Source organism: Equus asinus, chromosome 22 (assembly GCF_041296235.1).
Source record: "Equus asinus isolate D_3611 breed Donkey chromosome 22, EquAss-T2T_v2, whole genome shotgun sequence".
In the NCBI taxonomy this organism is placed as follows: domain Eukaryota; kingdom Metazoa; phylum Chordata; class Mammalia; order Perissodactyla; family Equidae; genus Equus; species Equus asinus.
The window spans coordinates 41758674-41830762 of record NC_091811.1 but is presented as its reverse complement, the minus strand read 5'-3'; the positions used below and the strand labels follow the sequence as shown (position 1 = coordinate 41830762).

Here is a 72089-nt window from a genome sequence, read left to right as displayed (position 1 = left end):
TCTGCTTTTAACATTTCCTATGGTGAGAACAAATGCCCTTAAGATAAAGGTGCAACTTCCCCCACATTGGCATTTCCTTAGGATGAGCATCTCTTCCTAGGCAAGGAACTGATTGCTGTGCTCACCTTTGACTACCCAGCTCGCCTGTGATCACCCAGCTCGAGACAGCAGACCTGCCACTCTGCTGAGTCCACTGAGACAGCAGACTTACCTGCTGTGTCCATCAATCGCTGTGCCGACAGAGCAGTCTCACGACTACTATAAAAGGGACATTTCAATCATATGTGAAACATCCTCTTTGTGGGTATATAACCACTCTGTACACCCCACTTCTTTGGTGCCCTTTCTTCCTTTGGGAAGAAATCCCTGGGCCATGGTCCTCACATTTTAGCTCAGAATAAACTCACCCAAGTTTTCATTTATAGATTGGTTATGGATTATTTTCGTTGACATTACCAAATTCCTATTCTGAGGAATTTTATTGTAAATTATGTTTGAAATAAAAAGATTTTGCAATTAAAGGAATAACTAGGTATTTTAAAAAGCTTAAGGGCATCTCCGTGTCAGTTATTCTGCCTGACTTTGAAAAATATTTCCTCATTTTATCCTTAAAATAAGTTTGCAAGCAAGTCAGGTAAATGAGGTGGTGAGTGAGTCTAACTTCAAATCTTCAAATGCAATAAAGAAAGCTTTGCTTTTATGATTTTTTGTAAGAAATTTTATTATAAGAAAGCAGATGGATTCTTTGCTACTGCTTTGATCTACATCACCAGAGAATCACAGAGTTTTAGAATCACTTGTTGGACAAGGACCTTAAGTGTCAAGTCCAATGACTCATCCAATGTTTAAATATTCGCTAATGGGGTCCGAGGCATTAATGAACTCCTCCAGGAGTGGAACTTGGTTTAAAGAACATATACATTATCACCAATGATGTGATTTTGCTTTTTCTGTTTTTTTATTATTTTTTAGAAGACCAAAATCATTATTACTATTTCCTTAAAAATAGGTTTAGGCAAGGCTGGAAGACAAAGAAAATGCCAAACCTGCTTATATTTGTTTGTAAAGGAAGCAGCTGCTAATTGTTTCATGGTCTTAATTGTGGCCTGGGAGAAAATTACTTCGGGACAAATTTAATTTGGCTTGATGTAATCATGTGGAAGGTGGTCCAGAACTCGGATTTTTACAGACCTCTAGGAATCATCTCCAGATGATTTTGGAAAAAGCTTTGCAAACTCATAACAGTTGAGTTCTGAGGCTTCTTTTCAGTCAGTCTACTAGAAGATTTTCTAGAATGTGAACCATCTGAACAGTGATATGACTAGGGTGGTAGAACACAGAGTTGAATTTCTGACACGAGACCAACCTGGGAAAGATAAAATTTGTTTTAGTTTCCTGATGCTGCTTTAACAAATTACCACAAACTTGGTGGCTTAAAACAACACACATTTATTCTCTTACAGTTCTGGGGCTCAGGAGTCTGAAATCAGTTTCACTGGACTGAAGTCAAGGCACTGGCAGGGCTGTGCTCCCTCTGGAGGTTCTAGAGGAGAATTTGCTTCTAGAGACCACTCACATTCCTTGGCTCTTGGCCTCCTTCCTTCATGTTCAAAGTCAGAAACAGTAAATCAAGTTTTTGTCACACTACAGTCATGTACTGCATAATGACATTTTGATCAACAGTGGACCGCGTATACAGCAGTGGTCTCACAAGATTATAACGAAGCTGAAAAATTCCTGTTGCTTAGTGATGTCCTAGTTGTCATAACGTCATAGCTCAATGCATGACTCACATGTTTGTGGTCATGCTGGTGTAAACAAACCTACTGTGCTGCCGGTCATATAAAAGTATAGCACATGCAATTATGTACAGTACATGATTCTTTTAATGATAGTAAATGTCTATGTTACTGGTTTATGTATTTACTATACTATACTTTTTATTGTTATTTTAGAATGTATTCTTTCTACTTATAAAAAAGGTTTACTGTAAAACAGTATGCTGTGTTACACCAGCAGCAGCCTCATAATCTCATGTTTACTGCGTCTCTTGATTGCATCATTTTCTCTTGTGCTTGATTTAATCTCGTGTTGCTTTGTTCATCATGGCCCCTAAACATACAAAATCCACTGATAATGTTGCCAGGAAGAGGCCATGTCGAGTAACTGACCTGGGAACAAAATTAAAAGTGATCAAGGACTACGAAGGTGGAAAAATCTGTGATGGTTATTGCTCAAAGGTGGAAAATCAGTGATGGTTATTCCTCGCCAGTCAGGCGTGTCCCATTCCACCAAAGCTACAATCTTGAATAACAAGAACAAAGCAATGGAAGCTGTGAAAGGATCTGCTTCATTGAAGACAACAAGACAGGAAATGTTGAGAAGGGCCTATATCAGACATGGAGAAACTTCTAATTATTTGGATTAAAGACCAGACACAAAAATGTATCCCTCTCAACACCATGACAATCATGGTCAAAGCAAAAGTTTGTTTGCAATGTTGAAAGAAAAGGCTGGACCCAACTACACTGTTGAATTTATCTCTAGCTCTGGGTGGCTTAAACGATTCAAGAATTGTCGAATACATCATGTGAAAGTGAGTGGTGAGTCTGTGAGTGCGGATATGAAGGCAGCTGAAGAGTTTTTGGAAACTCTACATAAGCTGATTATGGAGGAAAATTACTCACCAGAGCAAATATTCAACACGAATCAAACCACCCTATTCTAGAAAAGAATGCCTAAAAGGACTTTCATTCATAAGGAGGTGGAGTCAATGCAAGGTTTCAAGGCTTTTAAGGACAGGATAACAGTCTTGCTTGGAGCAATGTTGCAGGCTACAGTTGAAACCCTTTGTGATTTGGCATAATGAGAAGCCCAGAGTCTTCAAGCATATCAGTAAGCACACACGGCCAGTGTACTACAGGAGCAGTAAGAAGTCATAGATGACTCAGCTCCTCTTCCAAGATGCCCTTCTGAGCTGCTATGCCAGTGAAATGGAAAAGTACTGTTTGGAGAATAATATACCTTTCAAGATTTTCCTTATTATTGATAATACTCCTGGACATCCTCCTTTTATTGGTAATCTTCATCCCAAGATCAAAGTGGTGTTTACCCCTCCAAACACCATCTCTTTGATACAACCAATGGATCAAGGTGTTATATAGCGGCTTTTAGGCCTACCACCCGAGGAGGACCTTTGCCCAGGCTATTGTGGCAAATGAGGAAGACACTGAAGCAATTCTGGAAGGAGTACAACATCTACGACTTGCATCAAGAACCTTGCTTTGGCTTGGGGTGATATCACCAAGGAGTGTATCAATGGCATCTGGAAGAAGACATCCAAGAGGTTCATCCATGACTTCAAAGGATTTGCAAAAGATGAGGAGGTTGCAAAAATCAACAAGGCTGTATTTGAGCTGGCAAACAACGTTAACTGGGTGGGGATGGGTGTGACATCGAGGGCGTCTTAAAGTGGTTCCTGAGGAATTGACTAATGAGGAGTTGCTGGAACTGGAACAGGAATGCACAGCTGAAGAAGAGGCAAGAGAAAAGCTAACTATAGGAGAAGAAAAGGAAGAAGAACCCCCAAGGAAATTCAGAGTGAAGGGTTTAGCAGAAGCTTTTGCAGACCTCAACGAGCTCCTTAAGAAGCCTGAAAACATGGACTCCAAGACCAAAAGGTTTTCATCAATAGGGAGGAATGTTTAAGGTGCATTATCACTTATAAGCAAATCTATGATGAAAAAAAAGAAACAAATCACGCAAACCACCATGAATGTATTTCCGAATGAATATGTCCTGAGGAACACCTCCTCAAGAAAAGACCCAGACAGGTCCTTCAGGAAGTATTCCAAAAGAAGCCATTGTTATCATAAAATATGACAGCTCTGTGAGTGTTATTGCCTCTGAAGACCTTCCAGCGGGACAAGATGTGGAGCTGGAAGACAGCGATAGTGAGGATCCTGACCCCGTGTAGGCCTAGGCTAATGTGTGTGTTTGTGTCTTAGTTTTTAAGAAAAAAGTTTAAAAAGTAAAAAAAACTTAAAAATTTAAAAAATAGAAGAAAACATAGAGTAAAGGTATAAAGTAAATATATTTGTACAGCTGTGTAATGTGTTTGTGTTTTAAGCTGTTTTTACAGAAGAGTCAAAAAGTTAAAAAAACTAAAAAGTTTATAAGGTTACAGTAAGCTAAAGTTAACTTACTATTGAAGAAAGAAAAATATTCTTTTATAAATTTAGTGTAGCCTAAGTGTTTATAAAATCTACAGCAGTATACAATAATGTCCTAGGCCTTCCCACTCACTCACTGACTCATCCAGAGCAACTTCCAGCCCTGTAAGCTCCATTCATGGTACATGCCTTACACAAGTGTATGATTTTTTTAATCTTTTGTACTGTATTTTTGTTGTACCCTTTCTATGTTTAAATATGTTTAGATATACAAATACTTATCATTGTGTTACGGTTGCCTACAGTATTCAGCACGGTAACATGCTGTACAGGTTCACAGCAGAGGAGCAAGAGGCTATACCATACAGCCTAGGTGTGCAGTAGGCTATACCATCCAGGTTTGTGTAAGTACTCTCTGTGATGTTTGCACAATGATGAAATTGCCTAACGATGCATTTCTCAGAATGTAGCCCTGTCGTTAAGTGATGCATGGCTGCCTATTACTTTTACCTCCTCCTTCTTCCACATGTAAGGACTTCGTGTTTACATTGTCACCATCCGCATAGTCCATGAGAACCTCCCTATTGTAAGGTCATCTAATTAGCAAAGTTAATTCCATCTGCAACTTGAATTCCCATTGTAATTTTCCATGTAATCTTACATATTCACAGGCTCTAAGGATTAGGATGTGGCATCTTTTAGGGGTCATTATTCTGCCAACTACAAAGGTTTTTAGGCAATGTATTACTTTGCCAGGACTGCCATAACAAAGCATCACAAACTGGGTGGCTCAAACAATAGAAATTTATCTCATAGTTCTGGAGGCTAGAAGTTCAAAATCAAGGTATTTGTAGGGTTTATTCCTTCTCAGGACTGTGAAGGAAGGACCAATTCCAGGTCTCTCTCCGTGGCTTATAGATGGCCGTCTTCCCCATACATCTCTTCACAGTCTCCCTTCCTTCTATGCATGTCTCTATGTCCAAATTTCTCTTTTTCATAAAGATACCAGTCATATTGGATTAGAGTCTATCTGATTGACCTCATTTTAACTTGATTCTCTCTATAAAGATTCCATTTCAGGAAAAGGCCTCATTCTGAGGTGCTGAGGCTTAGGACTTCACCATATGAATTCTGAGGATACTTAATTCAACCCATAACAAGCAATCTCTTGCTTTAAAATCTTGCCCAAGAATTTACAAAGTTTTTAATTGTATTATACAGAGGATCTGGGATTTTAAAGAAGGAATATTTTATTTTCTGATCAGATTTACTTAAGTAATGAGGGAGAGAAAGTATTTTTATATTCCCAATACTTTTCCTCAACTAACATGAAACACATTTTCTACTCATTTGTCCCTCTAACTTAAGAAAAAAAATTCCACAATGTGGAGCCATAAAGTAAAACTAAAATCCTACTTCTCCAGAGAATTCAAATAATTAGCAATAGAAATCTAGGTGGCAAATTGACCTGTTACAATTACTAAAAACATATGAATTCTAAAATTCAATAGAAATGTTGTCTCCCTAGTTAAGGGCCTCAAATCAGTTCTGAAATGCTAATTGCTCTCATTAGGAATGTTCTTGTTTCCCTGAAAAAATGGTAGTGTTTATGCCCTCACATAATACGTTAGCATCTGCTTTTTTTTTTTCAGCCCTTAAGGAAAAGAAAACTGTGTTAAACTCTTTCCCCCTCTCTGAGAATCCATCAGTCGCTGTCAATGGAGGGCCTGGGCTATGCACAGTCAAGTACTATGTTTTGGGAGCATGAAAACATTGTAAAACAGTAACAAAACATATTGCCTGCCCTGGAAAATCAGTCAAAGCAGTAGCATAATTTGAAGAAACTGAAGGGAATATATGATTTTTCACGTCATCACAGTATAATGCCCCCATATCTCTAGGGAAAGAGAAAGAGACTACATGAAATGCGGCAAACTCGACTGAAGTATGATAAAAATAGAAATTAGCTTTTTGTTTGTGAGAGTGAATGTTGTAACACTTTCACTAAGATAGAAATTTAAAACATAGGTACATGAAGCCAATCTCGATACATCCACTAGTCCCCTATTATCGCCCATCCTCCATGATGCCTGTGGGAGGGAAAGATACAATGGACAATGCCTGCAATCTGGGTTTTATTAATGTATGGATATACAACACACAGCCTGTCTGACAGTCTTTAGTCAAAACAAAAAATATTTACCTGATCAGCTAGTACAAATGTACCTTATTCCAGCAGTGTGCAAGTCAGACCTTCAAGAAAAGTTGTGCAACTAACTTCCAAAAGTTAGATTGCCAGTTCTGAAACAACTATTAATTGTAAAGAAAGCTGAAAGAAATTAATTATAAATTAGAATTGTTCATTTAATTTTATTAATATCCTGAAATAGGGCATCATGGGTAAAAATCAGTATAAATAAATGCACTTGCTTAGAACTGGAATCGTGTCCAAACTCCACATGACAAATGGATTCCAACTTCTCCCGATGGGTAATGTAAAGCTCATTGGTGTGGTACACACATGCTAATGCACCCCTCCGTGTAACAAAGTCACACATCATCATTACAATACTGTTAGCTAATTATGGCTGTAGGAAGAAAACTTACTAAAGTGGATTTTCAAGGGAGAAATAACTTGTTTTCCTGCCCTTGACTTGGTACCATAAAAATGATTCTATTTTTCTCTTTTTTCCACAAGGGATTCTTTGATCCTGGTCATTGGCATTTTGGTCGCCACTCTTACCAGACATTTAACAACTACATTTATAAACTCAACAAGAAGCTTTTAGAAACTAGCTGAGAGTCTATGATTGAGAAATTTACTTCATTTTTCTTGCTTCTATTTTCTCTTCATAATAAGATGTTTGTTCCTTGTAAATAATTTCCTTGGCTGTGGTATATCCCCGGGGAGTCTGTGCATTCACTGTGACCCAGCTGGCCTTGTTAGGATGGCGGGGCCCTGGTGTCAGGCAATATTCAGACCAGCCAGGGCCCCATTGTCACCTCCTTTCACTGCTGCTTACCATGGCTAGAAATAAAGGACAACAGTAATTACTTCCCAACAGGTAGGCTCCAGGAAGGCATTTTTTTAGTGATAGTGAAAGAAAGTTTAATAAAGATACACCTAGAGAAAAACAGAATAGAATTTGAAAGACCAAAAGAAAGTTTATTTTAAGAGAAATAATACCTCTCTCGCTCTTGTCTTTTTTCTTTTTTGTCCTGATTAGGATTTAATCGTTCTTTCTCCTGCTTTCTGAAGAGGAAACAAACCCTGTATCACTCTCTTTTATAAAATACTGCCCCATCTGTCACCGCAAACACTCAGTGACACATAATTAGTGTAGGTACTCTTATAGCTGCAACACGTAATTTTCTGTGGCTATTTGAGCTGTTACAATAGAGAGGAACAGCCTGTCGTCTGTTATGACATGTGGGTATGATCATAATCTTGAGAGAATGCCTACGGATGGGTCGAACAGCCTCCTCCACCCCAGTACGGGCTTGGCCAAGAGCCTCTCTGCTTTGTCAGTGGAGAATGTGTTAGTTCTCATGAATCCTTTGGAAAACAAAGGGTCCTCCCTGCGAGGGTTTGCGAGGGTTTGAGGATCCTGGTCTACTTTGGTCATCATCAGTGGGTTAAGCTCATGTATGAAATAATATAACACTGTTTCTCCAAATTGTCTCCTTGTAAAAAATACAGAAATCTAAGCTAATGCTAGGATTACAAAAGATTTTCAAAGGGCCTGAGTGTATATAGCTAGCAAAAGTGGCAAAGTCTGGTCATCTGATTTTTTTCTCACTGAATTAGCAGGGAAGCATACTGCTTATCATCGATAATTATAGTTGTTCTTTCTTATGTCACATTTCCCTTCAAAACCATTTGTAGGTACTCTGATAGAATTATTTAAGTGTGGATTTTAGAAAATAATACTCTACTGGGTGCAAAACTTTGGCATACCAGAATATAAATTAAAAAAATGTTATAGACTCTAGCCAGCTGTGCACTGAGGAAACTTTCTTAGACATAAATGTGTTAACCTCATGCATTGCTTATGAATATGCACATTAATTTTTATAGGGTTAGTATTAACACCATCTAAATTCACATAGGTTTGTTTTACATCTGCACCTGCAGTGTTTGTGGTGTGTCAAATTTTTTGACATTTGTGAGGACTTTAGGCATGAGGTAAGCTGAAACTGTTATTAAATGGCCTATTAGATATTAAAAATGATAGTTAATTTGATTAATCAAAGGAAGAGGATCTAAGCAATTAAATACCATTACATTTCATCTTTTCAGCTTAGGGTGTATCAAATCACCTGTGGGGAGTTTGCAGCCAAATTGTATTCTCTGTGCCATAGTCTTCTTGGCAGGCTATACCCATCTTTTCTTAAGTTTTGTAGTTGGACTGTTTTTTGGGAGTGGGTGAATAGAGAGAAATGGGTCTTGAGTAATCATCTTCTATGCCACACGTTTTCCTTGAATGTGTGGCCAGCATCATACCTGTGTATGTTTGCTGTAACCAGTTCTGTGCCTTGATCAATAAATATTTTGTCAGTGATCCAAATGACAGAGTTAAACGAGCATGTTGCACAGGCACTATGTAATTAGTTCCCTTATACTATTTAGATTCTATTAGAAGATTTTGTTCCCGTGTTTGTATCTTTTTAATAACTCACAAATTACTACTTATAATAGGTGCATATCCTAAGTGTTAGAGATGTTAAAGCAGTTGGCAAGGAAAAAAGGTATGGCATTGGAAATCATGCCCCACAAAACCAAGAGGCTGTGCAGGCGAGAGCATCTGAGTTAGAAACAAAAGTAAAATAATGTTGAATCGGTTTAGTTACAAGGATGCAGTAATCATATGCTTGAAAATTCACTTATCGCTCAGGGTTTGGGGCCATGTAAATATACTAAAGCATATGCTAATAAAAATGTAAATAAAGCAAAGTAAGTTGTAGAGGCAGAAACTGCAAGCTCTTTTGCAAATGCTGTCATTTAGAGAATGCCATTTTACACATAAGACATTTCTTATAAAAATCTCTTGACCCATGAGCTTTGTGAAATCGAAGATTAATTATTTTTTTGTTTCCAGGCATTTTCTCAGTATGACAAGTTGTTGGTGTAAGCCAAAGGTGTTATCGGTGTTTTGCTTATCTTGGATTTCAATACGGAGCACCCTAGTTTTTGTCTGGGACTCTGTGTGATTTCCCATCTTTCCTTGTGTCCCAGGAAAGGGGAGGTGAGTCCAGACCATACAAAGAAGAACAAAGAGTTGCCAAAAATAGCTACCACTCCTTGAATACTTAATACATGGAAGTCACTTCACTAAGCACTTTACATAAGCTGCCTCATTTTGTCTTCAGGTATTTTGATCCATCTTTTACAGATGAAGAAATGGAAATGGAAACCCAAAGAGATCAAGTAACTTGCCACATAACAAATATCTTATAAATTATGATCTGATGTGTGTGAACTGTTGCTTGTCAAATTCCAGAACCTATACTCAACCATTCCACCATTCTGCCAATATAAATCTAGTTCCTCATTTCAGGCCCTGACAAGCCAGACGGGAAGTGAGTGCTGTTCAGCACAACCCCTCAAAGGCCATACCTAAGGCATGTGAAAAATCCTTCTGTTCTAAGAGGAATCCATATTTTAAGACCCAGAAGAAAGTGCCCGAGGGCAATTAGCAGCTTAATACTTTTTTCTCTAATTCAAACCATGGGAATCTAAAAATGTTTTTATTACATTAAGGTTAACATTGGTCAGAGGTGTAAGTTAATGCTGATCTGTAACACTGCTGTTCATATTGAGTAGCTCTTGAAATTAAATAATTTCCTGCTAGTAAAGTAGGTAGTCTAGAGGTCCAGTAATTTTGGTTTAAATTTGGAAAGAATAAGATACATTCTTTGAATTGCTCAGTAAATTTAAATGAGAGAATAAAAACTGAACTGCCCCACTGCTTAAAGGTACCATCATTGATGAGACTTTGTGCCTGGGACTAAGGCGATGTCTAAGATTCTCTCTATATTCTTTCTATCTGTCAGGACAGGGGTTCTCTAGGATGCAGGGAAAAGCATGAAAAGCTCTCTCTGCCTTTCAGGAGTGGGTGGGCATTTAAGAAGGTGATGCTCACCAAACACTTGGGAGAGAGGGAAAACAAAATAAAGATTATTAGCATTTCATTGTATTACATATATGAATGGACATCTAATTCTTACAAGGAATTTTAGTTGAGCCAGAGACTTGAAAACTCACCAGGGTCACAGTGACAGTGAAGGTGGTGGGAGACAATAGTGGGAATGCTGGTAATGACAGAAGCGGAATTCTCAAGCCAATATATAGGGACTTTACCCAAGTAGCTCAGTCTTCAAGATATCGCTAAGGAAACATGACCATCATAGCTTCAAATACATTAGAACCATTAAGATAGTTTACCCTAATAAGATACCAATAAATCATGGAGATCTTTGTGAAAATAACAGAGTATTCACCAACATCTAATACCCCACTAATGACCTAGAAAATAGTTATCTATACATTTACTTTGTTGTCATATCCCAGGCTTTATATTCAACTTCAATTTTCACTTTTCCTTATTACCCTGAGCTTTCCTAGAATGCAGTCAGAATCTAATATTCGTGATATTGCAGCTGCCTTTTGCAGTGGAAAATGAAATAGTACCAGTTTGGGTGTTGGTCCTTTTCAGCCATACCGTGACGTACGGTGACAGAAGTCACTGCAGATGATCAATTCTGGGCCAGATAATAAAACCCAAATCAGCAGAGTGAGCTGGGGTTAGATGTCAGGAGCACCAGAATCCAGTCTTTGCAGTAAAATTAAAGTCAGGATATGACCAGGGTCAAATGCCAGATTAATACATCAAGATTTATTACATCCAAGTGGGTCAAGCTATACTGTCCAAAAGTTAAGATCTAAACCGCTCAATTTAGACGCAGATAAATTTTCATGACATACGTGAATTCTAAAAGTACTGTTTCCAGAACATGGTGTCTGGAACCACTGCTGCTAAGAGGAATGCACCAATGGTACCACTATTATGGATGACTCTGTGCTCACTGAGAAGGTCCTCTCACATCTCATACCTCGTCTTTAGCAAAAGACCACCACACTTCTACACCTGTTCCTATCCACATCTTCAGCGTTATTTAGCCAAGAAGTTGGAAAGCACCGCTTTTCCTGATCACCTTTCCTAAGCCTTCTCTAGACTCTCAAGAACCATGAGGTGGGTTTGACCTAAGGTTAGGAACTGACGATGGGGTTCAAGTCCATCATTTTATAATCATTGAAATTGAAGCGTATGATACAAATTTGTATTTCTAAAGCAATTAGCTGATTACAAAGCCCTCTAATGTGTATTTTCTTAGTTTCTCTTTATAACAACCCTAAAAGATAAATATAGCAGATGTTACTACTCCAATTAACAAAGATATGGAAAATGAAGTTAAAAGTACTAAAGGATTTTGTTTTACATTCTGTAGATAGCAAAACCAGGCCTCAGATTTGGGTCTTTTGATTTCAAGTTTGGTGCCTATTCTGTGATATTTTGTTCCTTGATGTCGTGAAAGAGAAACTGGCTCAGGATTGCAGTGATCATGTCAAAACTGTGCTTCCCCGGGTCAAGTCTATACAGCTAACACAACACCACACATCACATGAGCTGCATCAGCATCACCTGGGAACTTGTTAGACAGGAAAATTCTCAGCTCCCATGCCGGACCTACAGAATCAGAAATGCTGGGGGAGAAGACATATTATCTGTATTTTGATAAGCCCTCCAGGTGATTCTGATGCATCTTAAAGTTTGACAACCGCCATTGTGTGTTATAATGATTCTTCATTTTGGGTCTTTACAATAATAATCACTATATATATATATATATATAATCACTACATCCAGTCTCTGGCAGGAGAATAGTGTGCTTATCCATTTTGCCAAGCTATCAAGCTACACGGGAATATTTATGAAATAACTATGAGATTATATAGTACAATTGTGAAATTGATCTGCAGAAACTTTCAGTTTCTACTCAGTAAAAAATTTATGATATCCTTTAGTATAGCTAAAGCCCAGTTTTAGTTTTTCTTCACCCAGATTGCTGCTCCTCAACTGTTTATACACAGTTTCCACCAGCATATCTGCTCGTTGCTTTAGTGCCTTATTCTTCACAAAGAAAATGCCTTAATCTTTGCTTAAATACCAAGTTTCCAGCACTCAGTTTCCATGGGGGATTTGCTACTCCCCAAAGTATGATGCAAAATGCTGGCTATTTGCTTTGAAAGAACATTTATTTCCTTCTTCCTCTTCCTCTCCTCTCTCCCATGTCTATTTCCTCTCTCTTTCTCTTACATGCTTGTCAAAAACACATGTACATGTTTTTATTTTACAAAATTGGGATAATTCTATGTATGCTGCTCTATAACCAACATTTTAAGTCTTCACACATTATATTCAATCCCCATGTTCTTCAATGTTTTTATAAAGAACAATTACATATTCACACAATATTTTAGAGTACAGATTTTGATAATTTTAAGCTTTTCTCCTTTGAGGACATCTGGGTTATTTTCCAAGCTTTTGCTTATAAGCAACAGGGATGAACAACTTGCTATGGAAATATTTGGGGATGTTACAGATTGTTTTCTTGGGATGAATTCCTAAATTCATGGAATGGGTCAAGGGACAAGGCTATTTTTAACATTTCTTAGAAATGTGAACCATTTCATTTTAACTTTAAATTTCAATTGCATATATGCAACATGATTTTCTCATTTTCTGCTTCATGCAAGGGATGGAAAAATTTTGGTAGCAAAAACAATATTTCTTCACACCTTCCCGGGCATCATTTTGTCCTAAATCTAAGACAAAATTTGATTTTTCATTTACTGCTTGAGCCAAGCCAAAGCCAAGAGCAGTGATCAGAGCAGCGGTGTGGCTACTGCATTCATATGCTATTGGCAGCTAATTATCTCCCAGCTGATTTCATCTACAAGTCTCCTTAGATTCAGCTGATTTTATTATGTTTCTAAAAAAGATCATGGTGGCACTTGATGAGGAGTGACAGGAGGGAAGCCTAACAGCTGAAATCAATGAAAAAAGTAAGATTGCGGTGCTTTAGAAGGAAGGGGAGAGGATGAGGCATTGAAGAAATGGCTGCTGGTCAGGCGACTTTTCGGAAGAGGAAAAGGAAGACATGGGACACCTTGAGTATGCCCCAGGAAAACCAACACTGTGTGTTCAGGACAGGAAGAATGTTTGCATACAGGTTGGGGTGGGATAGAACTCTGTTCAAAGTCTGCAACGAGGGTTAATGATTGGCTAACTAAGAAATAACCTTAGGTCTGGGAGAGAGTGCTCATCCCCAGAAGGTGCTCTATTCTCTGGCAGATCCTGTGTCCCCCTGAAACATGCAAAGGATTCAGGATATGTTGGGGTATGAAAGGCTGACCCAGCTCCTGCCCACCACAAAATTGGATGGCCGAGTCATTACAGCTATACTCTGTGGCTTCGGAGCTGGCATCCTGCTGCGCAAGTGGCTCTTTAGGAGACAACTTCAGAAGAAGATCGCCAAGGCCCAGGAGCAGAGAGAACGTTTGCTGGAGCAGATGAAGGCAGCAGTGCACCGCTTCAAGCAAAAGGTACGCTTCAAGACTATGTACCAGTTCAGTCATTTACTCATTTAACAAATGTTTGTGGAGGGCTTACTTGGGTCAGACAGTACAGGAGCTTCTAGGTGTGCAGGTGGATCAAAACCAATACAATTCCTGCTCAGTGGAGTTTAGTTTTGAGAGAGATAGATACTATTCAAACAATCACATCGTAAATGTATAGTTGCAAATTGCAATAGTGCATGACGGAATGAGAGAGGCTTTCAGGTTCATATAACAGTGGGGAGACGGCAGAGTCTGGGGACTCCAAGAGGGCTTTTCTGCAGAAGCAATTCCTGAGGAAAGACTCAAAGAACACGTAGAAGACAACTAGATGAGACATTTAGTGGTTGGAGGGTGTCCTAGAATTATTGAGAAAGGTGGAGAAAAATCATTCCAGGCAGAGCATGGGCAAAGGCCCTGAAGTAGAATAAAACCTAGCATATTCCAGAAAGTGAAAGCCAGTCAACATGGCTAGAGTACAGTTAGCTTTGGAAAGGTAGCCTCTGAGAACTTCAGAAAAAGTGATCACTGGATCAGCATTTACCAAATAAGCAAGGGGCTCCTTTCCCACTTACTCCTAGTCATCGGGAATGCTAGCCCAAGTGACTATTTTGTTTCCTTAATGGAAATTTTATTTTTATTTGAAAAATGAGTTTGCCCTTTTTTTAATATGATAAAATATTTAATGTTATTAAAATATTTGTTTTCTCTAAATTAATGGAGTTAATATATGTTTTAAAATTCCCCCGTACTTGGATAATAAATTATTGGAAAAAATGTTTATTTGTCTGATGTGCTTTATGGATTAGGTCGTTATTTTATAATTCTAAAATTAGTCAAGTTTACTGTGAATTTTATATTTCCCTTCTTTGATTAGTTTCACACAGATCATTTTTCTCTTCGCTGTTTGCAAGCATTTAATTAAATGATTCTTATTAACACTAACAAACAAAAAAGAATGCTAGCTAAAACTCCAGGTTTCTTCTGCATTGACTTCCTGAATCATAATCTCTGGGGTCGTGGCCTAAAAAATCTGCTTTTTTTTCAAATCGCCTAGGTGGTTTTTTTTCCTTTTGCACTTTAATCTGAGAACCAGTGCACTAAACAGTAAAGCAGTCGATTGAAGAATAATTTTTGAGAGGTGGCTTTATTTTAACTGTACAGATATTGGGTGTGTATTAGCTTTCACAGCTGTCCTGAAAGACACCATAAACATAGCAGGGTAAAGTATATCCGTTGATTGGCTCAGAGTTCTATACATCAGAGGTCTGGGCACTGCGTTACTAAGTTCTCTGCTCAGGGTTTTCTAGGGCTGAAATCAAAGTGTTGGTTGGGCTGAGTTCTCATCTAGAGGCTCGGGGGAGAGAATCCTCTTCCAGACTCGCTCTGCTTGTTGGAATAGTTAAGTTTCTTACAGTCATAGGACTGAGGGCCCTGTTTTCTTGCCAGCTGTCAGCTGAGAATGCGCCCATCTCCTAAAGTCTGCCTGTGCTTCTTTGCCATGTGGCTCCCATAGGCAGTTCCAGGTAAACAGGAGCACATCTCTCTAACTTCAAATCTTTGATTTCCTCCATGACCTCTAGACCCAGATTTAAAGGGCTCGTGATTAGGTCAGCCCCACCTGGATAATTTCCCTTTTGATTAACTCAAAGTCAACTGATGCGTAACTTGAGTCACATCTGCAAATCCCTTTTGCCATGCAACAACACAACCTTGGGAGTAATACCTCATCGTATTCACAGGTTCTGCTCGCCTTCAAGAGGAGAGGATTATACAAGGATGAGAGTCATTGGGGGTCATCTTAGGACTCTGTCTACTACCAGGTGCTTCCTAGGGCCATGCACTACATATATATACATAGATAGACACATAAATACACATATATAAAATTTAATTTGATACAACAACCTATGAGGTAAATATTAATACAAGTCCCTTGTTGCAGATGATAAAACTTGGCCTCAGAGAGGTTAAATAACTTGCCAAAAGTCATTTATATTGTGAGTGACAAGCTTCAATCTGACAAGTTCAGCTTGTCGGACTCTAGATCCTGTGCTCCTAATACCTCATTAACTCTGTTCACTTCATTTCCAACATACTCGAATGGAAATAGAGGAGAATCTTTAATTGCATCCACATTTCAGGAATATCTTAATAAAGATTATTTTCTCTCATAGAAGCTTGGACCTAAAATCTCAGGAAATCCTTCTTTCTCCTTTTCTCCCTCTCTACAAGGTAAAGTGCTCGCAATAACAAGTTATGTTTACATGGGAGACAGGCCAGCTATTGCTCTATTTGCAGTTTACAAGGTAGGTCACTGTACGGAGCCAGACTAAATCCCTTTAGTTAATTATTAAGTCCCTATGACCTTTAGACTTTCATCTTGGAAATAATAAGTTCTTTTGTGGGTAGAGTTTAATTATTAAGATTAAGAAGTAAGAAGATTAGGAGCCGGCTCAGTGGCGCAGCAGTTAAGTTCACACTTCCCGCTTCAGTGGCCCGGGGTTTGCCGGTTCAGATCCTGGGTGCAGACATGGCACCACTTGGCAAGCCATGCTGTGGCAGACATCCGACATATAAAGTAGAGGTAGATGGGCACGGATGTTAGCTCAGGGTCAGTCTTCCTCAGCAAAAAGAGGAGGATTGGCAGCAGATGTTAGCTCAAGGCTAATCTCCCTCAAAAAAAGAGAAAAAGTAAGAAGATTAGGTAAGAAGTATAAAGACTAAGAAGTAAAAATATTAGGGAAAAAAAGAAATGATATCTATGAGGAATTACTTATACCCTAAGATATTTCTTATCTAGTTTTGATGTAAGATAGTAAGAAAGCTATAGAATTTATTTCCCCCTAGTAAATGCACGTCTTCTGCTAGGCCTTTAAGTTTGTGGGAGGGTAGCCAGGAAATTATTTTTTAACAGCATCACCCTGGAGTTTGATGTTAACACAGCTCATTTTGGAGCACCAGTGCTTCGCCTTTTTTGTGCCCTTAAATCCCTCTGTTTTCTGAGGATCCTTGGCAATACCATTCCCAGACAGGTATCGATGCTCTTTCTTTTCTCCCCTCCTGAAAACTTGTTTGGCAGAAATTGCTACCCCCATTAACACTGAGGAATAAGTGACTCATTAAGTTTAAGGGAGCTGTCTCTGGAGGCATTTGTATTTTGCCAGAGGATGACCTCTTAAATCAAATAATTTATGTTACATTATGAAACTTCAAATACTGATAGGTTGTCTAAAGTTCCACTGGTAAATCAAAAAGCTGTCTGAGGCTCTTGAAATCCCATGTATTAAATATTACCTGCTGTCTATCTGTAATTCCACCTCTCCCTAAAGGTACTAATGTTATTGAATTCGTAATTACTTCATCACATAAAAATATGACATATAGAGGAAACTGGGGATCATCTATAGAAATCAATGTTGATTTCTCAACGATACCAGCTCCCTTAAAGTAGCAATAAGGAATTATAGCTGGAAAGAGGATTCTTGGGTCTTTTCACCTCTGACAATCAGTAGGACTCTTTATAAATAGACCTCAATAGCATCCATTTTTTCTGAGCTCATTTGTGAGTTATTTTTTTATATAAAGTTTTTTCACCTACTGATATTAATGCCACATCCCTCCAGTTGTAGTTAATCAATTTCCTTTGGACTTTTGCCTGAGCAGAGAAAAAAATTAGAATTCTGTATTAGTATTATTGATAATGCATCTATAATTGGTGAGATAGAATCTTTGAAAGATTTTTTTCCGTTAGTAACTGGAATGCAATTTGTTTTACCTACCACTGATCGTTTTAGTGTCAATTGTATCTATTATAACATAGTATTATACAATGTATATTTCTGACAAAGACTGGTATACTAAGTGGCACATTCTATTCTTAGAGGAAAGTTTAGGCTACCTCTTTCTCACTCTTCACTTTGGAGGGTTCTCTGCCTCTGGGAAGGCATTCTCTGTCTCACAGTTTAAAGGATGTTGTTGTGACAAGGAAAAGTCGAATTGTACCGTGTGTCATTTGACGTCAATTGTGTAAGGCCACACCCTGTATGGTATATTTGCAAAATATATCAGTGTTACTGTTGACAAACAATTGAGGTAAAGTGATAACATATTAAATTTAAAACAAAAACCAAAAAGACTCTGTGCTAGGCTTTAGGAAGAAACACTTCCTTCTAGGTCTTTTTGGATTTGCCACTCTTTGATTCTTCTTGCCTTCCGTGAAGTAAAACATTGAGGCTCAAGAGCAGGGAGGATGCTGGGAAGAAGGGTCCGAGGAGACAATTTCACCCAGGAGGCCTGACTACATATGGCCCAGCTCAGGGGTTCCACAGAACATTTGGCGGTCAAAGGAAGCTAATAACAATGATTTCACTTGGAATTTTTCCTCTCCATGTTACTCCTTAACCTATGTGTTACGAATGACTACTAATTAGTTTATAATTCCTTATCTACTTAAAAGTATTTGCTTTTATATATACTCCTTGCTTTTTCTATGTGGCTTAGAAAAGCACACATTAATATATTTTATCTGTGAAAGTGTACATGTTTTTCTAACAACAGATTGTAAAGTCCGTGAGGGAAGGAGCTATATCTTTCTTTGATATTTCCCACAAGATATAGCTTAGTGTTTTATACTTAAAATTTATTAAGCAAAGATTTAATATGTGGTGGACCATAAATAATTGATTCCTCTGCTGGAATGTCTCCTCTCATTTGTTTCATTTTCCTACAGCATCCAGACATCCGGGCTGAGTCCATCCTCTCTCTGTCGCTGCTGGAACTGAGTGAGAAGCTCCAGGAAGGTACCTTCAGCCCAGAAAATGTCCTCTACACCTACATGGAGCAGGTGAGGGCCGTGTGAGTGAAACTGATGGACAAAGCTTGAGAAAGGAAACCTGGTTCTTTAGATGGGAGGAAACATCACCAATTACTGGTGGTTCTAAATATAAAGGTCTGGCTCTTACTAGAATATGCTTGATATGAAGAGATGGTTTACAGAAGTGGGAAAACATTATTAAATGCCTAGACATGACATCTATGAGGGATGTTTTAAGGATTGAACTGGAGAAGGAAAAAATTTACTGTAAGGAAAATAGACATTTTCAATAAAAGATTTAACCTTAAAAATGACCTTAGGGGCTGTCCCGGTGGTGCAGCGGTTAAGTGTGCACATTCCTCTTCGGCGGCCCCAGAGTTCGCTGGTTCAGATCCCCGGTGTGGACATGGCACCACTTGGCAAGCCATGCTGAGGCAGGCGTCCCACATATAAAGTCGAGGAAGATGGGCATGGATGTCAGCTCAGATGTAGATGTCAGAAATTCTACTGTGTCATCTTCAGATAAAAGACATTCATTATTGCCCAATGGAGATTTTTAGAGAGATTAGAAATCACCGGTAATGTGATATTTTTCGAGGCTTTCCTGAATACCCTCTAGAGTCCTTCCCAAACTGTAATTTTATGAAGTGAAAAATTCACTATTCAAGAGGAGATAGTGGATGTAATTGTCTCTTGAATTCCTTGTTCCTGGGTGTTTTAATATTGTTTTCTTGTTCTCTCTGTTGGTGTTGATGAAAAGGCACTGAAGGTAAACGAGGAGCTGAACTGCCTCACGGACTTTATTCCAGACTGTGAAGAGCAGCTTAGAGAACTACAGAAGCGCAAAGAAAAGGGGCTTCTATACGGAATTCCAGTCAGCTTGAAGGAGCACTATGATTACAAGGTGAGGTTCCATTCTTCCTCAAGAGATTCCCTTCTCACACAAATGGAAATCCCTCAATTACTCTGCCGATTACAGATTTTTTGTTGATTATGTTAAATGTAAAAATTCAAACAGATATAAGCATGTAAAAGTAAGTTCTTTTCTACAACCAATTTACTAACCCAAGATAACCAGATCTTTTAGTTTTTATGCATTTATGTGTATAATTTTATATACGTATATATGAGTAAATGTGATTACACTCCCTATTCTGTTACTCAATCTGTGGTTTTCAACTAAAATATACTATGAACAACTTTCCATGTAAACACTTATAGCAATATTTCACCCTTTGAAGTGACTCCAGAGTCTTCCCTGATTTGAGTATGTTATAATTTACATAATGAAACTCCTATTGATGGATGTTTACATTGTTTCCTTTTTTCTTTTTCTTTCTACGCTCACATAATCATTTCTTTGCATCAGTCCTTCTCAGTCTTTTTGGTCAGGACTCTTGAATTCTCTTAAAAGTCATTATTAAAAAATTTATTTTAAACTGCCAATGTGTGACTGTGAAGAATGCAATGACTAATACAGTTTGGTGCCACTGCCTTGATTAATGGTAAGATATTAACTACTTTATACACCATTGCTTTTGACCATTAGTGCAAATATCAACACAGAACAAAAGACAAATGACATTTTAATATTATCATGAAAATAGTTTTTACCTCACCAATTCCCTGTAAGACTCTTGGGGACCTGGAGAAGTCAATGGATCACTTTGAGAATCATTGCCTTGGATAAATGACCAGAAATGGCATTTCTGCAACAACAGTTTCTGCCTCATAACAGAGAAAGAGAACGTGCCATCTTCTTACATAGAATGCAGAATATTAAAGGACAAAAAGCATGTATTACTTTATACCTCAATGGCTGGTCAAGTTCTTGAGTGAATTAAGGAAAAATGGTGCTTGGGGCCGGAGGAGGATGAAGTTTATGACCATGCCATAGCCTAATTATATATGCCTCCTCTATTTGGTTTCCTGTTATTAATCTTCCTTCTTTGATTTTTCTCCCTTCACTGAACTTCTGTAAGCCTTAGTCTCTATTACACAATTTAGCATTTGATCCCATGTTCTCTTATAGTGTTTTGTGTGTATGGGTTTTATTTTCCCTAACAAATTCTTTAAACAGAGACTGTGAAATATATTTCCACTGTATTCCATAGTATATGACATAATACATACAGGATAGCATAATTTCTGCTTGCTTGAGATCAAGTCTCTGAGCTCTCATGTCTGTGAGTTAAGTCAGGACTAGAATAAACATAAAACCTAACATTGGATATTCAGTGCTTAACCTGAGGGTGTTTGAGAGAATGATGATTCAGCAGATCTTTAGTCCAGTGTAAAATTCTCATGCTCCTATCTTGTTAAGTAAATAGCGTGATGGTTAAGGGTATCATGTCAATTGCCTGGGTTCAAATTCCAGCCTAACACTTACTATCTGTATGACCTTGTGTATGTTTCTTAACTTCTCCATGCTTTGGAAACACAGAAAATAACCATACCTATTAATGGAATTATTGTTTGAGTTGAAAGGTTTAACACACACAAGAAATGCCAAGAACAGTATCTGGTTTCTAACCAGTAATCACATATCAGCTGGTAGTAGTAACAGTAGTAGTAAAGCAGTAGTAGCAGTAGAACCAAGAGAAGATTGAAACCTTTAGTATTATCTCTTCATGAAAACTCTGAAATAAAGGATCTTCAGGAAAGAGAAGAATCATAGCCTGAAGCAACGTTTTCCATGCCACTTCTAGAATAATTTTTATGTGGTCATAGTAACTAAATGAAAAAGTTATTGTCATCTTTACATGTTCATAATGGGACAGAGAGTTCCTAGATGTATAAATTCATGGTATAATTCAACTTCTAATAATTTGGATTGGTTTTAAACTTTTTTATAATTCTTACCTTTTGATTAAAAAAAAAAGAGTAAATGCTGAAGACAGATGCTCAGATAACCTATCCAATGCATGATCAGCCTTTGATTTAATAAATTAGCCAGTTAAAAACTTAGAGGAAGCACAATGTTGTAAAATGGAATAAATTTAAGTTTGGGGGTCAGGCATTAAATTTGATCTTCATCACTTAACTGTGTGACTAAGAAAAAGTTATTTAACTGCTTTGAGTCTCAATTTCTTCAGCTGTAACATACGTATATAGTAAATGTAATAATAAAAAATGTTAACATAATAAGCATCTAGAACATGGAAAATATTTGAGAGTACTCAAAAATTGATATCATTCTCTTATTTTTTCAGGCTATTTAAATTAGTCTTTGATTATAAATAATCAGATTGTACTTTGCTTTAAAATATAAATAAGCAAATATATAAACATATTACATAAATACATACCTACATACGTATACAAATACGTACTCAAGAATGCAAGCTTGTGAGATCTTGAGCATAAAAGCACAAAAGAGCAAGTATTTTTTTAAAGTTTTTCAGTGATGACTTATGATCTATCGTCTATCTGTCTATCATCTACTATCTATCATCCCTTTACCAACCCATCTACCAAGCCATCTACCTATTATCTATCTACCTACCTACCCATCCTATGTTACATGGAGAATCCAAAGGGTAAGACATGATTTTAATATATAAGCAATGACTACCAAATGGCATGTGACATATTTAGAAAATTATCATAAGAACTGGTTGAAGTTTCGAAGTCATCTAATGACTTGGTGTTCCCTTTAGAATCATGTCTCTAGCTGTGGCCTGGTGAGCTTTCTTGGAATTCCTGCAAAAGATGACTCTGTGATTGTGAAAGTGTTGAAGAGCCAAGGGGCCATCCCTTTTGTCAAGACCAATGTTCCACAGACCATGTTGAGGTCAGAGTCAAGTTCTCAACAGTGGGGAAGACTGGCTTTCCTTTAGTCTGAGACTAGCTCCTGACTCTTCTGCTTTTGTAGGGCAAAAGGCAGCTACCTTTAACATACTATGAGTTTAAATCTATGTTCCTTATATTTAAAGTGACCAAAATGTGATCCAAGGAAAAGCAATATTCTGAAAATCCCAACTGACAGGGTAGCCGAGTTTAGGTCATGAACTTTTAGTTTCATAAACCAAGAAGAATATAAACCACAGTTGCTACTGCCAAGGAGACAAGAGAAGAAAAGAATGGGCATGAGGCAATAAATATTTGGCTCACTGGTCCTCAGAAAAACAGTTGGTAAACACCACACTAGACATTCACTGATTTAATCTCATACTCTTTAGACGAGTTGAAGCTTAACCATCCCAGATGGTGCTCGTCTTATAACTATTTTTAGAGAAAGACATTCATTAGCCTCCTTTACTCATTTATACCAAGGCATAGGAAACCTTCATGATCTGGAAATTTTCATGAGTGGCAGCTTATTCTTTCCTTAAGGATGATAAGGACTTGTTATTATATTTATCTTAATATCCTTCAGATCCTTCAGAATCATTACTACATGTTTTCTTCAGGAAGGGTGGAAAGTATCGTCTCAGCTTTAAGTGGAAATATAAATAATTTTAAGGGCATAAGAGGGTAGTGTATGTAGGTATAAGAGAATTCAGAAATTTAAGGGTATTGGAAAGAAATCTCTGCTGCCATGGACCTAATTTCAGACCTTTGATCTCTTTCAGCTATGACAGCAGCAACGTGATCTTTGGAAAGACTCTGCATCCCCAAAACCCCAAGAAAAGTCCTGGGGGTTCCTCCAGTGGGGAAGGAGCACTGATTGCTGGAGGGGGTTCCATCTTGGGCTTGGGCAGTGATGTGGGTGGAAGTATCCGCATACCTTCTAGTTTCTGCGGTATTTGTGGTTTAAAGCCTACAGCATCTCGACTGAGGTAAGCTGACATAATACATCATTCAGAGGGTACGAATTAACTTAGGGTTTTGGATAAAGTCGAGATTACTTATTACGGTTCTTTCTACATTCTCATCTCATCCGTAGATTATCCATAGTAAATCATACTCAATTCAATAGGATCTAGGCAAATAATTTAGTCCTTTGCCATTAAGAACTACAGACGTTGTCATCTGAACTGACTCCTTCATCTTTGTGAAATGTCTTAGTTGTTCTGTAATTAGGGACTACCATTGGAATCCTGTTAAACGAGGACTGCTTTTACGCTTTGTGAGTATTAGTGGCTTTCCTAATCTGGAGCTGGTAACTCTTAGAATAGGAGGAATACATATATTGTCATGATGTGAGGAGAGTAGAATCCTGCTTGTATAATTGCAATTGATTTTGCCAAAGACTCTTACATTTTGCCAATTGTCAATACTACTCAATCGCACAGGTAAGCCTACATAGTCAAGTCTCTCTTAAAGTAAGGCTAGAAAGAATGACCCTTTAAAGTTGACTCTGAAATAAAAGTAAGCAAGTATTTTCAAGATCAATGTCCATGATGACACAAGTCTTGTTTGAATAGGGAATGTGTTTATTCCACCCAGGTGATAAAATTGGTGATATTTTGGCTTCTTTTTAATAATGTTGGCCAGGTCCACTGTGAGGATCAGATAAGCTGTAAAGTACTATACAAATAAAATGTTGTCTGTTAAATTGTGTTTAGAATTAGGGTAGTTTCTACAAATCAACTGTTTTCTAAGGTGTTTTAGTCCCACAGTAAAGACCCTTAAGGGCAAGGAAGAAAAGAAAACATAGAGATTGATGGGAGCAGGGTTTTCATTTTCCTAATTGTCTAGTGGATTCTAATAATGCCCCTTCTGGACCTCCTGACAAAGCCTACTTTTTCGTTTTCCCTGAGTGGAGTTTGTCCACATATAGTAATGGTGAAATTATTTTTAAATATTTATGTAATCCAAATTACTTAATATAGTTCATGTGGTTAGTAATACAAATTGCTCTTGGTTAAAATGAAAGCAGTGAGCCATACAGAGGACACTGACACGCGATCTATTTGATGTCCATCTATCACTTGTCCCCAGTTCTGTTTATCTTAGTGCTTCATTCCTTAGCCTGTTAATAGAAATATTTTCTTTGTATATTCTGCAGCATGCTATGGTTGCTTGTTTCTAATTTTTACACTGTTTAGATAATTTCAGCTTCTTAGTTAAAAAAATCTAAATTCTCTGTCCATAATTCAAGTTCATTAGATCATGCTGATCTTTGCAGTGAAATTTCTATGATGAAAGTCCTTTCTACCCATTTTTTCCCCAGTTTTTCTTTTCCCTTTATTTTCCTATCTCAAGGTCCTTCTTTTCTGTTAAAATGTGAGATATAAGTTGGGAGCCTATTTTTCCTAACTATTCTTTTCTGTAACCTAACCTCCTTCCACCAAGCTGAAAACTTCTCGAGGATGGCAACCATGTTGTTCATATTCAAATCTATCTTTTTAGGTGCTTAAGCCCCCAAAATGCTCAATAACTGCTTTTGGATTATATAAATGATTGAATAGATTTATTTAATAAATGATAGAAAAATTAATCAATGAATAGCATTGATCTCTAATACTCAGCAAACCTTTATTTTATAGCTTCCTTGGTATCCCTGTCCCCTTGCCAGGCATGGACACTGGTAAGTTCCTTTACCTATTGTAAGTTTTGTATCAAATACATCAGTATGAAGTCATCTCATCCAGGCTCACATAGTTTACTCTTCCGTAAAGAGTTAAAGAAGGGTAGCTCTCCAGGGAACGTTGCTTGGCTCAAGATCTGCGTAGGGAGGCCCTTCTATATCTCTCTTCTATAATTGACTTATTTTTATATCCCTAGTTTCGATCTGAGTAGCTGATCCATAATAAGCACTCAATATATGCATATGAAAAGACTAAAGAGAATTAAAAAAATCACAGATTCTAGAAACCACCGTATCAATTTGCTTTCCTTGTGAAAGTATATCCTAGACTGTTGTGGATAGGTGTTGATATGGATTGACTTTGAGCTTCAGTAGAATGATGAGACTCATTATCACAGAATTTTAAGTTCCAATGATGGCATTAAAAGATGAGCTTAATTAGGAACTGTTTTCTCTGTCAATTATGCCCAAAATAAAATTTTAAGTAAGAGAAAAACAGGAGGAGTGACTAGACCATGCATTTGGACAGACTGAAAATGATCAGATACAGAACATGTAGAATTTGGTGTCGTTGCCTAAAAAGTCACTTTTCCCTGTAATGGAGAATAGCTGAGGGATATTAAAAAAAAAAATACCCCTGAAACCTAAGGGATTCCTGAGACAGTCACAGAGTAACAGAGGCAGGAGAGGTTACTCTGCACTCTCGGGGGATATGTAAGGGCATCCAGAATGTGAGTTTTCTCTTTCACTTTCAGTGACCGCCAGCCTGGGGCCCATGGCCAGGGATGTGGACAGCCTAGCCTTGTGCATGAGGGCACTGCTGTGTGAGGAGCTATTCCATCTAGATCCCTCCTTGCCACCTCTCTCCTTCAATGATGAGGTAAGGCAGAGCAATCAGGTCCTCTTGGGAGATGAGTTCTAAAGATGTTCTACTCTAGGCCAAGTTGTTCCCATTAAAATGGGAATCAGGGCTCAAACTCAATGCTAATTTGTATCATTGACACGTGAAGCTAAAAAATTTGGGAAGAAATTCTTGATGTGCACTCTGTCTCGGTTTGCTTAACTGGGACACAGCAGAAATCATTCTATTTTTCTACCTGTTCCAGAAAGATGAAGGAGTCAGATTTACTCCACTCAGGAGCCCAAACCCCTGCGATTGAATGCCAGTTTAGTCACTAACAACCTGTGTAACATTGAGCAGGTTACTTAATGACTCTCTGCTTTAGTTTATTCACTTGTAAAATGGAGATAGTCACGGTACTTACCTGATAGCATTTTGATGAGGGCTATAGGAGTTAATACATAGTAAGTGCTCAACAGGTTTATCAGGTCGAAAGAGTTAACGTCAGTGAGTAACTGGGACTTCTCCAGTTCCGTAACGCCATAACCCTCCCGAATCCTCATTTGTAGAACAGCAGCTTGTGACTCATCCTGCAGAGATCCCTGTTTGAAGGAAATGCCCAATAGGGGCATAGCATGTGGTAACGCTTCTCTGAGAGCTGGCACTCAAGTTAGCTGGAACTTCCTAGGCACCGCTCCACTTACTCACTGTGATCTACCTTTGGTCTGTCCTCTTTAACCTCAGGAAGTTTTCCTTGTATCTGGAAAACAGGGCAGCCTTCCCAGTCTCCTCCAAAAGTTAGTTTGGTCAACTAGAAGATATTGCCACTAACCTACCTATGAGATGCTCTGGCCTTGGGTTTGACACGTTTACTCTGCTCCAGCTGGACTCTGATCACGGCTCTTATTTAGCACTGCAGCTTACGTTTTTCTAGTCGATGGCTCAGGTTATATTGATCATTGATCAAGGGATCAAGTGGAATTAATTGACATGTTTGGGAATTGAACCTGAGAACTTGGCCTTCGTCATAGTTATCTGAACTTAATATGCTTGATAATCCCAGGTACTGCCCAGATTCTTGAAAGAAATGATTATTTTAGAGTTATTGTACCATTTCTACTAAAAATAAAAATAATAGGCATCACTTGTGAGTGTTTCCTATATGGTAAGTAGAGTGCCATGAATTTCACAGTAACCCCAGAAATTACTGAATTTTCAGAGGCAGTAACAGACTCAGTTTAAGGAGATGAAACAATCTGTCCAAATAAAACTAGTAAGCAGCACTTGTGGGATTTGAATCCATGTAAATTTCTTGTCATACACCAAGCCACCAATAAGAAAGAAGAGAAACATTTTGAAGTCTTTCTCTTTCCAACTGACTCTAATAATGTTTTCTTAATCATATTTATTCTCCTCCCTGTGATATGTTCAACTCTTCCCACTAAAGGTGTACGCCAGCTCCAAGCCCCTGCGCATCGGCTATTATGAATCAGATGGTTTTAGCCAGCCAACTCCCAGCATGAAGAGAGCTATCCAGCAGACCAAGCAACTACTAGAGAAGGCGGGGCATGAGGTAATCAACTTCCTATTACCCTGGACTAAGGAAAAGAGCCAGCTCAAATGTGGACTATTTAATTACCCTCTAATCATGCCTCTATTAATTTCATATGCCAATCTTTAGGTATTGTTTTAATTCATTAATAATTGATTAATTTATTAAACATCAAGTATCAGTACTATGCTAACTTTGTGCCAAGCTCTCAGTAAGGTAATATGAACAATATAAGCAAAATTCCTGCCCTTTTATAGCTTACATTTTACCTGAGCAAGAATAGACAATAAGTAAACATGTATATCAGTGATGATAATTGTTATAGAGAAACACTAAGACAGTAAAGGGGCATAGGAAATTCTTAGACAAGAAAGTTGTGAAAATTTAAATAGGTTGGATAAGCAAGACTCCTTGACGTTTCTAAGGCCCAAAGAGTGGGTCATATGGATAACTGTGGGAAAATTATTCTAGGCAGAGGAAACAGCAAATGCAAAGGCCCTGAGGTGAGGTCTTACTTAATGTTTTCAAGAAACAGCAAGGAGACCAGTGTGGATGGAGTGAAATATGAGTGAGCAGGAAGGTAGTAAAAGATTAGGAGAAGGAAATAACAGAAAGGCCAGATTGCATGGAGCTTTGAAAGCTGTTTTAAAGAAATTGGCTTCTATTCTAAGTGCTATGACAGGCATCGGGGGATTTTGATCAGGGAAGGAATATTATCTGGTTTATGTTTAAGAAGGATTACTTTGGCTGTTTTGTTGAGAACAGATGGTGGGTGAGGGACAAGGGCTTAAGCAGAGACCAGTTATGGGCCTATTGCAATAATCTAGGCAAGAGATGATGGGAGTATGACAATTTTTGACTGGAGCCCAAGGACTTCTTGATGGATGGTAAGTGTGGTATAAGATTGAGAGATGTCAAAGATAACTCCAAGGTTCTTGGCCCAATCACCTGGAAGGGCGTAATTGCAATTTGCTGAAATGGAGAAGATAGTGGGAGGAGAGAGACTGCAGAGGTACCAGGAGGCCAATTGGGATATGTTAAATTTACAATGCCTGTTAGACTTCCATGCAGAGAAGAAAATAGGCAGGTTTCTGTAGGTCAAGAGAGAGGTCCAAGCTGAAGATGTAAATTGCAGTCATCAGAACATATATTTCAAAGTGTGTGAATTTACAAGGTCTCTCAAAGACCAAGAGTAGATAGAGAAGTTCCAAGGTCTAATGACTGGGAAAATACAGAGGCATGGTAGGCACTAGCCAGATATGGCTAAAGTTAAAATTTAAATTAATTAAAATTAAATAAGATTAAAATTTCATTTCCTCAGTTGCATTTGCCACATATCAAATGCCCAATAGTCATGTCTGGCTACAGGCTACCTAACAGAAGGGTTAAGCTATAGAACATTTTCTACCATGTAGAAGATTCTACTGGGCAGCTATTGTGGAGGTTGGGAAGATGAGAATCCAACAAAGAAGACTGAAAAGGAACAAGTGTGTGATCCTGGAGACTAAATAAAAACATCCCTCTGGAAGAAGGGAGCAAGAAAGTGGGCCAAAATGCTGCTGATAGGTCTAGCAAGGTGAGAACTGAGAACTGGTCATTGGATTAAGCAATGAAGAGGTCACTAGCAATTTCTCTTCCATGGTTGGAGCAAAGATCTGATTTGAGTGAGTTCAAGAAGGAATGGGAGAAAAACATGAATATTAACTACTCTTTCAACAGGGAGCAGAGAAAATGTGCTTGTATTGGAGGAAGAATATGGGATTGGTAGAACATTTCGTCTAATACGAGAAGATTAAGCATGTTAGTATGCGTATTTTGATGGAAATCATCCAGAATGAAGAGAAAAGTCTGCTAATACAGGAGAGGGGGAGAAAGAGAGAGAAGAAAGGAGGGAGACTCTATAACTGGAGCAATTCCCCTGAGTAGGTGAGAGGGGATGGAATGTAGCACACAAGTGTAGCGGTGAATTGGATAAAAATGAAAGAAAAGTAAGATGACATGGACACAAATGAGGGTAGGTGGTTAAATATGGTTATGTGAGGCTGTGGAAGTTCTCTTATTATTCCATTTTCTCAAGAAAATAGGAAGCAAGGTCATCAGCTGAGAGTAAAGATAGAGATAGAAGTATTGGAGGCTTGAAGAGAGAGAATATAGCATGAAAGAATGACTTAGTAAAATGGGAGAGTGAATGGACTAGGCTATGTACTACAATTGCTGGGGGGTAGTATTGAAAATTCTCTTATGTGAATGGTTATGAATATAGAGTGAGAACATGTAACATGGATATATATTTACTCCAGCCATATGCACTTGCATTTTGTAGGAGTGGGTAGAAAGTTGAATATAACCAGGATAAGCAAGTACAACAAAGCAAGGAAGTTGAGACTGTAGAACAAAGGGAGTTAGTATAGTGATGGATTGTGATTTTTCGGCTGTGTCATGTGGCAAGCGAGCCCAAAAGGGCAATAAGGGAAAGCATAGTAGTGGTAGAGTCAATTTTGTGTGTACTGGTTGGTGAAATTGAAAAATGTAGCAAGTGGATTATTAGTGGGAATGAATGAGATAAGAAAAAGATAGGAGATGAAAGTCAAAGAATGGGATGCTTAAACCAGAGGTTATGGAATGGTTGTAGATTAGTAATGACATGCTCAAGAGTGTGACTGTGGGAATGAGTAGCTAAGTTCTGATGGAAATCGAGATATTCAGGGAAAACAAGACCAAGGATCCAAGATATCAGGATGCTAGAAAAACTGTTTGTGTGAATATTGAAAAAACCAAAAATAACACGCGTATTATTTTGAGAAAGTGATTGATTGTGAGCCAATAGTTAAAATCTATAATGTTTGTGTTAGTTTTATTCATTAAATCACTGTTTATTGATTGCTTTCAATAGAGTACTATTCTAGATCCTGGAGATAAAGTAGGGATGATTTCTTCCATATTGGAGTTTTCCAGCTCAAAGAATATAAGGTGATATTAAAATAAATTAAATTTTAATTGTATTATTTTCATCACTGCTTGAAAGATTGGAATATGTCCTCAGTGGGCTGTTTTATTTGCAATTTCCTTTATTACGGATGAATTGCAATCTTTTTTTGTTTTGTTTCAAATTTTTAGTACAATAAGTATAGCAATTTGGGAATGGGCCTTTGAAAATATTAAAGTAAAAAAATAATACCATGAAAATATTTCCTTTGGTTACACCAAATATTTTTACTACTAAATAAAAGTAATTTGTTCCCAAAAAACAGATTCACAGCAGTAGGAAAATAACTATTAACCATATAAATAACAATAGAACAATAGAAAATAAAGAAACACATTTAAAATAGACTCTGTATATTCTAATTTTATAATTCTTTTCTTTGTAATGTATTCACTATTAAGAGCCACTGCAACTTAAGTTACATTCTCATATCAAGAATTTTCTACATGATTTTTAAAAAATTTATCAAGTTCCATTTTTTTCGTATAAAAACCTGATGAAATACCCTGTTCTTGAAAGTATGGTTCTTCTGTCTTTAAAAATGGAGGCTTAGTCCCTCCACTGAATTCCCAGGTGTACTTAATGAACTCGCTGTCTCTCTTTGAAAGTGAATGTCTTCAATTTTTAGAGACTGGTCCTATTTTATACAACAAAACTACGTTAGAGTTTTCCTACTTAATAAACACACATGGTTTCCCAATATTTGCTAGTATTTCAGATTGTACTTCAAGGAAGAGAGAGAATGAAATACAGCCAATACTTGGGAGTCAGGAGCCACTGTTCTTAATACTCACCCTAGGCCCAGTAACAAATCTCACTATGACTCTCTGACATCACCTCAGTTTGAGATTTTAGTATGATTTACAGCCTAGGGTGAAACAGTATAGTTAATAATTCCACTATAGTACTGAAGAAGTCACATCATGCAGCTGTGATGTCTGGATTAGCCATTCTAATTTTCACTTCCCCTTCCTTTGTCCCTTTCCTGTGCCACCCCGACCCCAAGCTCATCCTTTTCTGTAAATTAAGACTTTATTACAAGATCAATGAACTACTTTCTTTACCAAAGATATTTCTCTTATTCTCTCTTTCTTCTCTTTAGCTCATTCCCTTCTCTGTTCCACGAACTGAGCACATGGTTTATGAACTCTTTCTCGGAGGCATATTTGCAGATGGAATAGAAACCCTACATGATCTATTGTAAGTTAATGCTGTCTGAGAGGGCAAAAACTCTAGTTAATTTTCAGAAACTTAGGTCCCTGGGGGAGGATTATTTTTTAAGTTTTGTGACTCTAATTATTTTAGAAGGTCATTTTTTTTTTCATGATGGGACGAAATGGTCCCTAGGGTGGTATTAGGAAAATTATGCTTCGGCTTTAATCCATTAGTACACTAGTCATTGGATTTTTGTCGTTTCCACCACCTATAAAATGAGAACCAGAATCTTACATTTTTGTAATAAATAAATAATAGGCTTGTAGAAATGCCTTGAAACTAAAAGTCTTCAAATAACACAACTCTTACTGTCATTTTGCAACTGCTCTAGGATATATATTTATATCGCTCTGTACTCATCATATATATAAAGAACCACAAAGTGGAGCACAAGGGTGATATTTTATTTATATAAAATTGTCTCTAATACTGTTTGGATGAGCAGAAGTATTTGTAATAAATTATTACAAAGGACAATTGCAATCTCAGTTTTAGTCTCCAAAGTGTTCATTTATTTGCAAAATATGACGAAAAATCTATATCACACAGATCAATAATTATAAATGGCCATATTTTAAACTCACTTTGCCATGTCAAGAAACCCACCAATTAAACTGAGTTGACAAGAAAAGATTTTATTTGAATCAGACCCAATACGAGTTTATCTAGCATTAATGGACTTCTGATAGATTAAATTTACTAGATCACACATTTGAGTGAGTGTGTTTTAAATTTTAAAATATAGCTAGATCAACTTTAAAAAAATTTGAATCAGATTTCTTCAAGATCCACATGGCGTTTCTGTGGAACTATCAGATCCTGCATAAAGCAAAATTTGTAGCTTCTAAGAAAGTTTATTATCCAGCTTTCAGACAAAAACAAGTGGACCTGAGAACTGCTTCTAATTAAAACATCTGGTAAAAGCCTACTCCTGTCATTAATACTTGTCTTAGATTCAAATAAATCCCATCTATCAGTAAATCTTCCAGATGGGGAATTAGAGAGGAGGTGTTTTCACTTAGTTTACTATTGAGACCAGCTGACTTGGCAGTGAAAAGGTAGAGATGAGGGAAGGAAGCATTGCTATATTAGATTTGGGAGCAGAGGCCAATTTCCCTAAAAGTCTCTCCTTTCTTTTCCTAGGAAAAATGAAATGATTGATCCTTGCATACACTATCTCTTCAGACTGAGCTATTTTCCAGCATTCGTTAAGCGGCTTCTCTCCTTCCTGTTAAAGCCCATGGTGAGTAGCACACTTCTCCCTCCTTGTGGGATAGCCAGAGAACTGGGCATAGGGGAAGACAGAATATATATTTTTGCTTCACTTCACCTGCCTGAAGTTAAACCTTAGGGCAAGCTGCAACCAAAGCTGCTCTCAGGAATATGAATAGCTTTTTTAGATTGAAATAAACCCAAACATAGATACAAAATACTGCTTTTTTGAGAGTCCTTACCTCAAGAAATTCAAGCGCCAAGGAAAAGAGTTTCTTTCCTATCCTGATAGTGGCAATGCTTTGGAGACAATCTAATTGCGGCATCTAGATTTACATGGGTCTGTGTTTTCAGATCTAAGGAAGTTCATGAAACAAGCAGAGTGATTTTACAATTGGCCTAGAGATTTGAGTCTACTCTAAGGCAGGGCTTAAAGGAGGAAAGGGCCACTTCAATTAAATAATCCCTCTGTTCATCAAAGAGAAATCTAAGATAAAGGGAAAATCCATGAGCCATCTATTTAGATCAAGTATTTCCCCCACATTTTATTGTTTCTCAAAATAATGTGCTTGCCTGTAGGTTTGTCTTAATCTAAACTCGCTGCCCTAGGGCTGCAAAAGCACCCCACTGACATTTAGAAATACATAGTGAAGTTTCCGTTCACTGGGATTGCTTTAGTGGCGTGAGGGTTTTCTTTGGAGTTTAAAAAATCTCCCAGAGTCAGCTGCAATGGGGCCAGCACAGCCAATCAATGAGCCGAGTGTGGTTATATAGCTATGGGAGGGTCTTTCTAAGTTTACGGCTTTTGCATTCTTCTAGGAAAAAGCAGATGGAAAGAAAGTGGTTCTGTGAATACTGAGTTCGATGACACGTTTGTCTTTGAGAATGTGGACTTTGAACTAGAAACATCAAGTTTATCTTTGTAGAAATTATAAAATTGGACCAATTAGTGGCATTGCCACACATAAGAAATTTCTAGATTTGTGCCAGGTTTCTTATAGGTAACAGAGAAGAAACTTGGTTACACCTCAGATATAAATGATTCCACCCTCAAGATCAGGCAATATAATCTGGGAAATGATTCTCTGCTCTCTTCTCTGTGGTCATATTAAGCAAGTTACCAACCATCCCTACTTGAAAAAATGGTTGATTAACCACTTTGGCATTCTTGAATCCTGTTAGTTATTTTCATTTTTTATATTAATGAACTTTATTTTTTAGAGCACTTTTAGGTTCACAGCAAAATTGAGTGGAAAATACAGAGAGTTCCCATATTCCCCCGTCTGCTCACACACACAAGCTCCACTACTGTTGACATCCCATACCACAGTGGTACATTAATTGTAATTGACTAATCTACATTGGCACATCATGATCACCCAAAGTCCACAGTTTACATTAGGGTTCATTCTTGACATTCTATAGGAATTGAAAATGTGTAATGATTTATAGCCACCATTGTATTATCATACAAAACAGTTTCACTGCCCTAAAAATCCCTTGTGCTTCTCCTATTTATCTCTCCCTCTCCTCTACACCATGGCAACCACTAAACTTTTACTATTTCCGTAATGTTTCCTTTTCCAGAATGTTATATAGTTGAAATTATACCATATGTAGCCTTTTAACATTGGCCTCTTTCACTTAGTAATATGCATTTAAATTTCCTCCATGTCTTTTCATGGCTTGGCAGATCATTTCCGTTTAGTACTGAATAATATTTCATTGGAGGTACCACGGTTTATTTATCCATTCATCTACTGAAGGACATCTTAGATGCTTCCAAGTTTTGGTAATTATGAATACAGCTGCTATAAACATCTAAGTGCCTTTGTGGTGAAAGCAGACATTGTATGATTTTTATTCTTTTAAATTTGTTAAGGTGTGTTTTATGGCCCAGAATGTGGTCTATCTTGGTGAATTTTCCGTGTGAGCTTGAGAAGAAGGTGTAATCTGCTGTTGTTCAATGTAGTCTATAGATGTCAGTTATATCCACTGATGGTGCTGTTCCGTTCAACTGTTCAACTATGTCCCTCCTGATTTTCTACCTGCTGGATCTCTCCTTTTCTGATAGAGGGGTATTAAAGACTCTAACTGTAGTAGTGAGTTCCTCTATTTCTCCTTGCAGTTCTATCAGTTTTGCCACATCCAATTTGATGCTCTGTTAGATGTTTAGGATTGTGGTCTTTTTGGAGTTTTGACCCCCTTAAAATTATGTAATGCCCTTTTTTGTGCCTGATAACTTTTCTTACTCTAAAACCCATGCTGTCTGAAATTAATATAGCTACTCTTGCTTCTTCTTCTTTTTTTTTTTTTTTTGGTGAGGAAGATTCACTCTGAGCTAACATCTGTTGCCAATATTCCTCTTTTTTTGCTTGAGGAAGATTAGCCCTAAGCTAACATCTGTGCCGATCTTCCTCTATTTTGTATGTTGGTCCCCACCACAGCGAGGCTTGACCAGTGGTATAGGTCCGCACCTGGGATTCGAACTGGTGAACTGGGCCACTCAAGTGGAACAGGCCAAACTTAACTACTATGTCACGGGGCCAGCCTCTTACTCTTGCTTCTTTTTATTAGTGTTAGCATGGTATATTTCTCCATTCCTTTACATTTAATCTATCTATATCTTTATATTTAAAGTGGGTTTCCCTTAGACAAAATATATATAGGTCTTCGTATGGGATCCACTTTGACAATCTCTGTCATTTAATTGGTACATTTATGTTTAAAGTGATTATTGATATAGTTGGATGAATATCCACCATATTTGTTTCTGTTTCCTATTTTTGCTTTTGTTCTTTATTCCTATTTTTGTCTTCTACTCTTTTATGCCTTTTGTGGTTTTGACTGAATATTTTATGTGATTCTATTTTCTCTTCTTAGCATATCAGTTTATTTCTTATTTACTTTTTGTAGTGGTTGCTCTAGAGTTTGCAATATACATTTACAACTAATGCAAGCCCACTTTCAAGTAGCATTACACTGCTTTACAGGTAGCATGAGTACCTTATGATAAGAAATAATCCCAATTCCTCCCTACTGCCCTAGTATCACTGCTGTCATTCATTTCACTTATAGGTAAGTCTGTGTGTGTGTGTGTGTGTGTGTGTGTGTGTATGATATGAATACATTGTTGCTATTGTTATTTTAGGCATACTGTTAAATCAATTAACAAGAAAAATTAAAGTTCTTGTTTTATTTTCACTTATTTCTTCTCCAATACTCTTCCTTTCTTTATATAGATCCAAGTTTCTGAAATATATTATTTTCCTTCTCTCTGAAGAACTCCTTTTAACATTTCTTGCAGGTCTACAGGCAACAGATTCCCTCAATTTTGTTTGTCTGAGAAAGTCTTTTTTCTCCTTCACTTATGAAGGATAATTTCACAGGATACAGAATTCTAGGTTGGTGGGTTTTTTCTACACTTTAAATATTTCACTCTGTTCCCTTCTTCTTGCCTGGTTTCTGAGGAGAAGTCAGATGTATTTCTTATCTTTATTCCTCTATAGGTAAGAAAATTTTCCCCTCTGGATCCTTTCAAAATTTTTTCTCTATCTTTGATTTTCTGAAGATTGAATCTGATATGCCTAAGTGTAGGGATTTTGGGGGGCATTTATCCTGCTTGGTGTTCTCTGAGCTTCCTGAGTCTGTGGCTTGGTGTCTGACATTAATTTGGGGAATTTCTCAGTCATTATTAGTCCAACAATTGCTTCTGTTCCTTTCTCTCTTTGTTTTCCTTCTGGTATTCCCATCATGTTATGCTATATCTTTTGAAGTTGTCTCACAGTTCCTAGATATTCTGTTCTTTTTTCCCCACAGTTTTTTCTCTTTGCTTTTGAGTTTTGGATGTTTTTATTGTCCTATCTTTAAACTCAAATTCTCTCCTCAGCCATGTCTAATCTACTAATGAGCCCCTCAAAGACATCCTTCATTTCTGTTACAGTGCTTTTGATCTCTAGAATTTCTTTTTGATTCTTTATTATAATTTCCATCTCTCTGCTTATTATCTACCTGCTATTGCATGTTGTCTGCTATTTTAATCAAAGCCGTTCTCATATTAATCATAATTTTTAAAAAAATTCCTGGTCTGATAAGTTCAACATTCCTACCATATCAGACTCTGATGGTAATATTTGTTCAGTCTCTTCAAATTGTGTTTTTTATCTTGTATTATGCCTTATAATTTTTTATTGAAAGGTAAACATGATGTACTGGGTAAAATGAACTATACGGTAAATAAGCCTTAAGTGGCAAGTTGTATGTGTGTGTTGGGGGAAGCATTCTGTAATCCTATGATTAGGTTTTAGTCTTCTGGTGAGCCTGTGCCCAGGACTGTAAACGTTGCAAGTAATTCTCAGTTTTTTCTCCACTCAAGGGGGGCAAGATGGCTAGAAGAGGCTGTAGTTGGATATATCCCTTCTTCCACATGGATGACTAGTTGGAGCTGGAATTAGGTATTTCCCTTCCCTCAGACTGGTTAGGCGCTGGTAAAACCTCAGCAGGTTAGGTTTTGATAAAATAATTTCTCCTGAGGGAAGGCCCTTTAAAGTAGAACAGAATGCTGTGGCATATTTTTTAATGTTTTCTTTCCCCCTCCTCATGCCAGAAGCATGAGGGGATTTTTCTCTGATATTCACTGTGAGGACCTAATAGAGCTCTTGGAGGTAAAATTCACAATGCGTGGAGCCCTCTCTGACTGGATCCCCCTGAGTTTTTAATTCTCAGAGTTGTCTACACTGAGCCCCCAGCAATTTGTCAATTACAGTTCAGGTTTTCCTATCCCAGCACTGGTTCCTCCAGAGGTTTTTGATCATGCATTTCTGCTCCAGAAAGTTGTGATTCTCTATATCTACTTGTCTGTCTCCCAAGTTTTGAGGAAGTGGTTTGCTCTGCGACCTTACTTTTCTGATAAATCTAAGAAGAGTTGTTGATTTTTTTTCAGTTGGTTCAGCTTTTTACTTGTTGTTAGGATGGAGTGGTGATTTACAAGCTCCTTAGGTACTGGACTGTAAGCTAGAAGCCTGTTGATTCTTAAATTCAACTTCTGTCATCTGGTAGAGTGACAAAATTTTCTTTCCCTTCCCTGCCCAACTTGTTTCAACTGAAAAAATTTGTGTCAATTGAAAACATCCTGTTTTCATCTTGTTCTGAACAACCGTGTCTATGGACAGTACCATTCTTTGGCAAACCCAGTGCACAGGATTCTGATAGGGACTTTTGAGCGAGAAGAATATATTTCACCATAACAAAAAGAAGGTCCGAATATTAACTCTCTCTTCAAAAACCTTGGAAGGCTAATCTAGTCAGCTCAAGTGATTTTGTGCGCTTCAACTCTGCCAAAGCAATCTCAGAACCGATTTAAGAGAATATTGAATAGAGCTAAATGTCAAGAAGTTCTCTCTTCAACATTCTTAACTAATTTTCCTTCGCTTTATTATCTCTTCACTGAAATGACCCTCAGTACCAGCATCGTGTGAGGGCTGTTTACAACCTGTTCTGAAGTATATTCCTTCCACCTTGACTTTTATAACTCAAGATATTGGAATTAAGACGAAGGATCCTGATTTCACCAGCAGTGGTTGAGTTTGTAGCATTTCTTTCTTGATATTCCTATTTCTCCTATTCTTCATTTCTGAGGATGACACTGGAAATGTCTACATTGAAGCATAAGCCTATAATCAGCCTGCCCCTGAATGATGTCTTTTTCTGTGGTCTTGGAGTCTAAATGGCTCTTAGTACAACATGAGACTAGGTTTTCCAGCAACCAATAAGTAAAATATCCATTATTGTCGAGTTTATAGGAATTATTTTTGGAAAAAATTCTAAGAATTTCCCATCCTGGCAGGGAGAATAATGCCTGGAATGAGCTCAGGCTCTGGATCCTAGTCTAAGTCCCAAAGGAGGATTTATTCTAAAGAAATATGTTACCTTTTAGAATCCAAGGGGGGAGAGAAATGTAATTGGAATTGAAGAAGAAACTAGAATAAGAAATTAAAAAGCTATTAGAACTCCGTATTTCACCAGTGCTTATCTTTTCAAGTCTGCGTCACCTCTCTTCCTATAGGCTGCTTTTCTCTGCTTTTCCAGCCACCCTGCAGAGAGATCCTGGCAGTTGTTGCAGTTAGAGGGTAATAATTAATCACATCCCTTTCCCCCCATGGGTTCTGAACCAGTTTTAGAGATGTAGGAATCAGACAGATGAAGATAAAAATATCAGCCTTATTTTCAGTAAGGCTGGATTGGAGAATGTGGGTGGGATTTAAGACCAAATGGGCTTCCTGCTACTCTCCCTCCTGAATTAAAGCTTCTCAAAGATACAGGTCTCACCCTGCAGGGACAGAGTCTCCCCAGGAAACTTACACCATGGAGGAACAGACAAGGCAAGCAAGTCCTGGGGAGAAGAGCCATTTGTATGCAAGGTCTTAATTCTGCTCAAAGAGAACTAAAAAGGTCAGAGTGTCAGTATCTAACCATTCAGATAAATCAATTATGAGCAAGGTGCAGAGAGAGAGACTGAAGTTCTCTCTAGGAAAAGGCAACTGTGAGAATAAAAGGGCATGCATTTCTTCTCTAAGAAATCGTTTAGTCTTATTTTTAAAAGACCTGGTGAAAAAAATCATAGTGACTTAGTTGGGTGAGGTGTCTTCAGTATGTTAATCAGCAGTAGCCAGGGTACAGGGCCTGTGCAAGACAAATTTGGCTGCCAGAAATTCTCCCCATTGGGCTTGGGAAACAGGACACCAGAGAAAAGCAAAGGTTGTGAGCTTGGCAGACACATTAAAAATGTTTAATACGTGCTTCCACTAGCTACCACTAGCTGCGAATGAGAAAACAATTCTTTGGTAACTTTTTATTGTCATATAATTTCCAGCTTACAGAGAAGCTGTAAGAATAGTACAAGGAACTCCCAGATTCATCCGTGGTTTGCATATTGTCTCAGTTGCTTTATCATTCTCTCTCTGTCTTTCGTTTTGCATATTATTTTTTTTGAACCCTGAGAGTAATTTGGTGATATCACACACCTTTATTCCTAAATATCTTAGTGTTTTTCCAAAGAAAAATGACATTTTCTAACATAATCAGAGTATAGGTATCATAATCAGAAAATTTAATATCAATACATTATATTATCTAATCCAGAACTCATATTCAGTTGTACTCAATTGTCCCAATAATGTTCTTTCTGGCACTTTTTTTCTCCGAAAATGAATTCCATTCAGGTTCATATATTACATTTAGTTATCAAATCTCTTTAGTCTCCTTTAATGTGGAACAAGCCTTCTTTGTCTCTGTGGCCTTGATATATTTTTTTTTTTTTTAAGATTTTATTTTTTCCTTTTTCTCCCCAAAGCCCCCCGGTACATAGTTGTGTATTCTTCGTTGTGGGTTCTTCTAGTTGTGGCATGTGGGACGCTGCCTCAGCATGGTCTGATGAGCAGTGCCATGTCCGCGCCCAGGATTCGAACTAACAAAACACTGGGCCGCCTGCTGCGGAGTGCGTGAACTTAACCACTCGGCCACGGGGCCAGCCCCATGTGGCCTTGATATTTTTGAAGAGTATGGGACAGTGTAGAATGTCCCTTATCACTGTCTAATGTTTCCTTAAAATCAGATTATGTATTTTTGGGTCAGGAATGTCACTGAAGTAAGGCTGTGTTCTTCTCCATGCATCATATAAGGAGGCCTATGATGTCAGTTTCTCCCAATTTTGATGCTATTAGCTTTGATTTCTTGGTGAAAATGGTTACTGCCAGGCTTCTCTATTGTAAATTTCCTATTTTCTCCTTTTTACTAATAAATGATATTTATGGAGATGTTTTGAGATGATGCAAGTTTCCTGTGTATAATCAATTTTCATTCACTAGTTTTATCATCCCTTGGTGATTTTCCAACTTTAGTCTTTGTTATGTAGGAGAGCTTTCCCTTTACCCCATTTATCTATTCACCTTATTTACATACATATGGCCTAAATAATTCTTATTTTATGAAATGGGTTATAATTTTTACTGTTATTTATCTTTATGCTCAAATTCTTCAAGATCTGGTCAGTAGGAATCCCTTCCAGCTGGCTCCTGTGTCGCATTCTTATGGCCTCACGCTTTCTGTGCACCTCTTTACTTTCTGCTGTAACAGGATGTTCCAGGCTACATTTCTATTTCCCCTAACCCAGCCCTTCAAGTAGCCTAGTTCCCTTTAATGAAGAATGGTATTTAGAAACTAGATGCTATTTAGGTTTGCTCATTGCAGTTGATATGTAATTGCTTCTAGATAGAGCTAAGAAAAATATAAATATAGAAAAGTATATTCCTACATATTTTTATAAATTCTATAGTTCTATATTAACTATATTAAAAATCATGAGTACATACTTACACAATTCCAATCCAGAACCATGGAGTTTAGTATTTTAGTATCTGCCCTTTCCATATTTGTATAGAGTGCCACTGTGAATAATAAAACTAAAGTTCAATATTTATTTCCAGTTCTTTTTTTGTGTGGTAATATTTACATACAGTGAAATGCACGAATCTTTTTTTTTTTTTTTTTTTAAAGATTTTATTTTTTCCTTTTTCTCCCCAAAGCCCCCCGGTACATAGTTGTGTATTCTTCGTTGTGGGTTCTTCTAGTTGTGGCATGTGGGACGCTGCCTCAGCATGGTTTGATGAGCAGTGCCATGTCCGCGCCCAGGATTCGAACTAACGAAACACTGGGCCGCCTGCAGCGGAGCGCGCGAACTTAACCACTCGGCCACGGGGCCAGCCCCGAAATGCACGAATCTTATATGTCCAATTTGATAGGTTTTGACAAACAAGCACAGTTATGTAACCCACATTCTATCAAGATGTAGAATATTTTCTTCACCCTAAAAAGTTCCCTCTTTCCCCTTTCTGACTTTTTTCACCATATATTAATTTTGCCTGTTCTGGAACTTCATGTACAAGAAATTGCAATTTGTGCTCTTTGAGTCTAGCTCCTTTTTGCTTGATGTGTCTGTGAAATACATCCATGTGTTTGTGTATATCAGTGTACTCGTTCATTCTTTTTTATGGTTATTACTAGCCCATTGCATGAATATACCATCTTTTAAAAATCCTTTCTCCAATATTTGGATAGTTTTCTATAAAGCTGGTATAATCCATCTGTTTTCCTTTTCTTTGGGTGCATATGTAGGAGTGGAATTGCTGAGTCAAAGGAAAGTAGATGTTTCACTTTATTAGAAACTGACAAACTATGTTTCAAAATGTTTTACCATTTTACACTTGTATCAGCAAAATTTGAGAGTTCCAGTTGCTCTGCAGCCTTATCAATACTTGATGTTGTCAGTTTGTGTGTGTGTGCGTGTGTGTGAGGAAGATGGGCCCTGAGCTAACATCTTTTGCCAATCTTCCTCTTTTTGCTTAAGGAAGATGTTCCCTGAGCTAACATCTGTGCCAGTCTTCCTCTACTTTGTATATGGGATGCTGCCACAGCATCGCCTGATGAGTGGTGGTAGGTCCGCACCCAGGATCTGAACCCACCAACCCCAGGCCACTGAAGCAGAGTGCACGAACTTAACCACTATGCCATTGGGCCAGCCCCTGTTGTCAGTATTTTTAATTTTAGCTCTTCTATTCCATGTTATGGTATTTCGTTGTGAATTTAATTTTTATTTCCCCAGTGATTGATGATGTTGAATATTTTCATGTACTTGCTACCCATTCATGTATCTTATTTTGTTCTTTAGTTCTTTTTAGAAACTATTTCTTGTTATATATGTGTCCTAAATATAAGTCCTTTGTCAGATATAAGTAGTGTAAATATTTTCCTCTAATACATGGCTTGCTTATTCATTTTCTTAATAGCATATTTTGAAAGACAGATGTAATTCTGACAGTCTAACTTATTTATTGTTTTTATTTTATGGTTATTCCTTTCTGTGCCCTGTCCAAAAAAATTTGGTCACCCCAAAGTCATGAAGAACATCTCCTACATTTTATTGTAGAAGGATTACATATTCAGCTTCTATGTTTAGACATATAAGTCATCTAAAATTTGTGGAAGGTTTGTATATACTGTGAGGCTAGGTTTTGGGGTCTTTTTATTCCATATGAATAAGATGTTCCAACACCATTTGTTGAAAGACTTTCATTTCCCCCATTGAATTCCTTGATACCTTTGTCAAAAATCAATTGATCATAAGTGTGAGGGTGTATTTCTGAAGTCTTTATTCTGTTCCTTTGCTCTGTTATCCTATGCCCATATCACACTGTCTTGATTAGTGAAGCTTTATTGTAATTCTTAAAGTCAGGTAGTGTGAATTCTCTAGTTACATTCTTTTAAATAATTGCTTGGCTATTCCAGGTCCATTGAGTTTCAGTAAAAAAATTTAGAAATATCTTGTCCATTTCTATACTTTAAAATGTCTCTGAGTTTATACTTGGAGTTGCAATGAATTTATAAATCAATTTGGGGAGAACTGGTATCTTAAAAATATTTAGTCATCTAACCTGTGAAAATGGTATAACTCTCCATTTGTCTTGTAGAAATTTCTGCAGTGTTTTTAGTTTTCAAGGCAGAGACCTTTCACTTTTTCTTAAATGTATTCCTTTGTATTTTATATTTTAGCAATATCATTAATGGAACTTTTATAGTTTCATTTTCAGTTTCTGAATTGTAGTGTAATTTTTCTATCACATGACCTTTATAAATTTACTTAGTAGATTTAATTGTTGCTTTATAGATTCCTTAGATCAAGGGTTGGCAAACTATGGCATGTGGAACAAATCCAGACCACTGCTTGTTTTTGTAAAATTTATTATAATTTTAATTTTTTATTCTTTTACCTTGTTGTATTCACTGGCTATGACCCCCAGTATATATATACAACATTGAGTATAAAATGTCATCATTGCCTTGGCCTTGTTCTAAAAGGGACGTATTAAGTATTTCATCAACTATGACATTAGTTGTACATTCATCATACTTTTAATTAGACTGAGAAATTCCTTTTATTCTTAATTTTCTGAGAGTTTTTATAAATATGGGATTTTTATTTACCAAATTTTTTTTCTTCACCTGTTGAGAATATTGTATTTACTTTTTTCCTTTATTATGTTAACAAAATAAATTTTCTTAATTGAGTGTTTTGAAAGTTAAAGCAGCTTTCAATTCCTGAATAAATCTCACTTGATAATAGTATACTATCCATTTTATATAACAGTAGATTTGATTGGCTAATATTTTTCTGAGAATTTTTGCATGTATGCAAATAGCATTTTTTTTAATGTTCTTTTCTTGTTATATTTTTATCAGGATTTGGTATTAGAATTATACTTGTCTTATAAAACAAGATAGTGATTTTAGATAGCCCATAACTCTGTTTTGTTTTTTTATCCAGATTTATAATCTCTGCCGTGTAATTGGAGTTTTAAATTCATCTTACCTTTAGTGTAGCTATCAATATGTTTGCATTCAGAATGACCATTTCGCTGTTTACTTTTTGTTTATTCTGTCTGCTCATATAAAATGACATCTGTTCATTATTTACTTTTTCTGATTGTCTAGTCTTCCCTTTCTGCCATCTAATAAATCAAATGTTTTTATTAGTATTCCATTGTAATTTCTCTTCTGGATTTTCAGCTCTACTTCTTTTTTTAAATATTTTATTGCTTGCTCTAGGGATTACAATCCTCATCCTTAACTTTTCACAGTCTGCTTAGAGTTGATATTGTATCAGTTCACAAGAAATGTGAATCTTGCATTTGCATGTTGCTTTAACCCCTATACTTTGTGATATTGTCAAATATGTTACTGTACATGTATTTTAAATCCCACATGATTGTTATAATTTTTGTTTTAGACAGTCATTAGGCTTTTAAAGAAGATAAGAAAATATAGTTTTTATATTTACTCACATATTCACTATTTCTGATATTCTTTATTTCATCATGCACACCAGGTTCCCACAGAGTGTGTATTCCCTTCAGCCAAGGTAACATTCTCCAGTATTTCCTTAACTGCAGGTCTGTTAGCAAAAAATTCTTTTAATTTTCTATCTGAAAATGATCTTAAAATTTCCTTCCTAGTGTAATAATATTTTCACTGCATATACAGTTCTAGTTAATAACTCCCCAGCAATTTATTGATGACATTCCATTATCTTCTGATCTACATTATTTCTCATTAAAGATCCATCATTTGCATGGTTGTCCCCCTACTTGCAATGTATCTTTTCTTTCTGTCTGTTTTCAAAATTTTCTCTTTATCCTGGAGTTTTAGCAGTTTGATAATGTGCCTAGGGGTATTTTTCTTTATTCTTCTTAGATTTATAAATTAATATTTTTCTTAGTAAATTTGGGTAACTTTTCAGCCATTATTACTTCACATATATTTTCTATCACAATTTTTTTTTCTTCCTCTTCACTCTAATAACATGTATGATAGACTCCATAATACTATTCTACATATTACTGATGATTTATGTTCTTTTATTTGTTTTGGGGGGTTTTCTCTGTTTCTTCAGAGTGAATAATGTCTATCGATCAATCTTGAAGTTCAGTGACTCTTTCATCTCCTGCATCTGATCTTATGTAATGGCTATTCAGTAAAATTTTCATTTTACATATTTTATTCCTTGCTTTTAGAATTCCCATTTGATTCTTTTTATAGGCTCTATTTCACTGCTAATATTTCCCTATCTACCCACCTGTTTGTTCATTATGACCATCTTTTTAAGCCCTTGGACATATTTTTATTAGGTGATTTAAAATACTTGTCTGCTAATTCCAACATCCAGATCATCTCTTGGGGTTTGTTTCCAATGACTTCCCTCTCCTCCCAGTTATATGTTGTATTTTCCTGCTTCTTTTCAAGTATAAAAATTTTTTTTTATTGTCTGCCGAATGTTGTGGATGCTAGGTAGTTTGGACTCTGAATTTGGGTCTTTTTTTTAGAGAGAGTTGAGATATTTGAGTTTTGTTTTTGTTTTTTTCATGCAAGCAGCTAATTTCCTAATCAGTTAATCTTAACTTTTCAAATTTCATGTTTGAACTTTGTTAGAATTATTCTAGAGTGGCTATTACTGTAGTAGAAAAGTCCTACTCCTAAGGCACAGCTTTCTTTCATGAATAACCACGTTGTTCAGCAAAGTGTCTTTCCTCTAGATGTTCATAAATCTTGTGTACCCAAGTACTGTGGGAACTTCAGAACCTTCATTCAGCTTACAGATCCCCCGGAGCTATTTTCCATATGAACACACAGTCCTGTACCACCACATGTTCAACAGCTAAAAACAGTTGCCTCATGTATCTCATCCATACACACATATGCATACACACGCTCATACATATATACAGGCATACCTCAGAGATATCGCCGGTTCAGTTCCAGACCACCATAATAAAGTGACTATCAGGCTAAAGTTACTCACACAAATTTTTTGGTTTCCCAGTGGATATAAAAGTTATGTTTATACTGTAGTTTCTTAAGTGTACAATAGCATTATGTCTAAAGAAACAATGTACATACCTTAATTATAGAGCACTTTATTGCTAAGAAATGCTAACCATCATCTGAGCCTTCATCAAGTTGTAATCTTTTGCTGGGAAAGGATCTTGTCAAAAACGCCATATCTGCGAAGCACGATAAAGTGAAGCACAATAAAATAACGTATACCTGTATACATAATTTCCAAATACCAAATATTTTCCCAGTGGAAATCTGTTTACCTAGTTTTATATCTCTTTTCAATATATCTGAAACTTCACTCTGTGTCAACTAATATAATACCATAGTATTAAAATGTCATCCATGAAGGATATTTATAATTTCCCACTGCAATCTCTGAAAGTCCCAACACAGACTCTGTGCTCTGCTTGGACAGTTACAGTCCTTCTTGATGAATCTAAACTCATCTTCTGGCTTCTTTTAGTTCCCACGACTGGCCAAATTCTTAGATAAAACCTGTGGCATTGGGTAAGTTTATCTGTGTGCATACATAAGACAGTATTAGTTAGATTACTGAGATTTATTGTCCTCAAAGTAGGAAATCTGCCACGAATATGAAAGTAAAGTCCCATGGTTATTTATGTTGAATATTTATAGTTGGGTAATAAATGTGGATTTCAGGGTAAAAAAATATTGATAAGTTACCAGGAGTAGCAGAAGGAGAAGTACTGAACAAGATAATTTAAAGAAAAGTAAAAGAGATTAAATGTGTTTTGGGAAAGGGGAGTGGTTAGTAGATATAGAGAAAGTTCAGGACTTCTGCCAAAATATATACTGAGGTTATAAACTGGGACGTCTGTACTCACCTTAATGTCTATGTCGTGCATTGCAGGTCAGTGAAGAAACTCTGGAAGCAGCATGACGCTGTGAAGGTAATTCAGATTTCTTCTAGGGTTTGAGCTTTACTGGTCACTGGGTCAATGATAAATGGAGTGAGTTGAACATGGATTGGTAAGCATTCACTGTCAAAACAGGGATGACCACTATTTCTCTTTTGATCTCTCATGATTTCTGGTTACTGTAAATCAGCTTTTCAAAAAGCCCTTTTAATATAAAAGAAACTGCATTTTATTCCTTCTACACGTATGACTTAGCCTGTGAAGCCGGTTATCAGTAAATACAAATTTCTGGGAATAGTGAGGCTTAGTACAAAGACCATTGGCTGTGAAGATTAAAACAAACAAATAATGACAATAATAACAAAAAACACTTGAATCTTGAATCTGTTGCTGACTAGCAGTGTAATCTTGGGTCAGTTTTACTTAGTTTTTTTGAATATAAATTTCCTGATCTATAGATTTAAAATAATCTCTGCTTCACATGATGGCTATGAGAATTAAAGAAAGAAATATTGCTGTAGCTAGAGATGTACATTACCTGGCGTAATGCCTGACACGTAACGTAGTAAGACGTTATTCTTTCTTCATTCGTGAATAAAGATCGTCTAGACCAGGAGTCAGCAATTGTTTTCTATGAAGAACCAGAAGAGAAATATTTTAAGCTTTGTGGGCTACACCATCTCTGTCATAGCTACTCAGCTCTGCCATTGTAGCACAAAAGCAGCCATAGATGACATGTAAAGGAATGAGCTTGACTGTGTTCCATTAAACCTTATAACAAACTGCCAGCAAGCCAGATTTGGTCTGTGGGAGCAGGCGTTTGCTGACCTCTGGACTAGATTAAGGAATACGGCGGGGTTTTTTTGTCTGTTTGTTCATATATTTAGTTATTGGATCTATGTTTTAGAGTCCTCAGGCTTAAAAAAAAAAATGCAGAAAGAGCATCCTCCATCTCATCTTCATAGAGGTCCTTTCACATGTCTGATCAAGACAACACTTCAGCGTCCTTTTCTGTCTTTACCATGGTGTGTTTAAAATCCAACTTCTTTGGTAAAAGTATGATTTTGTTACATCACCTTCAGCAATTTTAAAGGACAAAATTTTCTAAAATAATGTAAGCCATTTTTTCTTTTCTTACAAATAGTAATGCTTGGGTTTAATTCTTCTCTTCTTTCTAGACTTATCAGTGTGAATTCATTGACAAATGGAAATCTCTGGAGTTGGATGTTATTCTCTGCCCTGCTGTATGTCCAGCCTTCAACCTGGCTTCTAGTGGGATTCTCCTTGGTAATAAATAATTTTTAGTTTTTTGTTCTTTAAATTAGATAAATGCAGCATGGTATGAGATATAGGAGAAAGTGTACTGGTTTAGCAATCAGAAGAATTGCATTCTAACCCTGGATTTGTCGCCACTTTGTGTTATGTTAATTGAAATATTTAAGAATGACTATATTAGAACCTACCTCTTATGAGATTACCATCAGCCTTAACTTCTTTCTCCAACTCTGTTATCCTCCTGAATTTATTTTCTAATATTAGTCATTTATTTTCTTGTTATTCTTTCTTTCCTCTAGTTTTCCCTAGCTAAATAGTTCTAAATTCTTATTCATGCTGCATTTTGTGGTTTATAAGTTTCTTTGGTGTGCATTATTTAATTTGATTTTCACAACCACTGTGAGTATGAAGGACAAGGCTTTTAATCCTCTTTTACTTCATAATTAAGGAATTAAGTGATAAAATAATTTAAAACTATGAATTTAAGGTCACATGATTGGAAAATAATAGAATGAGTACTAAGACCATACCCTCTCACTAGTTATCCACTAATTTGTTCACTATACTCTGAAGAGTGATAAGCCTCTATTTGCTAATTTTTTTAAATAGGCTTTTTGGGGGATACTTTTAGGTTCACAGCACAACTGAGCAGAAGGTGGGAGATTTCTCGTAGACCTCCTGCCTCCAGACATAAATAGCCTCCCCTGCTATCAACATCCTGCATCAGAGTGGTACATTTGTTACAACTGATGAACCTACACAGACATGTCATTATCACCCAAAGTCCATAGTTTACGTGAAGTTTCACTCTTAGTATTGTACACTCTATGGGAATTGAAAGACGTATAATGACATATATCCATCAGTGTAATATCATACACAATAGTTTCACTGCCCTAAAAGTCCTATGTGTTCTTCCTATTCATCCCTTCCCCCTAATGCATGACAACCACTAAACTTTTTCCTGTCTCCATTGTTTTGCGTTTTCTACAATGTCATATAGTTGGAATCATTCAGTATGTAGCCTTCTCAGACTGACTTTTTTCATTTAGTAATGGGCATTTAAGTTTCCTCCGTGGCTTTTCATGGTTTAATAGCTCATTTCTTTTTATCTCTGAATAATATTCCATTGTCTGGATGTACCACCATTTATTTATCCATTCATCCACTGAAGGGCATATTGGTTACTTCTAAGTTTTGACAATTATGATTAAAGCTCCTGTAAACGTTCATGTGCAGATTTTTGTGTGGACATAAGTTCTCAACTCCTTTGTGTAAATGCCAAGGAGCATGATTACTGGACTGTGTGGTAAGAGTATATTTATTTTTGTAAGAAATTGCCCAAACTATCTTCTAAGTAGCTGTACCATTTTGCATTCCCAGCAGGAATAAATGAGTTCCTGTTGCTCCACATCCTTACCAGCATTTGGTGTTATTAGTGTTCTGCATTTTAGCCATTTTAATAGATGTGTAGTGGTATCTCCATGTTGCCTTAGTTTGCATTTCCCTGATGACGTATGATGTGGAGCATCTTTACATATGCTTATTTGCCCTCTGTATATCTTCTTTGGTGAGGTGTTTGTTAGGTCTTTGGAGCATATTTTAATTGGGTGTTTATTTTTATTGTCGAGTTTTAAGAGTTCTTTGTATGTTTTGGATAATGGTCCTTTTTCAGCTGTGTCTTTTGCAAATGTTTTTTCCCAGTCTGTGGCCTGTCTTTTGATTCTCTTGACAGTGTCTTTTGCAAGCAGAAATTTTTTAATTTAATGAAATCTAGCTTATCAATTATTTCTTTCATGGTTTGTGCCGTTAGTGTTTTATCAAAAAAGTCATTACCATACCCAAGGTCACCTAGATTTTCTATGTTGTCTTCCAGGAGTTTTATAGTTTTGCATTTTACACTTAGGTCTGTGATCTATTTTGAGTTAATTTTTGTGAAGTGTGTAAGGTCTGTGGCTAGATTGGCTTTTTTCTTTTTTGCTGAGGATGTCCAATTATTCCAGCACCATTTGTCAAAAAAACTATTTTTTCTACATTGTATTGCCTTTGTTATTTTATCAAAGATCAATTGACTATATTTATGGGAATCTATGTCTGGGTTCTCTGTTTCTGTTCCATTGATTTATGTATCTATTCTTTTACCAATTTGCCACACTGTATTAATTAGTACAGCTTCATAGAAAGTCTTGATACTGGAATAGTCAGTCCTTCCACTTTGTCCTTCTTCAATATTATGTTGGCTATTCCTAGGGTTTTACCTCTCCTTATAAACTTTAGAATCAATATGTACAAAAGAATTTGCTGGAATTTTGATTGTGAATCCATTAAATCTATCGATCAAATTGGGAAGAACTGACATCTTGATAATACTGAGTCATGAACAGGGAATATTTCTCCATTTATTTGGTTTTTCTATGATATCTTTCATCTTAGTTTTATAGTTTTTTTAATATGTCTTTTACATATTTTGTTAGATTTCTACCTAAGAATTTAATTTTGGGGGTGCTGTTGTAAATGGTATTGTGTTACTAATTTCAAATTTCGCTTGTTTAATGTTGATGTAGAAGAAAGCAATTGAGTTTTGCATTCTGTAACGTTGCTATAACCCCTTATTTGATCCAGGGTGGTTTTTTTGGTCATTTCTTTCAGATTTTCTGCATAGACAAATCACATCATCTGTGAACAAAGACAGTTTTATTTTTTCCTTCCTGTTCTATTTATCTCCTATATCCTTTTCTTGACTTATTGCATTAGAAGTGGTAAGAGGGGATGCTCTTGTCTTGTTCTTACTCTTACTGGGAGGAAAAATTTTATATTCATGTGCTCATTTCAACTTTAAAGGTTAATTGCTTCTTATTTGCACCGTAAACTTGTAAAATAGCATATTTACTGGTTTATTCAATCAACAAATATTTCATTGAATGCCTACTATATACCACACACTGGATGGACACTATTAATATAAATAAACACCATCTCTATGTTATTTTCCTATTATATTAAAAACATCCTGAAATTTAATGTCATACTTTTTCACATGTATATCCTCCAAATGTATGTGATTGAATTATAATAGTGCTAGGTAAATATTTGAAAATCAATTAATTTTCTATGAATGTATAGTGAATGTCTTTTAAAGAATGAAAATCTCCAATCAATCATTTTAAAATAATCTTTGGAGTGGATATGGAGTAGAGAACAAGGTGACAAATCTGGACCCAATTTTAATAATTTCAGTGAAGGGCCCACTTCCTCTTATTTCAGTTCCTTTGCTCCACTGAAAAATGTAAACAAGGCCACTTGTTTGTCTGAGTTGTAGAAGGAAGAAGAGAAAAGAGTTTGCTTTTTCACCTTGTATGGGTAGAAGAAAGGAAGAAACAAAGCGGTAGGAAAACTGGAGGAGTTCTGATGAGTCTGTGTGCCTGCTTTCCAGGTGTTACCTCCTATACTTTCCTTTATAATGTTCTGAACTTCCCTGCGGGAACTGTCACTGTTGACACAGTGACAGAGGAAGATGAGGAGGAGCTGAAACAATACCAAGGATACTACCATGACTTCTGGGACACACAACTCCGGAAGGTGAGTTAATCCAGTAGAGGGCACTGAGTGGCAAGGAAAAGGTTTTTTGAAGATTTCTTCCTCCAGATGTTGGGGCTGTTGCTATCTTTTTCTAGTTCCTAAGAGAGAGAAATTTAATGACCTCTACTTTCTTTCTCTGTCCTTCATGCCCCATTGAGCCACATTATCATATATATTTGATAATGTTACAAGAGAATGTTATTTTCTTTTGCAATGAAATAAGGATTGAACCTAAAAATAACTTTTTTCTTTCTCTGTTTATTAGAAAAAGAAGTATCTAATAACATTTCTACTATTGTTAAAATTCCAAATTTGACCTTTTTAGAAAATAGAATGTTTGGACTTTTAGGATTCTCAAACGGTCCTTCATAAGTCTTGTCTATTACACTTTTATTTGTCCTGATTTAAGACACTTTTTCTTTGAGTTTTATGGAATAGAACAACAGGCAAACTTTCACAAAGCCATCACTATTGGTATGAACACCCTCCTTCTATTTCCCCCTTATCCTCACTACACATTATAGAACAGGAGTTTGAGTTCATTTATATTGAATCTTTCTTTAGGATTTTTTGTGTTAAGAATCTCCTGACCCACATGTCTTTGGAGTATTTTCAGAGACGAACTTTTGAATCTTAAACATTTTTAATAAATAGGCTAGTAAGTCTGGAAGCCATATAAAGCCGAGCCTAAGGTACAGTGGTTAACATGTCCCCGTCCCTAAGTAAAAACAAACAAATACACACACAAAATCAATCAATTTTATCCCATTACCAAGTATCTCGTATCCAGGGAGGACTATAGTGAAATAACTATTACTTCTTGCTTGGGAATCCGTTCTTCAGTCAAATATTATTCCCTCAAACATTTATGAGTTCCTTCGTTGGTACTGAAAAACATCTATGTTTTATATAAATGCTACATAAAGATATAGAGATGGATAGATAGATATTGATATATATTACAAACTTAGAGAATGCCAAGATATGATACTCCATGTACTACTCAAATTATCCTTCTTTAATTATCTCTCCATAGAATTTTCTGGGAAAACTCAAACTCCTTGTGTTGGATGTTATGTTGGAGCTAGGATTTTCTCTTGTGGATTAGTTTGACTTTTGGATTGCACAAATTAAATAAAAGGGTGAATAAATAGTAACTTAGCAGTCTCTGCTTTTGAGTGCTGTTATGACACATGAAGAGTAAACATCAAATCTGTTTTGACATTCTGTGAAACAGAGCATTAACTTTTATTTTTACTATTTCCCACTTTTAATGATAACACAATGACTGAAGAAAGTAAGGTGCCATATACTTAGGGGAGAAATAAAATGTTTAAAACAAACAGTTATTAGTGAAGAGAATATACTACTAGCTAATATAAGTAGATGAATGAAAGTTAAAAATAGGTATAGTTAACTTAATAACATTTAAGAATGTGTAAATTTGTTTAAAAGACTCTAGAGAAACAAACTTGTGAATTGTATAAAAAGTATGTCACTTGGCTAATTTAATCTGGAGGATAAAATGATCAGAAAATGAGATGAAGAAAAAGATTTGGAGTACAAGCTGAGAATAAGAGATGGATATATCACCATCTAGAAGAAACAAAAAACAAAGAAAATGTTATTTAAAAACATAATAAAATAGCAAAATAAAATAAGAATAAATTTAGTTTAGTAGTAGTTGTAAAAGTTAAATGTAATAGGTAAAGTTTTTAAGGAAAATGCTTGAAAGATGAAAAGAATATTAGAATAAGTTTTAAAAAGCCGAGGACTGGCCTGGTGGCATAGTGGTTAAGTTTGTGCACTCTACTTCAGGGTCCTGGGGTTCACGGTTTCGGATCCCAGGTGCGGACCTGCACACTGCTCATCAAGCCCTGCTGTGGTAGCATCCCACATACAAAAAATAGAGGAAGATTGGCAACAGATGTTAGCTCAGCGACAATCTTCCTCACCAAAAAAAAAAAAGAAAGAAAAATTCTAAGGTCAGCTAAAATTACCTCCTAAAATCAGAGAAGAGTAATCTTAAACAGTGATAGTTTTCAGAGTGTGAAGGTTAACATTCCCTAGAGAAGTAAGTAGGGTCATTGAGTTTAAGGCAGTTGAAGCAAACTTCTGACCTCATCTTAAAGTTGCATTCCTTTGACTAGAGCTCGTTGCAAAGAATTCATGTTGGTTGAGGTCTCTTGTCACTGATTCTCAATGCAGCAGTTCTGGTGAAGAGTTGTGTCCTTCCCTAAACTCTTACCCCCCAAGGAAGACCAAACAACAGGCAGGTGACAAACTTTAGTCCCTCCTGGGATCTGAAGTACAAGTTTCAGTAACAGATGATATAGCTGAGATTATTTCAGTGCTTTTCATAGTCCATCTTTTTTTGGAAACCTCTTTTGGGTGATTTCTTTCTGTGAGAGAAAGAGAAAACACAGTGAAGGTAAAGACATACAATTGAAACGTCAAATGGTTTTCAGATTTTAAATTCAATAAAGTCACTATAAGTTGTTCTAAAACCCAGTCCACTCTGTACAAGTGTGGTAGAATCTGATGTGTCCTGGGGAAATGGTGCCAAGGCTCAAACCAGGTAGCTGTGGAATCATGACCTCCTTTCCTTTCCAGAGTGTTGAAGGAGGAGTGGGGCTTCCCATTGCAGTGCAGTGTGTGGCTTTACCATGGCAGGACGAGCTGTGTCTGCGCTTGATGAAGGAGGTGGAGACAGTGACCCGAGAATGGAGAAGACGCAGGTGAATCCTCGGCCACTGAAGGACTGAGTCCTCCCCAAGCTTCACAATACTGAGCTTGAAATGCAGATCACGCTGCTTTGCCGCTCAACCCTCACAGGCAGTCTAATCTATTTCTCTCCCCAGGTACTCAAGTTAAACATTTTAATTAATTGATTAACATCTGCCAGTGAGCCAGGTAATAGGTGTTTTTTCCTGACAATTCAAATTCCACTTTCTAGGGAGGTAAACTAGGGCTACTGTCTTTAATTTTCAGCCTTAGTTTCTGTGACAGTAAAGTGGGGGATAATGATAATGTTTAGGGGTGACATTCATTAAATACTTACTATAAACTGTAATTGTTTCGAGAGTTTTATTGAGATTAAATCTTCTAATTCCCAGGACAATATTTAAAAGAGTGGTTGTATTATTATCGGCATGTTTATAGATGAGGACATCGAAACTAGAGAGATTAAAAAGTGCCAGAGTTAGAATTAGAACTCTGACTGTGCCTATCTGCCTTAGAAAGTAAGGATATAATAAGAAGAAGTTCTGTAAAATGCATGCCACACTGCATGGCATATGGTACTCATCAATCAACATTGGCTTCTGTTGTTATTTTTTTTTATGAATCTCTGCTTCTTCAGTTGGAATTTCTCTCTCTTCAGAAGTCTATCTCTCTTTTAAATGCCCAGGTATTTTCTGAAAGATCCAGCCATAGGAAGAGCAGACAATAGACTGCACCATGTCCATTTTAAGTAGAGGAACTGATATCCCTGTGGCCTTTGGCCTCATTTTGGGGCTACAGAATCAACTTAGGAAAAAATTTAAATTAATTTTATGGATATGGATATTTTCATTGCTTCAAATATTTTCTTCACACAGAAAAATCCAGAATACATATTGTCAACTTGAACTGTCTACAGAAATTCAGTTTCACCTTTGAATCAATTCTCATTAAATAATAATGATGAGTGGAGAACACCGGGGGATGAGCGTATAGATCAGACATGCATACCACAGTTGAAAGGCAATGCATATTTGGTTAGTTACAATTATGTCCAGGATTTAGAAATATTTATCATCCTATAGAATCCTTCAAATGTTTAAAAAATCATAATACAATAGGTGTACCATATTTAATATCATATAAATTGTTGGAAAAAATAAGCCAGAAATTTGTATGTTAAGAATAGTTTATTACCGTGACCAATCTCTTGTCTGAGCTCTCTTTTGGTTAAGAGGAAGTGAACCAAATTTCTAGAAGAGATGTAGCCCAAGTTTCTTTTTATCTTCCCATCCTCACCCAACAGCAACAATCCTGATTCTGTGGGCTTAGAATCCACAATCACTTTCAACTCCTTTGTGCTATGCTTTGTTCTTTAAGTACTGGGAGGAAAAAGGGCCATGTTTCTTGGAGCTATGCAGCTGACATGGTATAAACTATTTCAGAAGATATTCATTTATTCACTCACTCACTCATTCAGTGCAAATATTTGTCTATGATTTGCATAGGTGAACAAAACAGGCAAAGACTCTACGTGTTCTACATATCATCTTGTTTGTATTTTTATTTCCATGTTATGTATGTGTTATGTGTGTATAAATCCTATGTGTCTCTGATTACACGTATTCCATTGTACACAGACACATACACACTCTCCATGTATGTTATTCAGGATGTTTCTAACAAATTAATCTTCCTAATTCATTGGTTTCTTCAGGATACTTGGCTATTGAAGACTGATTGTCTTCCCACTATTTCAAGATCGAGTCAAAGCTCCATAGACCAGGCCTCAAAACTCTCTGAAACCTAATTCCTAACTATCATTCCAACCTTATTTTTCACCATTGACCAACATAATCTTTTCATTCCATTTAATCTGCTATACTTCATCCTCCTAAATGCAATTTATAAACGTTGGGAGTCAACTTCTACTTCTGGCCAAAATGGAATAACAGGAACTAGATTAATCCTTGTACCTTAAATGAACTAAGAAAACCGGACAATATATATGAAATAATGGTTTCCAGACATTGCACAAGCAGGCAGTGCACAACAATCATCATAAAAGAGAAGAAAGATCCCCACATTTACCCCTGTTTTCTTTCTTTTCGGACCTTTCTTCTTGGAGATATTTCTAGCCACAGCGCTGAGAGGAAGAATCTGGGGACAGCCTGGCAATTTCCTAAGTTGATGTGATAGAATTGGCTATAGAGGGAGGTTCAAGTGTCTCGACTTCACAGGGCAGAATGCCATGGAGGGAAAATCAGCACAGAAAGAGCCACAGAGAACTGTAGGGGTTGCCCTTTGAATCTTCGGCTGAATACTGATCAGAGCATGTCTGTGAGGAATTATCCAAGGTTGGGGAAAAGCCATCTAAAAAGAAAGCACAACAATCCCTAGAGCTTACTCAGAGCCTGGAATGGTTTGTTTCCCACTAGCAAGAGTAGAAAAGTCTCATCATATGTGAAGCATCAGGTAGAGAACTTAGAAGGCGATTGCCTCGGTAGTGGAGCATAATTAGTCCGAGACGAAAAGCTGCGCTAGTTCACATAACGGTGCTTGAAACCACGCCTTCAAAGGATAAAACTGTTTCCAAGTAACTTCATTGCTATCCAGAGCAAAATTTAAGAATACTTTTAAAAATTCAAGGACATTCAGCACTTAAAAAGATAAAATCCACAATGTGTAGCATCCAATTGAAAACATTCAGGTATACAAAGAAGCATTGTTATCTGTTATTTTGAAGGAATGAGGCCTGACCAAAACAGTTAGTCAAGATTTCTGGAACTATGTGAATCTCTTTAGCTCCTTCATATTCTCTAAAAGTGTAGGTAAAATTGTGGTAAGTTGATCCCAATGCAGGAGATGGACTATCTGCATAGAAAGAAACACGGTGCTCACATGCCTTTTTCTAATCAGAATAAATTACTTAACGATTACTAACTTGAATTCACAGAGAACACCAATATCTGTTTTCAATCATTGGTTCTCAGCACCATGGTGGAGGAAGTGGAGAGCAGGCATCTGTATTTTGAATAAGATCCCCCACATTATTTGCTGCATTGGCCCCAGCGTCATCATCCGACTCTAAACCTAACCTCTCTTCCTGTCTCCCTGCTGAGAATGGAAACATCATTACCTACTCCATGAAGAGGGGGTCTCTGAACACCATAGCTGACATAGTCCTCCTCTACCTCTCCTAAATCGTTATCTGTCTCCTTCTCCTGCTTTTGAATTCTTCTTATACTTATCTCTGACTGATATATTGCACATTCACTCTTTTATGGGTTTAATATCTGTTTCCATGGCCAGAACGTAAGCTCCATGGAGCAAGGGTCCTCGTCTGTTTGTCTCTGAATCTTTAGTCCCTATTAGTGGCTCATAGCTATTTCTCAAATAACTGAAGGATTCTTAACATCATGTAATTATTTCTTTGTTGATCTCAGTTTTTGCAATGTTCTCCAAGTACAAGTCAGAGCTTTTTACATTATTTTCCGATAACAGGTGCTAAGATGAATCAACTAAATTCTTAAGTTTGATAACGGATTAAATGAAAAATAGATAATGAAGACATTCATTAATCCACTTCTATGAGTTTTTAAATATACGTGTACTGCTGGTAGGGATTCATATCAAATGCATTCTGATCCCCCTAAATTATCACTTGGCTATCAAATTATTAAATTACATTGATTTAAATTAATCAAATATTAACTGTTTGTTAGGTTCCAGGTCCCAGAACTGTGCTTGGTTCTGAGAATACAACAGTGACTAAAATATTCTCATGATTCCTGCCCTCATAGCTTACCGTCTAAATGCGTGATAACTAAGTATTTCATTCCTAAATTACACACGGTTGGGAGATAGAAATGTGAACATCTAAGACAAATAGCTCTAAATCTGTGTAGCAATTAACCTGTTACTTCTATGATGAACAGTGATAATGTATTGTATAGGAAATGAAAAAGAAATACTGGTAAAACACCCAGAATGTCTGGAGTACTGTCTGTATCCTTGCAAGAATAAGCTTTTGGATTGAGAAATAGCAAGCTTTCTTTTGTTGTTTTTAAAGATTGGCACCTGAGGTAACATGTGTTGCCAATCTTTTTCTTCTTCCTCTTCTTCTTCTCCCCAAAGCCCCTCAGTACATAGTTGTATATTTTAGTTGTGCATCCTTCTAGTTGTGGCATGTGGGATGCAGCCTCAGCATGGCCTGATGAGCAGTGCCATGTCCACGCCCAGGATCCAAACCTGCGAAACCCCGGTTTGCTGAAGTGGAGTGCGTGAACTCAACCACCGGGCCATGGGGCTGGCCCCTCAGGCTTTTTAAAATAATGATATTTAAACTCTTGGTTTGGAAATAAAAGATCTTGCCTCTTAGTGAAGCTGCTTTATAAAGAGGACTTTGATTCTCAACTCTGCCACTTACAAACTGTGTGGCCTAGAACAAATTACTGGATTTTTCTGAGTCTTCATTTCCTTTGTGAAATTGTAATTATTCTTTCTCTGTCACAAGATTGTGGTTCGAATCAAATGAGATTATGTTCCAGAAAATGCTTTGAAAATCACAAACTTTGTGGCGATAGCATAAAGTGTTGAGAGTAGTAAATGAACTAAATTTGCAAATTGATCAGCCTATACTTATATGCACTTAATAAGTGATCAATACATACAGCTATCATATTAGAGATGACAAATAAAAAAGGTGAAGATTTCATATAGGAGGATTTGAAAGCAAATTATATTTCCAAGGAACACATTTTGAAATTGAGGACTAGAAGGCTTGTCTTTTCTGTCTGAATTTTGATGTGGATATAATTAGAATGTAACCTCAACAGTTCCCCTACTGATGTGTGAAGCTAATGCTCACCTTCCTGCTCCTACTTCAATTCTTTCTCCAGTGATGCTTGGTGAGTCAGGGAAAGGAGAAAAGAAACCCCAAGTGCTATTCACTAAATTGCGTATGAGGTTGAGATGTCTTCTATCACATTTTTATTAACCTTGATTTCTCTGACACCCATTTGGATCTATGCAAGAGATGTATTAGACTGCCTTCATGAATATTAAAGACAGCATTAGATGTGAGTGGAATTTTTCAAGTAAATCTTCCTTTTCACAAACTTTGGAATCAGAATATAATGTGAAAGGGAATATTACATAAATTTGAAATCCTTTCCAGGAATTATTTATCAGAAGAAAAGAAAAAATGTAGAACTTTGAGCAAGTGATGAGCGTTGAGATATTCTTTTGTTGCTCAGCAGATGCAGCACATTCTTTAACTTGAATTCAGCTAAACAATGGTTATTATCTATTGAAATAACATTTCCCTTAAACACTTCTTTTATAACTCTAGGTGATGGAACCATCCAGTAGAATATCACTTCATCATTATTATTAGCAGTGAAAGTCATCCTTGTCCTTATTAAAAATTAGGCCACTGAGATACTTCTTTATCTCTCATCATTCACAATGAACTAATTTTGTTAGTGTTTGTAACATGGACTAAAAAACACGGTAGAGTATATATTTTGTTCAATATGAAATAGATTCTGAGAAACACCATTTACTTAGACTTCAACATGAATGGTGCCCTCTAACGTTGTGCAATGAGTTGGTTCTGCTACTCTCTGGGAAGTAGTATAGGATAGTAGTTAGATGTACAGATGAGAAGCTAAACTGCAGAGTTCAGACCCTGGATTGTCCTTGCTCACTGCATGCTTCACTTTCCACCTCTGTGAAATACCCTGTGTCCATTCCTGTATTGCTAATAATATGGTATCCTACTCATTGTATCTCTAATGCTTAGCATATGTAGATGCTCAGTTATTTTTAAAATTTATTAGAAACAAAAATAAATGCGTGCTTATTTCATGTAGTAATTGGCAAAGGAAGGTAATATCAAGTATTTAGAAAAATAAACTTAGCAAGATCCAGTTTGCCATCTTGCTGTTTAGACCCTTATCTGTTGTTGTGAGACCCTGGGAAGATAACAAATGTTGAAGAAGGTCAACATCAAAAGTGCTCTGGAAAAGGAAAGAAAATATTCCCCTCTGCCATAGGATCATTTAGACTGTGTATTTTCTTTTGCTTCAACTTCTCAATTGTGTCACTTGCCTTCAGGCAAATGTACTGGACAGATAAAATCAGAGGAAGACGTGAAAAGTAAAATCTGAGAACTTCACAGGAGAAATTCCACTAAAGTTTAAACCTGTTTCAATTAATAATTAAAGACGAGTGAAGGATTTTTCATGAAAGGGAGCTGCCTACATTAGTTCTAGCCTGTGTTGTTGTTAAAATATCACTACAAATCAAACTCCAAATATATTTAGCTAGAAATATAGAATCTATTTAATTACTTAGGGAAACAGAATAGCAGGCTGCATGAAATCTCATATAGTAAAACTTCAGTGTTTTCTTTAAAAACATTTATTTTCTTTATAACAAAGATTCAAACATGTTATTTGTAGTTTCACTTATCCTCAATAATATTAACAGCATCTAACACTTATGTTGTGTCTACTATTTGCCAGGTAATACTTTATTCCAAATAACATGTTTTGATTCATTTATTCCTGACAACTCTACGTCCTAGATACCATTATTCATTTTACAAACGAGAAAACAGAGACACAAAGATGAATGATTTGAGAAGGGTTAAAATGACTGGGTTGGGATTTGAAGCTAGACAATCTGGCTTTGAAGTCTGTGCTCTTAAGCGTTAGACTGCACTGTCCCGTGATGCTTTCAAAATCCCTGCTTGACCATCCTACTCTCTGATCACCACCTCCTTTCCTTCCAACCCACCCACTCTATCGCCCCCTCTGTGGCCATTCGTCTGCCTTATCAAGATCTCCACCAACTTGACTCTTTCATTGTTTTTCTTACTGACCACATAAATTCATTTCCTTCTTCGTTCAGCATAACACCTATGGTCTATCATTATAATCGCTTCATTTTAAACCCTCTCTCTTCCCTCTCCTCCTCCCTTTTTACCCTCATTTAACTAAACTACAATCCAAATTAAACACAATCATCTGCCTACTCTGCAGAAAATACTGAGCAGCTGAGCATTGCAGAAGAAAAGCTCAAAACTGCTTACTTGTTTTGTCTAAATTCATGATCATAAGCTTCAAGTGCACACTTTATTGAGTCAAAAAATTCTACTACAGCTCTCTAGTGTGCTCACTCTCCCACTCTCAAAATGATCATTACTGTTTACCCTTAAGGAGGTTCATTGTTTCTAATAGCAAAAGACTAGAAAGAATCTAAACATCCAGAACTGTTGGAATAGTTGAAAATGTGTTGTGCACTAACACAATGGAACACCTTTATTAATGATGTTGCAGAAGAATACTTCAGGGAAAGAGAAAATGGTCACTATGTTGTTACATGAGAAAGGCAGATTACCAAAACTATATGTAGGGCCAGCCCCCAAGGCCTAGTGATTAAGTTTGGCATCCTCTCCTTCAGGGGCCCAGGCCTGGTTCCTAGGTGCAGATCTACACCATTTGTCAGTAGCCATGATGTGGCGGCAGCTCACATACAAAAAGAGGAAGATTGGAAACAGATGTTAGCATAGGTGAATCTTCCTCATCAGAAAGAGGAAGATTGGCAATAGATGTTAGCTCAGGGTGAATTTCCCTCAGCAAAAAAAAAAAAAAACAACAACAAAAAAACCCCAGCCAAATGTACCATTCAATTATATAAAACACATGGAAAGAAGAGTGGAAATTACTGGTTTTCTCTGGACAGTTGGATTAGAAATAATTCTTTTATTCTTGTTTTTATTGTGTATATATTTTCTATGTTGAAGATACAGTACCTTGTAGTAAAGTTAGCTTTAAGAAAGCAATAATAAGAAATCATTTTCTTCTGCTCCCCCCTCCCTGAAGCTTCTTTCTCTGCTCCTTCCCTCTCTTCACTTATGACTTTAATTTGTATTTCACTGGGAAAATAGTTAAGAACTTCCTTATCTTGCTCTCATTCATCTACCATCCTCCTTGCACTTCTACATATTTTCTCTGCTAACTCTTGGGTTCCTATAAAATATGGGGACCTTGCTCGTCTTACAGGACAACCTTGTTATTGATGTTCTTCATCCTTAACTTTCTTCCTTCTGTAAAGATTTGCAGTTGATTGAGCCTCCTGTCTTTGATTGAGCATTCCCTCTTCTTTATCTTGAAATTTCCATTTCTCCTCCTTTCCTACAAAAGGATATAACATAGCGGCTCAGCAGTGGACACTGAAGAGAAGCTGCCTTGATTGACCATTGCTTCCCTTATTTCTACCTGTACAGTACAATTAACTGAACTTTTAGCTTTGTAGAGCATTTAACTGAATTTCAGTTTCCCCATAGGCAAAATGGGCCATTAATAGTATGTGCATCATGGGATGTAATTAGGATGACATTAAATAATGCTTGTGAAATTCTTAGAACAGTGTCTAGGGCATGGGGAGTGGTCAGTAAATGTTACCTTTCTCCTCTTCCTTCTTGTTTTCCTCCTCCTCCTCCTCCTTTTTCTTCTTTATTCTTATTATTACTATTCTTATTATTACTTTACAAATATGTTGTTGAATCTCCTTTTAAGGATATAAATCTCTCATACCATCTCTCTCTCCTGCTTCATTTTTCCCCTCCATAATCACAGAAAAACCATCACCATAGGTTTTCTGCTTCTTCGCGTCTCCTAAATAGGTCAACCCACTCCAGTAGCCACTCACCGAAGCTGTTCTTCCCAGTATCACCAAGGACCTTCACATTAGCAAGCTGCAGTCACTACTCTTTTTCATCTTTACTTTTCAGCAGCATTTGACACAGTTTACCACTTCCTCCTTTGGGGAACATTTTCTTATAGCTTCAAGAACATTTTATTTCCTTACTACCTTACTGCTTCTCTTGGCTGTTCCTTTGTTGTTCTCCATGGTTTGACCTCTGTGTGGGCATGCCCCAGGGCTCTGTACCAGGGACTTCTCTAGTTACATCCTCTCCTCTGTTAGAGGGCAGAAATAAATGTAAATAACAAATTCTATAAAAAATCATTTGTGTTTGTGTGACTTGAATTTGCCCACAAGATATAAGTATAAGGATGAATCCTTATGAAAAGAATTGCTTTTAAGTTTCAATAGCAATTGTGTCATGTTTTATCCATGACTTATTAAAGTGAGCAATACTGGTTTTTTAAAAGAAGTGGAACACATTGACACTCCACACCACACAAACTGAGCATGCACACACATGAACTCATACTCCTCCCCTGCACAGCAACCCATCTCACCCCCAAAAACCTCAATGGAAATGATAACCATAGGATGCAAAAATAATATTTTCTGTAAAAATATGCCATAAACGAGAAATCCCATCGATTTACTTTTCAAAAAGATTTTATAAATGAAAGAGATGAAAGATGGATCAGTATGGTGATAGAGTTAAATTTCTTTCTTCTCTCTCTCACATCAATTATTTATCTTGCCAAGGTAGTCACATTAATTCATAATTAGTTTTTTACATGTCTAAGTCTTTCAGCACCTCATGACCTTTCTTTTCATGCAGAACCGTAGTCATTTACCTTTGTGATTTTCTACATAATGTTTAGTACATAGTAACATGAAAAAATATTTATTGATTGAAGAAATAAAATAAACTCAGTCAACATTTGTAGTTGCATTCCAAATAGCCCATGACATCAGTATAATGAAGGGAAAGTGGAAAATTTTACCAGAATGAAATGAAGGTCTTGTTCTGGTTGTTATTAATTAAATTAATGATTACTATAGTAATCTCCTCACTGGTCACCTTCCTTTGATTTTTGTCCTCTTCTTAAACATTTACTGATACATTGACTGTAGTGAGCTTCTTGAAAAGCAAATTTATCGCGTCACTCTCCTGCTTAAAATTTGATAGCATCCCATTGTCCTTTGAATAAAGTCCAAAATCCTCAAGCAGTCCTAGAAGGGCCCATATAATATAATTCCCATCCCACATGTCCAGCTTCATCCAAGACCCTCTCCTCACTCCTGGCTTGCCTCATTGGCTTTCTGTCCATTAATCACCATGGTCTTGGCTGCCTGTTTAAGAGTTCAGAGCTCTCCTCCCTTAGTCCTCTTGCCTTGTTAACTTCTTGCATGGGTCAAATACCACTTCCTTAGGGAAGTCCTCACCTCCTAGACTAAGGTAGTTACCGCTCTTATATATGTCTCCCTAACACCTGATCCTCTTGTTCATAGGCCTTGTTACAATTGTAGTTGCTTGTGAATGAATTTATTTAACTTCTGTCTTCCTTAGTTTTTAAACTCTAAGAGGTAAAGCCTAAGTGTGTCTTATTCAACACTAAAGGTTCTTTGCATACCTGACACTCAGCAAATATTCAATGTTAGAGCAAGAATTAAGTTTGTGTTGGTGTCGCAAATAATATTAAATATGATATTTGAATTAGTCTTGGTCTAAATAGGTGAGTGTCTTCCCCCCTCCCCCCGCCTCCCAGAGCAGATACTGTGTGGCTCAGGTAAATATGTGTATTGTAGAACCCTACATAAGATGACAAATTCAGGTGGGGGGAATTGTGATAATATGTTAAGTATCCATAGTAATAACTGAGACATCAACACATGGGTTTTTATGTTCTTCCTTGACTTTGACTTCATTTGATTGAAGCTATAAGCATAATTAATCTAGAGAGGCAAAGAGAAAAGAAAGTGCCACGTGCTATATGTGCAATTTCAGATGCCCCCTGGATTGCTAGGGTGCCTACTGCAAAGTCACAAAGAACCTGCGTGACAACATCTTTCCATAACTGTGACCTTCACACCCTCCAAAAGATGAGTCACCAGTAGGGCCAGAAGAAAATCTTTGTCTTCTTGGAGAGAGAGATTCTTTCTTAAGGTAAGAATTCCTCTCTTGCTGCTCTGCTCACTGGGGATGAGAAGGGATGGCATTTGACTTCTTTCCTCTTCCAAGAAACTAGGGCTCTCTCACTTGTGCTAAATGAGAAAATTCAGATTCAACTTCAACCAAAAAACTGTGGAGTCACAGAGCTGGTGGACACTCTTGATGCTGCTTAGGTGTGGGGACAATAGGAGAGATTTCAGTTCAGTAGCGAGAGACATTGCCTGGAAATAAGCTGCAATCCCACTCCTTCGACTCACAAAGACAGTAGAGTCTCTGGTGGGTGAAGAATATATCAGTTTAGGTGGTTAGGGTTACACCATCTTGAAGACATCCTAAAGGTTGCTTATTAGATCATGAGGAGCTTATGAGAAAGAGGCTATGGGTTGGTGATCTGGGGGTGGATGATACATCAGGTATGTGTAGGGCAAGGCTGTGCCTGGGTAGGAGGTTGTACCTCTCACCCCCACCCCACCATGCAGTACACAAAGAATATCAATTGCCTCTCACTACAGAGCCAGCATTTGACTACCAGCAGCACAGAGGACCAATGATGGTCAGAGTTCTTTTGTTTTTTGCAACAACAACCTTAAAAGGAAGGGCACAAACTCCCCAACACTAATGTGCTAGCAACCGTATTGATAATCTTCTACATCCCTCATCCCCAAATGGCTAACAGAAGGAGGGGTAGGTTAAAGAGGCCTGTTTTCTCCTGCCCACTCCCAAGGTCTTAGGCTACTGTGGACATTCACGAAAGCTCTTCTGGTGATCAGATAACAGGGTTTTGACCTGGATACTGACTGAGCATAGGGCCATCTGAATGTGATGGGACATTTGCCTGAAATAAGACTGCTTTATTCCAAATGAAACTAAAATATTTTGGGATAGAACTGAATTCATTTGCAGGCAAGTTTACTGTCCACTTTAAATCCGCTAACACCCCAATGCCACCACTGTCAGAGGTGGGCTTTGGAATTTGGAAAATAAACTATTGGATACTGCATAAATAAAAAAATATTCCAGGTATGTACAGCACAGGGTTGCAACTGACCATTTCACAAATAATTTCAGTTTTAAGCAAGCTAATTTCTAGTCCTATGGATTTCCAATGCAGATATTCTGAAGGCATTTGGACAAACATAAGCCAAAAGAAAGAAAGAGAGCTAGATGTACAAAGCATGTCAGGCTGAACACTCTCTCTTGTGCTTGCTCTTCTCTCCCTTCTTCCCTCTATGTATATGTGTGTGTGTGTGTATGTGTGCAGAGAGCAGTGGGCCAAAGGTCAAAACTTAGTAACACAGTGAGTCAAATAAATATTGGGTCATTCAGGGGCCATTGGCCCAGCCACCTGCTCTGAGTTCCTGTCAGGCCAGATTCTATCCACTCCTCTACCCCTCTCCACACTCAACGGACATGTTCTCATACATCTGATTAAGTTAATGTGGAATATGCTTCTTTAGCTTTGTGTTCATAAATTCATATGGGATACAAAAAACTTTTCAATAAAGTAAAAATTATACCCTAATCCAATACATAGACATAAAATACATTTTAAAATTTCACCTTAGTACTCCATTTTCCAGACATTCAGATCTATGTAAAAAGACCTGTTTCTTAAGCAGTTTTTGTTTTCTAATTCCAGATGTAGGAAGTGCTATAGTTTACTCCTCCTTTTTCACAAATAGAGCTCCCAATCTGACATCCCTTTTTGCAGACCTCCACACTTTACAGGTAGAAAGGCTCTTATACTTTCTGAGGATAGTTTCTTGCAGGTGCAAGTGCAGCAGAAGCTCCTTGTTCTAGGATTCTGATTTAGTGGGTTGGAGGCAAAACCTGGGAATATGTACCTTTCAAAAAGCCACCCAGGATATCTAAAAGTTAAAATAATCTCATCTGGTTAAATATTAGGTCGAACTATATAAAATTGCCATTTTGTAGTAAAAAAATGTCAAATACTGAAATTTCATATTGCTCAATTATGGTGAATATAAGAAAATGCTAGCTTTGGGCTCTCAAAGTAGAGTCCAATGCTCAGAAATTCTGATTCAGTGGGTATGAGATGGGAAGTGGAGGTGCACATTTTAAGAAGTTCTCTAGATACTTGGTAAGCTCTTCAATGTTTGGGGACTACTGATTTGTGCCACTGTTTTGGCTCCAGGTTGATTTCACATTATTCATGTGCAATTATTCCTTATTTCATGTGCCTAATAAAAATTTGGGGGAAACTGAATTAAAACAACAACAAAAGAAAACTTTTCCAGGGATATCTATTATCATCGTCCCTTTTCTGTCTAACAAGAAGCTGCATTTCATTACCCTTGTTCCTGTCAGCTTATTCAGTGAAAAGCAAAGATTTCTCTCTGACATTTTTCTTGGGAGAAGAGGTGAAGCCAGTGAACGCGGTAGCTCAGAAAGCTAATATGCTTTTCTCACCTTGCATCAGTGAAATGAAGGTGAGAACCTGTCTGCAAACAATGAGAAACTCAAAATGAGTAGCCACACATCTATCAGCCGGAGACCTATCTTAAGTGTAGAAGAGTTGTGCTCACGTTACCAGGTGCCAAATTTTTCAGCAAGACTCCTGTGTGACTTGATATGATTGAAACTGTCATTTTGGATATACCATAAAATTTATGTATTTCAAGTATGTGATTCAATGCATCTGAATATTCTTAGAGTTTTACAAACACCATTATAAGGTAATATTTGAATTTTTTCATCCCCCTAAAAAGAGACCTCATACTCATTTCCACTCAGTCCCCATTCACCCTCCCAGTCCTAGATAATTACTAATCTACTTTCTGTCTATATAAATTTGCCCTTTTTTGGACATTTTATACAAATGAAATCACACAATTTGTGTTCTTTTGCGTCTTACTTCTTTCACTAAGCATAATGCTTCTGAGTTCATTCATGTTGTAGCATGCCTGGATACTTTGATCCTTTTTATTGCTAAATAGTATTCCATTCCATAGATATACCAAATATTGTTTATCCATTTACCAGTTGATGGACATTAGCTTGTTTCCAATTTGTAGCTATTTTGAATAATGCTACTGCAAATGAATCCGTCCATGTTGTTCCTCTTTTTCACTATTGTTTTGGCTACTCTGGGTTCCTTAATTTCCATATGAATTTTAGGGCTAGCTGGTCAATAATGATTGTGTTTAGTCTGTAATCCAAAATATTCCCACCTTAAAAATACTAAGTGTTGCAATCCATGGACGTAGGATATCTTTCCATTTATTTAGATCTTTAATTTCTTTTGATGATGTTTCATAGTTTTCAATGAGTGTGGCTTGCCATTCCTTTATTAAATTTATTCCTCAATATTTAATTCTTGATGCTATTATAAATAGAATTGTTATCCAACTTATTTTTGGATTTGCATTGCTAGTTCACGTCCCTTTCCTTTGATCTACATTGTCATGTTTCAGATACTCCATATTCATTTTCCTATTTCTCTCTCTCTCTCAAGTAAACGGAACTCTATCCATGGTATTTGTTAACAAAACATGCAGACAGCCTCTTTCCCGACAGTCTGATCTCATCATGATGGCCACATCCCCATTTCAGCACAACAGAAGGCAAATTGTTCTTCCAGGCATAAGAAAGACAATAACTATATATTGAATAATTATGTCTGAATGATGCTAAACAACTCCCAATACAATTTTGAATGGCAAGCACACATGCTAGAAGGGGACTTGTCACATGGCTAAGGGACCAGAGACATTTAAGTTCTCTAGGTTTTAGTTAATACAAGAGTTGAAAAAAAAATTAAATGAAAGTTATTGAAGAAGAGGGAAGTGCTTTGTCCTAGATGCTTCTAAAAAGAACACATCCTGGGGGCCAGTCCGGTGGCCTAGTGGTTGAGTTCATGTACTCCGCTTCAGCAGCCTGGGGTTCGCAGGTTTGGATCCCACACATGGACCTAGCACCACTGTGGTGGCATCCCACATAAAATAGAGGAAGATTGGCACAGATGTTAGCTCAGTGACAATCTTCTTCAAGCAAAAAAAGAGAAAGGTTGATAGGAGATGTTAGCTCAGTGCCAATCTTCCTAAAAAAAATTAATAAATAAAAAATAAAAAGAACACATCCTTGATAGTGGTGGGAGATGACGATGATGATGTTATCTGGGAAAACTTCTTCTTCCTGTTGTTTCCTTCCTGTGAATGGAGCTCAATTGTTGTAACTGGGTGTTTCTCCTCCACTCTTTACTCATTCTTCTCTGGGGAGGCCAAATGACTTGTCCTAAAGGTAATTGGGAAAGAATAATTGGACACTCTTGCTTCAGCTGCACTCGCTTCTTCCTCGTGAGCATGCCCCTGACTACAGAGAGCACATAGCCTCCTCCACGCCGTAAGTGTGTTTAGGGGCTGCCTCACGTGGAAACTGCTGTGGGATGGGGGTGGGGAAACGTAAGTCAGCTTAATTCTAGGGTTCTGGTGGGTTAACAAGCTCTCAGACCATTTACTTTTTGTTTCATTTCTCATCTTTTTAATAACCTATGGTTAAGGAATTCTGTTTATTGGAGGTCTCTCAGAAATTCCAACAATAATGGGAATAATATAGTAGCAGCTAACACTTTTTAGATGACAAGCACCACTTTAAAGTGTTACAGATGTAGTAAAATATTTGTAATATCTGTATTTCATAAGGATTGTTATTATCCATTTTATTCATGGAAAAAAAACCTTGAAGCGCAGAAAGGTTAAGTAACTTGTTCAAGGTAACTAATAAATATCAGAGGCAGGATATAAACTCAAGCAGTTTAGCTCCAGAAATCGTCCCCTTAAACACCGCATTATATTCCTGTATGTGCAATTTTTATCCTCATTTTGCCAATAAGGAAACTGAGGCAAAATTACTTCACAGAGAAGTTAAGTAATTTGCCTAAGTTTGCACAGAAGATAAGTGGTGTAGCTAACAGTGGAACAAACAGCTCATAGTGAACCTCCTGGGTTCTGGTAGGTATAGAGCTTGAGGTTCTGAGTCCCAGACAGACAATGGAGGTGGGGTGGGGGGGAGGCAGTAAACTCCCGAGGCTATTAATAATGGTGGTGCAGAGAAGGAAACTAAAGGCTCAGAGGGATTTCGTATTGGTTCACCCAGATGAAAGGTTGCTGAGCGAGTATTCTCACCCCAGACACTGAGGCACTGATCCAGCTTCTGTGGTCTCGCTACTGTGCACTTTCACATTCTTGGCGAGTACTCCTTGGCATGAAAGACTAATTTAAATGTGGTTTTGTTTTTGTGCTTGTGGGTAACGAGAATGAGGTAATATTTAGAAATGATTACTTTTGAGGTTTATATTTGAGGGTACCGTTTCTGACTTTGAGAAAGAAGGACTAGACGTGGCTTTGGTCACGCCAGAATATTTAAAGATACTCAAAGGTGAGAGGATCATTGTGCTTATAGACAGATGTGTACCTCCAGCCCAGGGAGATTAAGAAAGAATGCTTACTGGGACCAGCCCTGTGGCGTAAGGGTTAAGTGTGCATGCTCCACTTCAGTGGCCCAGGGTTCCCCAGTTTGGACCCCGTGAACAAACCTACACACCACTCATCAAGCTATGCAGTGGCAGGCGTCCCACATATAAAGTAGAGGAAGATGGGCACGGATGTTAGCTCAGGGCTAATCTTCCACAAAAAAAACCCAAGGCTTACTAACCAGCTCTGCTTACTACCAGCTGAAAGGTAGTCAGCTGCTCTATTTGTGTCTCTTGGCAAAGACAAATAAACATTTTCTGCTTTGGAAATCATCAAGAAATTGAAATGTCAAAGTAAAAAGATGAGAAGGAAGGCATTATTCAAGTGAATGTTTCTCTTTTGTGTGTGTGTGTGTATCTGAAGGTAAAAATATACGACAGCGAATGTGCAATTCTAAATGAAGTGCAATTCACACAAAATTCTATGGAATGATTGCTGTAGAATTTGATAAAATATCTATAGCTATTTTTGAGGGAGCAAATATTATTTGTGTTTCCAAACTTTTATCTATTGTTTGACAGACAGTGTGAAACATTTCTTTTATAAATAAAAAATGTTTAAGAATGAATATCATCCGTTTCTTTTGGAGTCACAATATTCCGTGGCGTCTCCTTTTTCTTCTTCTGTAGCTATAAGCTTCTGACTAGCATACTCTCTCCAAAATCATTATTTTGCAGAATCAGCTAAGTCAAAGAAACATTTCGTTTTTGGAAAAGCTTGTCTTGGCACTCAATCAGCAGGGGCTACTCATGTTTCATTAAGATAATGAAAGAACAGGATTTTCCCTGAAATTGGATTTTAGAACACCTTTTCTGATGTGGCTGTGTTCTTCATTATGCCTTGTGGTTATTCAGTCCTTATTTTC

The 72089-nt window shown here is 37.0% G+C and overlaps 1 protein-coding gene across 2 annotated transcripts; it reads left to right on the top strand.

Moving 5' to 3' along the window:
• Positions 1 to 13517: 13517 nt before the first annotated feature.
• LOC106833445 (vitamin D3 hydroxylase-associated protein-like) lies at positions 13518 to 55193 on the top strand. Of its 2 annotated transcripts, XM_014844637.3 has the most exons (15): positions 13518 to 13839; positions 18584 to 18697; positions 19428 to 19571; positions 22327 to 22460; positions 23242 to 23448; positions 25102 to 25142; positions 25898 to 26022; positions 27431 to 27556; positions 31624 to 31721; positions 32880 to 32979; positions 46858 to 46901; positions 47266 to 47305; positions 48451 to 48559; positions 51981 to 52126; positions 54740 to 55193. In XM_014844637.3, the coding sequence occupies exons 1-15, from the start codon at positions 13609 to 13611 to the stop codon at positions 54866 to 54868; spliced, it is 1788 nt and encodes a 595-aa protein (XP_014700123.3). In that variant the 5' UTR covers positions 13518 to 13608; the 3' UTR covers positions 54869 to 55193. The 2 variants fall into 2 exon arrangements, with proteins under 2 accessions (XP_014700123.3, XP_070350535.1); XM_070494434.1 differs by lacking the exons at positions 46858 to 46901; positions 47266 to 47305; positions 48451 to 48559; positions 51981 to 52126; positions 54740 to 55193 and adding an exon at positions 44887 to 45064 and having other exon boundaries at positions 13541 to 13839.
• The last annotated feature ends 16896 nt before the right edge of the window (positions 55194 to 72089 follow it).

Bases quoted from the DNA above. Each gene is read 5' to 3' on its own strand.
- LOC106833445 (XM_014844637.3), top strand. From the start codon at position 13,609: ATGCAAAGGATTCAGGATATGTTGGGGTATGAAAGGCTGACCCAGCTC. The intron at 22,461-23,241 runs GTCAGAGTCAAG...GATCTCTTTCAG, and splicing joins GTTCCACAGACCATGTTGAG to CTATGACAGCAGCAACGTGA. The intron at 31,722-32,879 runs GTAAGTTAATGC...TTCTTTTCCTAG, and splicing joins GAAACCCTACATGATCTATT to GAAAAATGAAATGATTGATC.